The following is a 69,583-nucleotide window of genomic DNA, read 5'->3' on the forward strand; positions in this document are numbered from 1 at the left end:
CACAAGTAGCTCACAGTTAAGCAGGGCCTGAGTTGGGGACCAGAGCACTAAGTAGGACCCCAAGAATCTCTTGGAAAGGGACCAACTTGTCTCTTGTCTGGGGAAGAACAGGCTCCACTCATTTCCTGGAGCACTTCAAACCCCACCTCCAGTCCCAGGAGCCACCCAGCCCCAAGTCTTCAGCACAGCAGTGGCCCCACCCTTCCCACTTCAGTGCTACCTGTCAGACCTGAGCAACAGTATAGCTAGAGAGAGAGGGTAGCTCCGGAAAACAGGCAAGCTCCCGACTGGGGCCTGGGCTACTGGCCATGCCCTGGACCCTCTGGCCAAAGTGGCTGGAAGGCAAGGGACTGCCTCTTCTTGGAGCACTGCTGCTGCGGAAGAGAGAAAAGGGGGAGCCGCAATGGAGCCATTGGCGGGTAAAGTACTGATCTTATTTGGGAAGTGTTGGCTGCAGAGTCCTGGGAGACAGGTGCCCTGTAGGGATTAAGTCAGCCACTGAGCTGGGATTTTGATTTACCACAGAGCTAGAGAGCTGGGCCAAGGCCTTGGCTCTTGAAAGTAATCTCCAAAAAGAAACGATGGCAGGCCCTGTGACTGTTGCCTTTGGTTGGTTTGCCAGGAATTCACTAGTGTGGCCCCTGGTGGGGAGAAGGGGTAAAGGGTTTGTCGGGGTTCTGGTGGTAGACTGACACACGAAAGGCTAGAGTCTTAAATCTGGTGATTGGCCAGACCACGATAAGCTGGGAGACTGCTTCTCCTCGCCTTCCCACTCCCTGCCTCTGATTGGTCTTCCAGCCCTCACCTGGAAGCTGATGGCGGCAGTGGGTTCTGGCTTTAACCCTCTTAAATACGTTATCCCAGGTGCCCAGGCCACATCGAGAAGCCCGCTGCAGCCTGGCCATGATAAAGCCTCACTAGCTTAGCTGCTCACAGTAGCGCTTAGAGTGGAGCTGACCCCCTTGTCCAGGCTCCTCACCAACCCTGACCACCCAACACCTTGGGCCTTGCAAAAGCTTCCCAGAGTTCCTGGCGTAGGAGCATCAGTGACCCTGGGCCATCGCAAGCTCTGTGATGAGACAGAGTAGAGAGAGAGGAGGTCAGGCCATCCCTAGCTTCCTGGAACTGAGATCCTGGGGTTCTCGTTGTTTCAGAGGGAGACTCACCCATACTACGACCTCCAGGTGAAGGTGCTGAGGGCCAGAAACATCCAGAACACAGATCTGTGTGAGTGAGCTTCACCCCACCTTATCCTTTTCTCTAGGATGTTCTTAGAGTGCTGTGTGCACGTTGCGTGCGTGTGTACGTGCGTGCATGCGTGTAAATATCCACTTGGAGTAGGTTGATGGGCTAATGTTGACCATTGAGGGAGGGTGCCCTGGTGTGGGGTGTGCAGGCAGGCAGGGGCACTAGAGGGGTGAGTCGTGCAGGCTGCAGCTTCCTCCTGACTCTAGGAGGACCTGTGAGGGTGTGTCAGGCTTCTGTTGCCACACATCAATGCCTGCTTTCCAGGAGCTTTGGTGGTGCTCACACAGTTTAGTGCCCGAATCAGGCAGTTTCAAGAAGTCACTCAATGGTCCATGCTGTCAGCTGGTCCTTTGAACTGCGGCTGCTGCTGCAGGATTTCTGTCAGTTGAGTGGTAGGTACAGCTGGCTAAGATAGAGCCAAGAATACCTGGCGCTCCCTACCTGCCACAGGCAGGCAGCCTCCTCTCCCCTTACTCCTTTCTCTCTCAGCCCAGCCTCCTTCAGAAAACCTGTTCAACAATAGGAGTTTGATGCCAAGTCCCTCCCCCTCTCTCCTGCAGTGTCCAAAGCTGACTGCTATGTCCAACTGTGGCTGCCCACAGCTTCTTTTAGCCCCACTCAGACAAGGACAGTGCCTAACTGCAGTGACCCGGAGTGGAACGAGACCTTTCACTATCAGATCCATGGTGCCGTGAAGGTGTGGACCAATAAGTGGCTGGGCGTGGAGGCCAGTGAGTTCCTCCACATGCTGACCCCTCTGTCCAACCCCCACCCCACCCTGCAGAACGTCCTGGAGCTTACCCTCTATGACAAGGATTTCCTGGACAGTGACAAGATCTCCTTACTTCTGTTTGACCTGAGTAGTCTCCAACTAGGCCAGCCTTACACAGAAAACTTCACTCTGAACCAGCAGGTGAGGTCTGCCTGGGCTAATAGTAAGTAAATCTTCAGGACAGGACCCCAACCCCTGAGCCACTGACAGGCAGCCATCTTAGTTATGGCTTTGATCGCTGCTCTAAAGCTCTACATGGAAATGCTACTGTGCCCCGCAAGGCCTGTGATGTACCATACGAGACTAGGCTGGGCCCTGGAGCTGAGCAAAGGTGGGAGGCAGGGGCAATTCCTGAGATTCCTGAAGGTCTTTGAAGCTTGATGCCTTGCTCACCCCCATGCAGGGTTCAGAATTGCAAGTAGAATTTACTCTGGAGAAGAGGTGAGTCCAGCTAGCGCTGGTGTCTATCTTCCACTTGCCTCGGTGGCCTGGACTTCAGAGCATGTTGGGTGACAAGTTTCCCTACCCACAGCCCTTGCATGTTTCCTAGGCTCTTGTACCTGCTTTGGCCATATTGGTTTAATAGCCACAGTAAGGGAGATGGTGGCCCATGAACCCTTCATCTTTTACAGTCAGGTGCCTGCATCTGAAGTCATCACCAATGGGGTCCTGGTGGTGAGTAAGGAAGATGGGTATGGAACTATATGGGACTACGAGCAGGAGGCTGGCTGAGTCCATGATACCTGTGTGTCTCTGGAAGACACGAAGTCCTTCCTTGGAAGGGAGATGTACTGGAGGAACGAGGAACGAGAAGCCACCTTGAGCCCATGTGGGCATCACAGAACCATTGCTCCCCTGGGGCCCTTGACTTGCTGAGACTGCTGAGAGAGTCTTTGGGGGGCCCCATAATTCCCTTTCCCACCAAGACACACTTCTTATGAGTCCTGGGGAAGTACACAGAACTACCTTGGGGACTGTCACAAAAGACCCCTGCCCATAGGGCCCAGGGCCCAGGGCCCAGGTAGCTGCTATGATCTGTGTCCTAGATCTTCTGCCTTCCTTCCATTCTGGTCAGAACCTTGTGAGCTCTCTGACTCCTAGGCTCTGCTTTCCTAGGCTCACCCCTGCCTGAGAATCCAGGGCACGCTCAAGGGAGACAAGACAGCTTCACTTAGTGAGCATGGTGAGTCTGATCTTGGAGCTTGCCTTCTTCTGAGGCTGCATCTGGCATGAGGGAGGTGGCTCTTAACGTTTTCACTGCTTAAAGCAGGGACTTGCCCAAGAGAGGTGTCTCTGGCCTCTGTGACCAGCAACAGGGACTTGCCTGAGAGGGGTCTCTCCAACCTCTGTGACCAGCCTGGACATATTCTTAGACCTCAGCAGAGGTGTAAAAGAACAAACCGAATTGAGCAAGTGCTTTGCAAGCCTGTAGTCACATTCTGGCCACCCACATGTTACTGGCCCAAACAAGTCATGTGGTTAAACTCAAAGCTAGAAGGCGGGTGATTATAGTCGGCCTCTTCAGTGGAGAAGTTGAAGTCACTTTGTTAGTGAGGAAGACCTGAGAAGTTGGAGAAGGGAGTCCTAAAAAAGAACATGTCTTGTTTCCTATTTGTGCAGCCTGCCAGTCTTGTGCAAAACTGAGGCCTCTGCCTTCAATGTAAAAACCTCGGTTTTAAAAATAACAAAATGAGCCGGGCGTGGTGGCACATGCCTTTAATCCCAGCACTCGGGAGGCAGAGGCAGGCGGATTGCTGTGAGTTCAAGGCCAGCCTGGTCTACAAAGTGACTCCAGGACAGCCAAGGCTAACATAGAGAGACCTTGTCTCAAAAAACCAAAAAACAAAACAAAACAAAAAAACAACAACAACAAAAATGAGGCACCAGGGCATTTCTCCACACGTGCGCACAGGGTCTACCTCCTCAAATGACTAGCTTCATAATAACAACATGGCAAAGAGAGAGAATGCCGGGGCAGGTGCAGGATTAGAGCCATTAATTTCATCTGCCAAAGAGGCGACTGCCTAGGAGGAGACATCCAGATGTGGAAGTGGACCCTGGTGGTGTGACGGTCCATGGCCCTTCACACAGAGAGTGGATCCTGTGAGATGAGTGTTGCACTGGTGACACGGAGACTCTGGCATTTTGCTGAGCACACGACATCTATTTGGTCATATTTCCTCCTGGCAACCGTATAGAGCAGGTGCAGTCACTAACCTCTTCAGGAGAGCCAGGACCAACCACAGATGTGACACACTCCAGGGCCATTCTCTTCACCATAAGACCTGGCATTTCTGAGTCTGATTCCATCTCAGACCATAAACCTCCATGGGAGGGGGAAAAAGCAGCTTTAAAACTGTCTCCTCTACTTCAGGGCATGTTAAGCCTGGCTTCATCCTGGCCAAGGATGGGATCCCATCTGGACCTCTGCTGTCCTTCAATCCTTTGGGTCACTGTTGCTTCTGTGCTGTGTTTGGGACCCAGACTTTTCTTCATTGCAGTGTGTGCCTTGTGCTATATGTCAGGCACCTCTCACAACTGCTAAGCAGCAAGGCAGAAAGAGACCCCCAAGGTTCCTTGCCAATAAACAGCCCTATTTCTTTGCTTTTTCCCAGCCTGGGTCTGACCTAGCTTGAGCTGACTCTGACCCCTCTTCTTCTGCAATATATAACCCTCTATACCCACACTGCCATTCTGCCTTCTATCTCCTTGTCTGAAGCTCTACGTTCTTCCACAAACCTTTCCCAAAGTGAGGGACATGATGCATGAATAGTCAAGAGGCTTGGAATACTAACAGTTGAAAATTGGCAATTAATGCAATAATTAGTTGGTTAGGTAAATAATATAAAAATATCAAAATTGGGCTGGAGAGATGGCTCAGAGGTTAAGAGCACTGGATGCTCTTCCAAAAGTCCTGAGTTCAACCACATGGCAGCTCACAACCGTCTGTAATGAGATCTGACGCCCTCTTCTGGCCTGCAGGCACATATGCAGGAGACTATTGTAACATAATAAACAATCTTTTTTTTTTTTTTAATGTCAAAATCACAAGCCCAATAGGCTATGGGCTGACCCATTCCCTTCCCCCTAGTATTCCTGTGTTGTCCACACTACACCAGGGCCGACTGATTATAGAACCCAAGAACTCCAAGGCTCTTTCCCCGTGGTACTTGATTGGACAGGGAGATGAAGGCTAAGGACGTGGGGAAGAAGAGAACTGTCCTGAGCCACATTTACATCTATCCAATTTTACCTCTCACTGGACCTCTGCCCTCAGGGTCGAGGCAGATCCAGCTGGCGGTGCCTGGGGCCTATGAGAAGCCACAGTTAGTGCCTCTGCAGCCGAACATGGAGCCACCCACCTTTACCTTCCACATGAACCCGGTGCTGAACCCGAAGCTGCACATGGAGCTGGAAAAAAAGCCCCTCGTTTTACAGGTATGGCAAAGGGAGGGATCGTGGGACGAGGCCATGAAGGAGGAGACAGCAGAGTGCCTGGGCAGTATGTCTTCCACCCCACACTGCCCCTTGGTGCTCTGCTCTGCAGAGTGGTCCAAGTGGTAAGCTGGAGGCTCAGGCCAGCAAGGAGGACAAGGCAGGCATCCCACTCTCCTCTCTGCCCCTCGGCCAGGAGGAACAGCACTTTGTAGCCCTGGAGGAGGTAAGAGTCAGTCTGGTCCTGGGGGGATCTCTGTCTGCCCTGTGATCACCAAGAGAGGTTCGGGGTCCACACTGGCTAGTTATCTGAGCACCGAGGAGTCCCCACAGGTTGGGGGTTGGAGCCTCTGACTCTATTTACTCAGGCATGAGGAGACCACTGTCTGCCTCTTTCAGGGCCAGGAGGTGACTCTGAGTGTGACGGCAGAAGTCAGGTGAGGTGGGATTGCTGATGGAAGGCCTTGGGGCTTGGCTGGAAGTGGGAAAATCTTCAGTGGGGTCTCCTCTCCTGCTCACTTGGATCAGGCCATGGGGACTAGCTCTTTGGTACTGGTTGGAAGTCCCCTGGGGTGTCTTCTGTGGGGCTCTTCAGCGTGTAACCTGGACTTGAGGGTCTCCTCACACTCTGTGTGTCCCATCTGAAGCAGCTCTGGGGACTTAGACCTGCGCCTTGGCTTTGAGCTCTGTGATGGGGAGCTGGAATTTCTGCACAAAAGGAAGCAAGTCGCATCCAAGGCCCTGCAGCAAGTGATGGGACTGAGCGAGGCTCCACACTGTGACCAGGTACGGGACGGGGGACAAACTCCACCAGATCCAGCGCCCATCTCCTTGAGGGGCCATGTGTGGCTAAGAGAACAGGAAGCTCAGAGAAGGAATGGGCAGCAGAGGATGAAGAGAACCAAAGGGCTTGTGCGCCTGAGTCAAAGGGCACAATCAGCAGTCAGGAATCAGGATGGCTGTCTTTAACGGCTTGGGCTGTCACAACAGGATACTACAGACCGAGCGGTTTAAACAACAGAAATTCATTTTCTCATGGGGCCTCCTTCCTGACTGGTAGACAGGTAGACAAATCTGCCTTCTTGCTATGGTGTCACATAGCTGTTCCTCTGTGTGTGTGTGTGTGTGTGTGTGTGTGTGCGCGCGCGCGCGCGCGCGCGTGTCTGTGTGTGTCTCTTACCTCCAAACTTTCTTCTGAGACAGTCTCACTACGTAGCCCCGACTGGCCTCAAACTTGCCTTGTAGACCAGGTTGGCCTCGAACTCACAGAGAATCAATTGCCTCTGCCTCCCGTGTGTAGTGATTAAAGGCAAGTGTCACCACACCCACCTTCCTAAATGTTTTGTTTTTAAAATAGGTATTACTACAGTGTAGCAAAGACCTGGCTGCCTGTGTAGTTCAGGCTAGTCTTGAACTTATGACCTTCATGCCTTAGTCTCCCAGGTGCTGGTAATCCCAGGATGTACTATCATGTCCAGCTCTTGTCCTCTTCTGATCAGGACACCAGCCTGTCAGGTTGAGCGCCCCTCACCCCCAGTGCCTGATCCTAACTATATCACTCCTTATTGGCTCTATCTGCAAATGATCGCATATGAGGGGTGGGGCTTCAACCAATGATGTTTTTCTTTTTAGTCTTCTCTCATGTATTACATCCCCACCTCAGTTTCCCATCCCCCAATCTCCCTTTGCCCAGTCTCTTCCCCTCCCCCACATCCCCTCTTTCCTAGATCCACCAGCCTCCACCTTCCCTCAGAAGAGAGCAGGCCTCCCAGGGACATTAACCAAACACTGCATGACAAGCTACAATAACCAGGCATATACCATCACATCAAGGCTGGAGGAGGCAGCCCAGTAGTAGGAAAAGGTTCCCACAGTAGGCAAGAGAGCAAGGGACAGCTCCCACTGCCTCTGTTAGGATTCCACAAGAACACCAAGCTACTCAACCATAACATATACGAAAAGGACCTAGGTCAGACCCCTAAGGGCTCCCTGATCTCTGCGAGCCCCCATGAGTCCTGGTCAGTTAATTCTGTGGGCCATGTTCGTGTGGTGTCCCTGACTCTTCCCCAGACCCAGAGAGGCTAAGTAACAAGGAGGGCTTTGCTTAAAGGGGGTGCAAGAATAGATTTCATGGGGGCTGGGTGACTGAGGGTAAGTGGAGTTGGGAACAGGAGGGGTCAGGATGGAGAGGATGGAGAAAACACTGGGAGAAATGACTGGAGCGGGGCAGGAGTATGTATCAGGGCGAGGTGGAAACCTAGTGCAGTGGAAACCCCATGGAATCTAAGAGAGTAACCCACGCAGAGACGTCTGCTAACAGTGACGTGGAGCCTGAGCCAGCCATCTTCTGTAACCAGATAAGTCGAGGGCCTGGGACACCAACCCAGCCACAAAACCTTCGACCTACAGTTTATCCTGCCTCCAGAATATTCTGGGACCAGAGCCTAGCAAAATCATCATTAAAGAGAACAGAGAGACTTCATCCAGCACCTGATGGGAACAGATGCAGAGTCCCACAGGCAAACATTAGGGGAGACTTGTGGAGTCCTGCACAGGAGGGGGAGGAAGGATTGGACGGAGGAACAAATGCATTTTGGGAGGGCATAACTAAACAGTGGTCAAAAAAATCCTTAAGTAGAGGCTCCGTGAGATCTCGTAGGCAAGGACCAGTCGGCCTGTGGCTGGGAGGCGAGAAGATAGGAGTGCTGAGAGGTGGGCTAGTGGAATAAGCCAGGAAAAGGCTGGTGGCCGCTTCTTCGCCTCATGTGTGTAGCAGATGTGGATCCACTGCCCAGTACTGCTCAGCTGACAAACTTAGATTATATATTCAGTCAACAGATGTGGCCACTGAGTGCCAGCTGTTTGTTCTGCTTCATCCAGCACTCCGCCCACAGGGTCCCCAGTGAACAGGGCCAGAAGAAAAGCCCTATCTCAGGGACAGGCCACGGGAACAGACCACGGGAACAGGCCACGGGAACAGGCCACGGGAACAGGCCACGGGAACAGGCCACAGGGGCTTGTTAGTTTCTGTCACTCCAGCTCAGTGCTTCTCAGCTGCAGGCATTTTTTGTTCCCCAAGCCCTAGAGGACATTTATCAGTGTTTGGCTGTAAGTGGTGGGCGGATGTAGGAGAGTGCCACTGGCATCTACTGAGGAAAGGCCAAAGGTGTCGCAGAAGGTCCTACAGACAGTGCAGAACTGCAAGGAGCCAGCCAGGACCAAGTGCTCACATTGCTAACTGGGCTGGGTGAATCAAATATACCTGTTGACACACACCTTCTTAAGAGCCGCCTCTGAAGCCAGGCGTGGTGGTGCGTGCCTGCCATCCCAGCGCTCCGGAGGCAGAAGCAGGAAGATAGGGGCCATCTTTGGCTGCATAATGAGTTTGAGGTCATCCTGGGCTTCATGAGACCCATCTCAGAAAACAAAACAACAAACAAAAAGAACTGCCAAACAGGCTGAGGCAGAGGCTCATCAGTAAAGTGTCTGTTTGAGTTCAGATCCCTGGAACCCACGTGAGAAAGCAAGGCATGGTGGCCGACACGTGTAAGCCCAGCCCTGTGAAGAGGGAGGAAGTCACAGGCAGGTGCTTGGAGAAGGAATCCATGGGGGTCCAAGTTCAGTGAAAGATGATGTCCCAAAAAAACCAAGATGGCGAGCAACTGAAAATGACACCCGATGTCATCTCTAGGCCTCTGTGTGTACATTTCCTCATATGCACACACACCTAGAGCCACGCACACCCACATACACCACACATAAACACACAACATTTTTGAAAGTCATCTCTGGCCTCTCACTACTTGGGTTTGATAGCCATCACTGTATGCTTTTGGGGACACCGGCTAAACTTACACATCAGCTTTGTCATCTGCAAAATGGGGCGCTCACTAGGTTTCTGGGAGAATCCAGTAAGCTAATACATGGGAGGTGCTTATAACAATGCCCACTGTGGGTAAGCTGTAATACATACAATCCAATGCTATTGCTATCAAATTGTCGCTGTGCTCAGGTGCCTGTGGTAGCCGTGTTAGGTTCTGGAGGTGGAACCAGAGCCATGACTTCCCTCTACGGCAGCCTGGCCGGGCTGCAGGAGCTTGGCCTTCTGGATGCTGTGACCTACCTGAGTGGGGTTTCTGGGTCTACCTGGTAAGTGAGGTAGGGCAGAACACATAGCAAAAGTGAGCTATGGGTGGTTAAGGATGTCCAGGTGATTGGATAGAGCCTCTGATATGGGGCTGGGAGCTTTGCCTTCACAGGGGTCAGGGTGGGTGAGAGGAGGCCAGTTCCCAGGGACACATCTGAGTGAGGGAGCAGGACGGCAGGTGTTTGTGACAGGGAGGATCCTTCCTCTAACCCACAGGCATCATTTCCATCTGCAGGTGCATCTCTACACTCTTCAAGGATGCATCCTGGTCCCAGAAGTCTTTGCAGGGTCCCATTGAGCATGCCTCGGCTCGAGTCTGCAGCAGTAAGATAGGGTTGCTGTCCCCGGAGCAGCTGCAGTACTACTCCCGGGAAAAGGCGGTCTGGGAGAGCAGAGGCCACAGCATGTCCTTCACTGACTTCTGGGGACTCATTATTGAGTATTTCTTGAACCAGACAGTAAGAAAGCAGGAAGCTCCCTTTTTACGTGTTTCTTCTGCCTGACTCTTATCCTACTCCTGGGGTAGAGTAAAAGCAAGTTTTCAAAGCACCACAACCAATCATTGGCAAAAGCAGCCCTGACCCACGTGTGCCACCAGGCAGCTGCTCCTACAACTGCAGGCCCAGTTGGTTCAGAGCAGTTGACCCCAGGGGGTGTGGTCAATCTAGCGCTCTGTGTTCTGAGATGCTTTCTGGCATGACAAAGAAGGAAGAGGGTTTTCTCACAGGTACTGGAATTATAAAGACACCCCACACACACACACACACACACAGGGCTCTTAGCTCTGCTGCAGCCTAAAGCTATAGCCTGGCCTTGACAACACGAACTCTCTCTTGTGCGTGCACAGCACCCCTCAGGGTGCTGATGTCAAGCCCTGGGCATAGAGAGCAGAGAGCGCCCCCCAAAGCCAAGCTGTCTCCTTTCTCTCCTGCCCAGGAAAACCCTGCCAAGCTGTCAGACCAGCAAGAAATAGTCAGCCAGGGTCAGAACCCGTATCCCATCTATGCCAGCGTCAATGTCCACACAAACATCAGTGGGGAAGACTTTGCAGGTGCCTGGGTGTGGAGACAAAGGAAGGGGGGGGCGGTCAGTGTGGGGCAGGAAGGTGGGTGAGGATGGGCTATTTGGTACAAGTGGGAGGCACTCCCAAGCAGGGACCTTGGTGAATGGTGAAGTTGCTGATTTTGGAAAGGCAAGATTCCTGTTTGCTTTGTTTTTCTCCAGAGTGGTGCGAGTTCACCCCCTATGAGGTTGGTTTCCCCAAGTATGGGGCTTACGTTCCCACCAAACTCTTCGGCTCTGAGTTCTTCATGGGCCGGCTGCTGCACCTCTGGCCAGAGCCCCGCATCTGTTACCTGCAGGGTGAGTCTAGGCTTGGAAGGTTGGAGCTGGCCAGGGCTGGAGCCAGGCTCTCATATGGGGGACGGGGTCCTGCCTATCTCTCTGTAGGGATGTGGGGCAGTGCTTTCGCAGCCAGCCTGTATGAGATCTTCCTGAAGACGGGAGGCTCAGGTCTGGGCTTTCTGGACCGGCACAGAGGCAGTGTAAATGTCACAGGTGAGGGCAGAGGCCCCTGTTCAGCCACTGCCACTTCCCAGCAACTTGCCAGGGCCCTGGCAGAGGGATGAAGGAGAGGGAGGGAGGAAGAGTGGTTCCCTCCCTCGCTGTATCCCATTGCTTCCCATCTAGATGACTGCCCAAATTCTCGGCTGAAGGACCCCACACGGCTGCCTACCAGGCTCTTCATCCCACAGAGTCCCTTCTCTCAGGCTGTACTGGACATTTTCACCTCCCGCTTTACTTGTGCCCAGAACTTTAACTTTACCCGAGGTCTCTGTCTGTACAAGGACTACGTGGCTAGCAGGAACTTTGTGGCCTGGAAAGGTGTGTGGCACTGTGGGAAGGGGAAATTACTTTTACTTTTTTTTTTTTTAATGTTCTTCCGTGTTTTGGGCTACATGTATGTCTGTGTGAGGGTTGTCAGATCTTAGAGTTGCAGCCAGTTATGAGTTGCCATTTGGATGCTGGGATTTGAACCCGGGTCGTCTGGAAGAGCAGACAGTGCTCTTAACCACTGAGCCATCTCTCTGCTGGGAGGAATTGGCTCACTGGGGCTAGCGTTGACTTTTATCTGGGTGTTGGAGGAGGTGAAGTCGTGGTCTCCCGCTGCTGATGGCGAAGGATCTTCTGATTGCTGAAAATTGAAAGAGGCAGGGTAGAAGGGCTGGGGCGAGGGTCTGCACGCTGTTGGGCGGCTGAATTCTAGAGATCATGACTGTAATGCAAAGAGAAGAGGGTCACCAGCCAGAACAGCTACACTCACCCCTCTGCGCCTTACAGACAGACACCCTGATGCCCGCCCCAGTCAGCTCACACCCATGAAGGAGTGCCTGTCCCTAGTAGACGGAGGCTTTGCCATCAACTCACCATTTCCACTGATCCTGCGGCCCCAACGGGCCGTGGACCTCATTGTGTCCTTTGACTATTCCTTGGAAGCCCCCTTTGAGGTAAGGAGGGAGGCAGGGTTCTCCTAAAGTGAGTAGAAGGGAGGAGAGACAATCTCTGCTGAGAGACCCGGCTGGGTGTTTGGGTGTTACCTCTCGTGGCGGGTGCCTTACTTTAAACATTGTTTCTCCTGGCGGGAGAATCCTGGGATTATGATGTGGTGTGTAAAGAGGGTCTCAGGCATCATCTCGACTCTGTCCTAGAACTTGCCTGATTAAAGTGGGATTCCCTGCTCCAGGGTGGGCCTGGGGTCGCGGTCCTCTGTCACTATGGCAACGCCAGCTATGAAGTCCTCTTAGGGAGACACCTTCAAGGAGTGCCTCAAAGTCTGTAGATGGTGGATGGACACCATGAATCTAATGTGGGTCTGGTGGTCCCTCTGACTTCCTCCTCATCCTCCTTGTCCAATGACTGCCTAGGATTGAGAACAAAGGAGGGGTTGGAGAAAGCGTAGCCCTATTAAGGGGAGGAATGAGGGGCTAGCTTGATGGTCAGCCTTTGCTAGTTATTGCTAATCCACTGCGATGCCACTAGACACTGGTTTTAGCTGCTTAGGGTTTCCATTGCTGTGAAGAGATGCCATGACCACGGCAACTCTTATAAAGAAAAGCGTGTAATTGGGCTTGCTTATAGTTCAGAGGTTTAGTCCATTATCATCATGGCGGGAAGCATGGCGGCATGCAGGCAGACATGGTGCTGGAAAGGTAGCTGAGAGTTCTACATCTGGATCCCTAGGCAGCAGGAAGAGAATGAGACACCTCCTCCAACAAGGCCACCCCTACCCCCAACAAGACCATACCTCCTAATAGCACCACTCCCTATGGGGGCCTTTTTTTGTTGTTTTTTGTTTTTTGGTTTTTTGGTTTTTTTTTTTTTTTTTTTGGTTTTTTGAGACAGGATCTCTGTGTTAGCCTTGGCTGTCCTAGACTCACTTTGTAAACCAGGCTGGCCTTGAACTCACAGCGATCCACCCGCCTCTGCCTCCCGAGTGCTGGGATTAAAGGTGTGCGCCACCACGCCCGGCTGGGGGCCATTTTTATTCAAACCACCATACCACCTTTATTTGGCAAATAGAAAGGTGGCTCAGAAAGTCACTCTTGCTAGCATGAAGTGAGTTAGCGTGACGCCTGAGTGTGTGAGTCCAGTTGGGGGCCAAAAACTTGCTTTTCTGCCCAGGTTTTGCAGATGACGGAGAAATACTGCCTGGACCGAGGGATCCCCTTCCCCAAGATTGAGGTGGGCCCCCAGGACTTCGAGGACCCCCGTGAGTGCTATCTGTTCACCAAGGCAGAGGACCCCTGCTCGCCCATTGTGCTGCATTTCCCCCTTGTCAACAGGACCTTTCGCACACATCTGGCCCCAGGTGAGGGGAAGTCCCAAGCCTGCTACAACCTCCAGGGGACTATGGGATGCTAGTCTGTGAGGGCACTACTCCTGGAGGGCCTGGGCTACCCACTGCTGCCCTCTGCTGCCTGAACCTTCATGTTCACCATGAGCCACCTCTTCCTAACGGGCCTGAGAATCAAGCTGGCTTCTCTCAGGCAGCAAGCCAGATCGCCTGTGCAGGGAAGTGTTCAGGGCCATCAGCTCCCAGTCAGTTCATACGCTCCTCCAGCCTAGCCTTGCTTTCCCCCCTCGCAGGTGTGGAACGACAAACCGATGAGGAGAAGGCTTTTGGGGACTTTACCATCAACCAGGTAGATACCCCCTATGGAATGCTGGACTTCACCTACGAGCCCAGGGAGTTTGATCGATTGGTGACCCTGAGTCGCTACAACGTCCTGAACAACATGGAGACTATCAGGCATGCCCTCCAGCTGGCTCTGGACCGGCGGCGACAGGCTGGAGTAAGGGTTGGGGGCTGACCAGACGACAGTCAGAGGACCATGGCAGAGATGTGATGGAGGACCCTAGGCCAGGGTGTACTGAGAGAGGAGTGAAGACTTTAAGGACTTTGTTTCCCACTTCTCCTTCCCCAGAGAAGACAGGACAGGCTGTCTCTTTATAAGTGCTCGGGGATTCTGGGCAGGAAAAGAGCAGAGTTCATATTTTATGGGGATGTGAAGAAAATCAGGCAGCAGCCTCATCAGAGGGCCCATCCCCACCACAGAAGGACCTCTGAAAACAATCCGAGCACACGCAGAGAGAGCTGTGGGCTGAGGAACCAGCTGCCCTTCTTACACTAAGACTACACACAGAGCTACAGCCACAAACTGGCCCAGCTCTGACCCCCTCCAAAACTCCCGGACTCAGTGATGTCAAGAATAAAAATGAGCTACATAGGCCACCAGTCTGTGTCGGCTGGGTCTATGCTCTGCTAGTTCTTCTTTGCAGCCTGGCCTCTCTGTCCCTCCTTAGATGTCACCAGGCTTCCCTGCTAAAGCTCGTGAAGTTTGTGCCAAGATGGCTCGTCCTGATGGGTGTGCACAGCACCCTACTCTTTAAGCCAAAACCACGTTTTCTTGTTCATATATACAGCTGCCACATTGGGCAAATACAGTCTTCCCATTCTCCAGAGCCAAGTGGGTGTGTCTAGAGGGGCATCTATTAATCAGGGGTGGAGTGAATGGACAATCACATATATTACATATGTGGCTATATGTTCCCATGTGTGGTGGGCCTGGACAACTGCATACATTGTATATGTGGCTATATGTTCCCTTGTATGGTGGGCCAGTGAGTACCTGTTCCTTCACATGGGATGGGCAAATGAGGTCAGGGTGGACCCCTTGGATTCCTGCATCTGATGACCTGTATAGGTCCTTCTCCCTCTTTCTTGTTTCTCCTGATCCACCTGGGACTTTCCCAAATATTGGGAGCCTCTCCAGGATGAGCAGATTTCCAAACTGTAAAAAGAATATCCATCCTGGTCAGGCTGCCTCCCTCTGATTTGCCTTTGACCTCACCTTCCTTAACCAGCCACCAAAGGCTGTGTACTAGCTGAGCTGCTACACTCAGCGGACCCTTGCTCACACACGTCCGCACATGTACGCTCTGAGACACAAATTCACAGCACAATTCCTCTTTCCGTTGGGATGCCGTGTGTTTCTGGGAGTGTCACCTGCCTTAACTTTGGGAAGAAGGCCCTAGTTCTGTCTCTGCCTGCAATAGTCAAAGCCCCATCTGTGTGCCCTGGCCAGTGTGCCCTGGCCAGTGTGCCCTGGCCAGTGTGCCCTGGCCTCCTGCTGATATGAAAGTGAAGTGGGCGGGCGTGGAGGGGCTGCCTGCGTGCAGGACCATGCTTTGGGCGGGCGTGGAGGGGCTGCCTGAGTGCAGGACCATGCTTTGGGCGGGCGTGGAGGGGCTGCCTGCGTGCAGGACCATGCTTTGGGCGGGCGTGGAGGGGCTGCCTGTGTGCAGGACCATGCTTTGGGCGGGCGTGGAGGGGCTGCCTGCGTGCAGGACCATGCTTTGGGCGGGCGTGGAGGGGCTGCCTGCGTGCAGGACCATGCTTTGGGCGGGCGTGGAAGGGTCTGCCTGCGTGCAGGACCATGCTTTGGGCGGGCGTGGAAGGGTCTGCCTGCGTGCAGGACCATGCTTTGGGCGGGCGTGGAGGGGCTGCCTGCGTGCAGGACCATGCTTTGGGCGGGCGTGGAAGGGTCTGCCTGCGTGCAGGACCATGCTTTGGGCGGGCGTGGAGGGGCAGGACCATGCTTTGGGCGGGCCTGCAGTAAGGCTGCCTGGCTCCTTCCCCTCCCCCTCCCTATTGCTGCCAGTCTCTGGCTACCACCTAGGCACTCCTTGGCTTCAGTAATTGGAGGTTCAGTTGGAAGGTCGTGCTGTGGCCACTGTCACCCCACTACTTGTCTGCCGTTGTCACCAACTTGTTTATTAGACTGTCACAATTGTTAGGACTTAGGACTCACACAGTGCTCAGCTAGAATCTTTATTCTGTCTTCGAGCTTCTGGAATTGCGCTGGGCTCTGGCGCCCATCAGAGGGAATGGCCTTTTGTCTGCTTAGCACTGAGAGAGGACCCTTGGCTGGGCTGATTGGCTGGGTTGGTGGGTCTTCTGGGGCTCTCTTAGCCTTTGTCTCAAAGTGGGGTCTGCACACTGGATCCACGGGAAGCGGCAACGGCCAGGTCTGTTTCAGGCCATATTCATCTTCCCCAGCACCCCAACCTTGTGCCCCCCTGGGACTCTTAGTAAGGCTTCTACAATAAGGCTGGGGACGACCGTGCCTGGCCTTCGTCTGGCACAGGGTGACCTGACCTACTTTTCCTGCCTCTGTTACCTTATTTTCTTCCTCTTTCCCTTGGTTCCTTAAACACTTCAGGGTGATTCCTGGGAGCATCTCAGGGTCCCAGGACCCATAAAAGCTCACTCTTTCCCATCACACACCATCTCTACTTCTTCATTGACTTGAATCAATTACAGCGCTTTCCCCCCTTGAGACAAGGGTTTTTGTCTTGTTTCGGTTTTGTTGCTGTTGCTATTGCTGTTGCTGTTGCTGTTGCTGTTGCTGTTGTTGTTGTTGTTTTAGCTTTACTTACATTGACTGTCATTGAGTGCTGGGATTACATACTCAGCCACAACTCATCTTTTTAGGTGATTTCAAAGGCAGTTCTGTGCTCTGAAATGTAACTCTTCTGATCACTTTGCTTTTTATTCCCCACTCAAGCACATGTGGAAACCAGAGGACAACCTGCAGGGCTCAGTTCTCTCTCTTTTTTTTTTGGTTTTTCGAGACAGGGTTTCTCTGTGTAGCCTTGGCTGTCCTGGACTCACTTTGTAGACCAGGCTGGCCTCGAACTCACAGCGATCCGCCTGCCTCTGCCTCCCGAGTGCTGGGATTAAAGGCGTGCGCCACCACGCCCGGCTTGGGCTCAGTTCTCTTAATTCACCCTGTGGGTTCCAGCAATTAAGATGAAGTCTTCACCCTGCAGGTGTACAAGCAGGCAGAGCACTGTATACATAATAATAAATAAGTAAATCTTTTTTAAAATATGAAGTCTTCAGGCTTAGTGGCAGGCACCTTTACTCACAGAGCTGTCTCACCAGTCCAGAATCCAGCTGGGTTTTTTGTTTTGTTTTTCTTCTTTCTCTCTTTCTTTTCTTTTCTTTTTTCTTTTTCTTTTCTCTTTTATTCTGTTTTTTGTTTGTTTGTTTGTTTGTTTTGTTTTGTTTTGTTTTTTGAGACAGGGTTTCTTTGTGTGGCCCTGGCTATGTAGACCAGACAAGGCTGGCCTTGAACTCACAGAGATCCACCTACCTCTGTCTCCCAAGTGCTGGGACTAAAGATGTGCACCACCATGCCTGGCTCCCAGAATCCAGTTTTAAGAATTGTGTGACTCTGTTTTCCTAGATTGTAATCTTAATTAGCCCCTCACCCCCCCCCCCAAAAGTATAGTATTCTTTTTTTCTCCTCCTAATTGATGTTGCTTTCAGGGCTTGGGTGGAGTAATAGTCTAGAATCTACCTGAGTTCTCCTGGATTGCTTTGGCTCCTGTTCATAACGAAACACCCAAGGGAAGTTGGCCCGGGCAGGTGTGACACTCCTGAGATGCGCTCCTATTTCATAAGCTAAAGCTCACGTACCTGCTGTACTACTCCCAAAACAAAGTCATAGCTGGGGAATGTTTGCTTGAACTTTTCCCTGACCCCTTTTCTATGAAATTCCAGAAGCGGTGGTTTGGATCAAGCATCTCCGGCCCTCCATTGCCTGCAGTGTAGCACTCTGGGTTCTAAAACACCAGCACAGAAAGGGAGCATGCCCCAGGGAAGAGGCCCCACAGGTGGGAACCAGACCTGTTTGTACTGCCCTGACTCTTGGTAGGGCACACTGTAGGCAACATTTGTCACGTGAGTGGCTGGGATGACTGGGTGGAATCCTCTCTTTTGCTTTGATGGGAACTTACCAGTCGCTCCAGAACGAAGGAGGAGCCAGTGATCTTTTCTGCTTGGTTCTGAGCAGTCGCGGACAGGAAGGTTTCCTCCCATCTGCTGATAGCATGAATAACCAATTCCTCATGGGGCAAGCACACAAATCCACCCCTGCCTTGATCGTGACATGATGATCAGTGTTGTGTGTGTCACGTCTGCCTTGCATCACACTTCCTGCCACCTGCCCCACAGCTTCAGGGCTTTTTACCAAGAATTGAGACTTAGTGGGACACTGGCCCCTGTCCTCTCCACCGGCCGCTTCCTCTCCTCGGTGACACTGTCAGTGAGTGTTATTCTGGGGAAAGGCAAGAAGTGCCTTCCTAGAGTTAAAATGGCCAGGGAAGGATTGACCCCCAAATGAAAAACTCAGGACCAGATCTCCTTCAGTTTAGGCTTAATCCAGCTCTGGTGCCTGCTGGGTTTTTAAAGAGAGACTATATTGGGTAAGAGCATTATTCTGAGGGCCTAGGGAGGAACTTCTTCAACTAAGTCCTGCTTGCATTCTTCAATTACCAAATATGGACAATAAAGTTATCTGCCCTAGAAGACTGAGGGATGAATAAAAATGTTTTTCATATAAAAGGCTCCTGACAGTGTGACAAAAGGCTGTGTTCTGTAGAGCCTGACATTTCCACAAATTGATACAAAGTTAGGTATGAATGTGAATACTCACTTAGAATTAAAAAAAAATTTTTTTTGTTTATTTTGTTTTTTGGTTTTTCGAGACAGGCTTTCTCTGTGTAGTCCTGTAGAATTTTAAAATATAAAAAACAATTAGAATATTTAGCAAGGTGTAGGGCCACGCATCTGTAAACTCGGGTGACTGAGGCAGAAGGATCATGAATTTGAGGACAAAACTTGGGAATCACAGCAAACCCCCATAAAGATACTTTTAAGGCTGACTGATGCCTCAGCAGCAGTGAACCCCAACCTGATGCTATTTGCTGATTACCTGCCGTGAGTCACGCATCACTTTGCACAGTTTGGTTGCAGGCTCCATGACAACCTTCTCATTCATCACCATCTTTACTCCAAATAAGCAGCAATCTAGCCTAGTCTGGCTGACTAAGACTCTAAGGACGATAAGTAGCTAATAAAACATGTGGTGGCACATGCCTTTAACCCCAACACCGAGGAGACAGATGACTCTCTGGCCATCTGAGATGAGCTGAAGGCCAGCCTCATCTGTATTGGAAGTTCCCCCCTCCCCAAAACATCCAGAGCTACATAGTGAGACCCAATTTTAGACAGACAAACAAAAAAGAAAAAAAAGAAAAGAAAATTTTCATCACTATTATTTATTATATTAGTGTTAATGGTGGTATTAGTATTTAGCTTTTTAAAAGACATTTTAAGAGCTCATGTTTCCCATGCTGGATTTGAAGTAGCAGCTATCCTCCTGCCTCACACTGACAAGTACTAAGATTACAGACAAATATACATTATCATACCCAATTTACATCCTATTTCTTGAATTCTCTGTCTAAGAAGAGGGGAAAACAACACAACCATTGCCTTATAGAAAGCACCACTGAGTCGACTGTAATGGGCATACTTGTAATCCCAGCACTTGAAGGGTTCAGAGTTCAAAACCAGCTTAAGCTACAAAACAAGTTCAAGGCCAGCCTGAAGGACTACCTGAGTCCCTGTCTCAAAATATCCCCCTCAAAAATACAAAACAAAGAAACAAAAACTGAACAAGCCAAATGCACCTTTCAGGTTGGGACTTTTTCGCCCCCCCCCAAAAAAAACAAGGTTTCTCTGTGTAGCCTTGGCTGTCCTGGGTTCACTTGGTAGACCAGCTGGCCTTGAACTCACAGAGATCTGCCAGCCTCTGCCTCTCTGAGTGTTGGGATTACAAGCGTGAGCCACTGCGCCCAGCTCCAGGTTGGGACTCCTGCTTTAATTAGGTGTCAATTAAACACAATCTTCAGCACATCGTTTTCTGTTTCTAGTGAGGGGCCTTTCAGTCTGTTTTCTGGCTCCATGTATTTGAGACCTTTCTTCTGCCCAAGTCTTCTGGTAACAAAGGGCACACCTACAGCTTAGTTCAACCTCTGGCCTTGGCTCTTTGCAGCCAGATGAGTTGGCACAGTGAGTGGTAGGCATCTATGGAACTGACTGCCAACCTCATGAACGCAGTCCTGCAAACCCAAAGTAAGGAAGGTCTCACTCCACTTCTCCTTAGCCAGATCCTAAGCATACCTCCCTCATAGCCACCTGCTAACAGAGGAAGAGGAAGACAGAGGTCCTCACCTCTTCTGCATAATATTGTTTACTTTGGCAAATTAACACGTATACACTGGTAATACTTGATCAAATTGACCATGAAAGAGGAAATCTCAACTGAGAAAACGCCTCCAATCAGATCGCCCCATTGACATGTCTGTGGGACATTTTCTTGATTTAATAATTCGTGTGAGAGAGCCCAGCTCACTGTGGGTGGTGCCAACCCTGCGCAGGTGGTCCCGGGTCATATGAGAAAGCAAACTGAGCAACTCATGAGGAGAAAGCGAGTAAGTGTCAACTCCTCCGTTGTTTCTGCTTCAGTCCTGCCCCTACTTCCGTTCATGATGGACTGTGAGCTTTAAGATTTAAATAAACTCTTTCCAAGTTGCTTTCTGGTCGTAGTGTTTTTTTTAATCACAGCAACACAAAGCAAACAAGGACAATACCTGATCTCAAGAACATGTTGCTCAGGCGGGGTAGTGGTGGCGCACGCCTTTAATCCCAGCATTTGGGAGGCAGAGGGAGGCGGATCGCTGTGAGTTCGAGGCCAGCCTGGTCTACAAAGCGAGTTCAGGACAGCCAAGGTTAACACAGGGAGACCCTGTCTTGAAAAACAAAAACAAAAACAAAAACAAAGGAACAAAAAAAGAACATGTTGCTCAGGTCTTGGGAGGGCTAGGCTTGAAGACAAGCTTAAATGACATCAGTGTCTCAACCGCCATCTATGTCCAGCCCGGCGTGTTATTTACAAAAGCACTGGAAAAGTGCAGTGTTGTCATTGGCTCTTTTTCTGAGAGGTTTTGAAACCTCTTGTGGTCAGCAGCCCCAACTTCGTCTCCTCCCAGGTTCTGGTCCAGCAGGAAAGACAAAGTGTCCCCTAGAATTCTGTGCCCCCAGAAATTGCTCACACCAGCCTGGGTTATGAGTTCAATGAACCAAACACCAAGGTCAGGGCAGTTCCACTAGCTAGACAGTGTTGGGACACATGTTGCATTCTATGTTTTTAAATAATATTTTATTTATTATTTTTATGTGTATGCATGTACATGCCTGAATGTACACATGTGTACTACATGCATGCTGGAGACTGAAGAAGTCAGAAGAAGCATCAGGTCCCCTGGAGCTGGGAGTCATAGGCAGTCGTGAGCTTCCTAATCTGGGTTCTTGGAATACAACATGGGTCCTCTGGGAGAACCGGACTTGCCCTGAACTGTTGAGCCATCTCTCTAGCCTACACATGCAATGTTCTTGAAGCTGGAGACGGATTCATCACCTCTCAAGCTGTGAGGCAGAGTACACCGTGAACAGAAGGCTACCGTGAACGCTGAGTGCAAAAAATAATCCTCACTGTTCAGTTGCACAGGGCAGACTTGGAGACAACTGAGTGAAGGAAGGAAGGGAACACAGCGATGGAGGAACATGATGGAGTGGGAAAGACGGGCGCCTAAGATCTCCCTCGGCTTGGCAGCTTGGGTTAGGATTGCTCCTCATGTCCCTCCACTGAGCAGCCCACTGTCTTAGGTGAAGATGGGTGTAGTGAGAATGTTGGTTTCTTTAAAAACATAGAAATGTTATGTGAGTGTGTTTTTGTTTTAATCCCAGGTATGGGATCCGGGTCTGCTTCAGATTGTATACAGCTGCTAACTATGATTGGTCTTGTGTTCTGGGAGGGGCGTGTTTCTGCCAGCTGTGGATCATTTACATTTGGAGTTCTGGAGACCCTTCAGAGGGTATATAAATTCCAGAGCCCCAAGAGGCTCAGCGGCTGCTACTGACCCCATCCCCGCCACCTCCACCACCGACACCGCCACTGCCACTACCACTGGTTGCCATTTGCTCGATTGCTGGTTGTAGATATCTTGACAACAATTATTAAACTTGCTCCAAGGAACTCAAAACCTCCTTTCCTCTCCAACCTTCTTTCTCTCCTACCGAGTGTTATGGGCTTGGAAGGGATGGGGTGCTGTGGGGAGGTAGGAAAAAGAACCCAATAAAGCAGCCAAAAGTCCAGCTACACATGTGGCCGTAGCTCAGCCCAGCTGTGCCTACCAGCCCCCCTTCAGGAACCACCATTTCCAGACCTCTGTTTGTTGTCTGTCTTCCTGTTCTGATTGGCCCTTCTGGGCTGATTTCCCATGTATAGCTTCTTATTCACAGTCCATGAAGGGTCTTTGTGGAGTGAGCTTTAGGGCTTGGCATCTCAACAAGTCAAATCCCAGCCTTCTCTAGGTAATTCTTTGGAAACTGTCATGGATAAGTGCTAAATCCTAAGCACTTCCTGTCACTGGTCAGAAGGTCTTGGGCCTGCTGGGAGTCTGCAGCAGTTTTAGCCTTCTTACCATTAGAAAGTTTCTCCTCTCTCTCTCTCTCTCTCTCTCTCTCTCTCTCTCTCTCTCTCCTTTTCTTTTTTGTTGTTGTTGGCTTTTGTTTTTTGAGACAGGGTTTCTCTGTGTAGCCCTAGTAAAGGAATCAGCCCCTGCCTCCTTAAGGACCCCCATTAAGGCCAAAGCATGTAAATTTCTAGAGGGTCCAGCTTGACTCAAGGACAGCCAGTTTGTGTTACAGTTTATGTTTTAAAATTTCCACTACCCTTCCCCAACTAAGAAAGTCCCAGTGCTAGTCTATTAACAAATCAAGTTTCTCTGCTAAGTTCTGCTTCTGTAAAGAGTATAAAAAGCCCATGCTTCTGCTCCTCGGGGGGGTCTGCAGCTTGAAAGAGCTTGACAGACCTCAACACATGGGCTCAATAAATTCCTGTGTGTTTTGCATCGACATCAGACTCCGCCTCTCACTGGGGACTCCAGGAATAGACTAGAGATCTCTCTGGAGGTCTCAGTCTTGCACTGGCTGTCCTGGAACTTACTTTGTAGACCAGGCTGGCCAAACTCACAGAGATCCACCTGCTTCACCCTCCAAAGTGCTGCGATTAAAGGCATGCGCCCACCATTTTTTAAAACTCTTTTTATTTGAATTTCTTATGCCTTTTTCTCCCTCCTCCACCACAATTCCCTCCAACACCTCAACACCAGGTAGGATAGAAAGGTTAGGAGGAAAAGGGGTGTTATTCTCTTTAGCTACTTCCTGCTGGTTAGAGTTGTTGGGTTCCTTGGGGCAAGACCAATCTTTGTTTCAGCACATTTCTAACTTCTTGTCAAACTGCATCAGCAGCAACCTTCTTTCTCAGACACTGCCCCTTCTCCTCCTGTACCAGTATTTCTCCTGGCTCTTGCATTTATTCCCTCTCCAGAGTCCTCAGAGCTAAACTATCTGCAGCTGGCACACATCCCCTCTCAGAGCCCGCACAAGGCAAACAGTCTGCTGCTGTGGACAATCTGAATCAGCCCCATATCCCACACCTGGGACTAAAACAAAAGCATGTTTACAAGAACATAACTGAGACACCAAAACTTTCCACTACAATGCCTAGCTTCCCTTTTGATTTTTGAGATGGGTCTCACTATGTAATCCTGGTTGGTCTGGACTTTACTATGAACATCCAGCCAGCCTTGAATCTAAAGCCTCCCTGCCTCTTTGTGCTGCCACCACACCCAGTTTGCTTTCCTATCTGATATTATACTTTGCGAAAGTTAGAAATATTTCTTACTTGATCATTTTTCACTTGTTCATAAACCATTCTCAATTTTCTACTTTGGCTGACTCAGTAAAACACACACACACCCCACTACCACCACCACCACCGCCACCACCACCACCACTACAAATGTTTATTGGGGAGGGGGTATCAGTCCTTCTTGGCTGCTGCCTTCCTCTTGGCTGCCAGCACATTGCTAAGCTCCTCCCACTTCCTCTTGGCTCAGATGTGCATGCCCACCCTCTTCTTGAAGTTGATCGAGAGCTTATCCTTGGATACCTTGAGCAGCTCCATCGTGTGCCACTCATAGGGCCTAAAGCTGCACAACTCCGTGATCATATCCCACATGAACTTGATGTGCTTAGTGCAACACCTCGGTTTGCTTGCTGACGTTCTCTGCTACTTGTGGTCCTTGTTGAGGCCCAGGGCCAGGGGGGTAGTGCAGGGCCATGGCTGCTATAGCTGCTGCTCTCTAATGGAGGCTGCGACAGGAAGATACACACACACACACACACACACACACACACACACACATATATATCTATATGACAGAGTCTCAATGTGTATTCCTAGCAGTTCTGTAACTTACTCTGTAGACCAGGGTGGCCTGCTTCTGCTCCCAAGTGCTGGGATTAAAGGCATGCACCACCACCACTCCTCAAAGATTAGGTATATGGGTGTTTTTTCTGTCTGTACATTTGAACACCACAAGAAAGCATTGGATTCCATGGATCTATAGTTATAGATGGTTGTGAGCCACCATGTGCTTTCTGGGAACTGAACTCAGGACCTGCGGAAGAGCAGCCAGTGTTCTTAACCACTGAGCCATCCCTCTAGCTGATAGTTGTTGTTTTTGTTTTTTAATATGTTAACATTAGTTCAGTTTCATTTGTTAGTTCATTCCTTTCACCATGTGGGTTCTGATGATCAAACTCAAGTCATCAGGCTTGGTGGCAAGAGCCTGTACCATCTCACTCACCCTTTATTCTTTAATGTATAATGAGCTGACACTCAGGTTATTTTAGAAGACCACTTCATGTTGCGTGCACACTAAGCATTTCTGAAGCTTTGGTCTAGAGTGTTTATGACCTGAGAGTTTTCTGACTATGAATTCTGCCATTTGCTTCTGCTAGAAGCCCTCTGGAGAGGTAGCACAGTGGATGTCTGTAGGACAAGCATAGGACCAATGTTTTGGTTGCCAGCACTCACATAAAATCTGTGTCCATGGTAGAGAAGATGCTGAGGCAGTGTATGCTTGGTTCAGAGGACCAGAGCTTGGTTCCCAGTGCCCAACATCAGACAACACACAACTACCCTGTAACTCTAGCTCCAGGGGATCTGACACACTACCCTGGCCTCTGAGGTCTCCTACATATCCATAGCAAACATGTACACAGACACACATACGCACAGAACTAAAGCCAAAAACAAATCTTAAAAGAAAAAAAATACTGTGTTCAGTGAATAACGTGGGAATAATCAAAATGCCCGACATCAACCTTAGGCCTGCACATGTGCGTGCACAGGTACACGCGTGCATTGTACACCATATGTACATCCACACCAAGGAAGGAAGGAAAGAAAAGCCCCTCCCCCGACTCCTAGGATCTGCTGAAGCAGACTGTGAGCAGGAGTGGAGGTAAGGGGTTGAGAGCGTGGCATCCGGATGACCCTCCACTGCCTTTCACTTTAGAACCCAAACTCCTTGCTTCATGGAGCACTAAGGGGGGGCCATCTCTTGTCTGAGCTCAGGAGCCGCATGCTTCTGTCCCAGGGATGGCTTGACCTCCCTTTGCCTCAGTGGAACCAACTTCTGCCCACTGTCTGTCTATCCTTCCTGGCTGTTCTTGGTGCCTCTCTCTCTTAGAACCTCAGCTCTAGTAAGGATGTTCCACCTGTGAGGCCTGGTGGTTTTGCAGATGTTTCTAGAGTTGCTAGCTAAGCAGATTTTTGAGGAAGATGAGAAGTACTATGTGACAGTCACCTGGGGGTGGAGTCACCTGTTTATAGAACCACTGTTCTCCAGGGATGGATGGAGTCACAGCTGGCCTCATCCCACTGGGACAGTTACTGCATCCAGCGGGAGAGCAGACATTCGGCAGGAGTTGGATGTGGAGTGGAGACAGAGAGATTGGCATGGAGAGCCTGTCACCTGAGACCCTACGTGGCCATCCTCACCAGGTAACAATGTCTGCCAGGCCGGTGGCCAAGAATCAGGGAGAGGCTGGGGCCAACAAGCCTGCTGTAGCTGAAAGGGCGGGTGGCATTAGTCTCTGTGTGGCTGAGGGGAAGGGGGGTTGGTGCTTGGGAGTATGGAGTGGGTAGGGGATCAGAGGCACCCATAGAAGTGGGGACCTGCAGATCATGAGACTAGTCAGCAGAGCGTCTGCTCACCACCAGGACGCCCTCAGGGCTGTTCCCCCAGGCCTGCTCCCTCTGCCCTACACTAGAGAGCAGAGGCTGCTCCTCCCTGAGTAGACTCACCAGGTCCATAGCCCACTGCCGCAGACGGTCTCAGTCGGGTATAGGTCCTTGGGTCGGGAGTTCTCGACACCTTGGTGTGCAGAAGATAAGGCGAGTGACAAACAGAAACAAACCCAGAGGTGCTGTTTGATTCTGAGTGTATTTTGGAGACAAGCAAGACAGGTCTATATACACATCTTAAAATGGGGGCATTCGTGCGCGGTTACATTATTTTTCCATACAAATCAAAATACAGGATGCAGTGTATTTATGTTGTCATCAATCTTGAACAATCACTCATAAGTCATTAGATTGGTATCAGTGCATGCGCCCTCTTTATCAAAGGTCAGTGTTCTCTCATTGTGCCAAACATCTGTGAGTCAAGACCGTTTGTTTTCTTAGCTCTTCCCCCACTATCTGGAGTTTTCTCAAGCATCTTATTTGTAAGTCATAATATGAGCTATTCACTGGTGACTAATTCTTAGCCATGTTTTCTTTAACAAGTGGAACGGAACTTAGTGGTAAATGACTGAATGGCCCTTGGCTGCAGTTTCAATAAAGGGTCACCTAGAAACACAGTTAGGTCTGAAAAGTTCTTTGATAAGAAAAATAAAAACAAAGACAGAAAGAGAAAACATTCAGAAAAACAGTCAGGATGTTCCCAAAACAAAGAGTGAGAAGAGAGAAAAGGAGAGCGGCTGCAATTAGTTAGTTACTCCTGGAAGAACACCAGCCCCGTTCCAGGAAGCTCTCCCTACGAGTAGGGTCGTCGCCTTGGTTCCGAGGTAAAGCTTGTCCCACAGACTCCACTGGAGGGGTCGTGACAGCCTACCACCCACTACGATAGGCAGTGGAACCAGCTGGAGCCCTGTGGGTCTCAATGCCATAAACCCTCGTGGGGACCGTTTTCTGGCTCCAAGAGCTCCCAGGATGCGCTCAGGCCAAGGATCCCACAAAGAGTTCGCTCCTCCTCTCAGCCCAGCGTTCTCATCCTGTGCTAGAGACAGAGGCCAGCAGGACAGCTCCTCTGCCTGCCCCGGTGAGTGGCCACCAGGGACATTAAGTTTCCAAGGTGGCTCGCCAAAGTCCCTTTTTCTCATTTGCAGACACTGATGGGTTTCTCACTGGGGTCCTGAGACCCAGCCTAAGCTACACTGGAGTAAACAGCTATGGGATACTGATCCTGGAAGATACAGGCTGGGTGCCTGGGGGAAGAGGGGGAGGAGAGAGGGATGCTTCTACTGGGAGGGCAAGATTTGTTGTCCCACTCTGAGTGGAAACATCCTGGTGTGACAGGGTAGTGGAGGGGGCCAGCCAGTCCTACCTCTATTGCGCCCTTCTCTCAGCAGCCCCACATCCCATAATGGTTTATGAAATATCTTAGGCCACAAATCCTCCTCCTTCCTCCTCTTGCCGACTCTGGGTCCAGATCCAGGAGTAAACAAGTGGGAGCCTGCCCCGTATTTGGGGGGCTCCTTGCGCTGGTCTGGTGTCTGCAGGGTTGGGAGCTTTTGACTGATATGGTTGATGGATATGTCCACCCTCCTACATTGAACAGGTGAGCTCTGGCAGCTACTTCCTGGGCTTCTTTGCTGCTGGCTGGGGACTGGAGCTTTGCCTGGCGGCAGGAGAATGCTTGGCACAGACTGCTTCTGTGAGGAGCTTCCATGTGGACCCAACAGCTCAGCCTAACTCAGTGGAGGAACTGGGGCAGGGACCTCTGGCCATAGCATCTGCTTTGCCTTCTCTAGTTTTCCTCACCCCTGCCCGCTAGCCACAGGGGAAAGGGTAGAGGGACTCATTCTCTCAGTCTGCTGAATATGAGGGGTCATGACCGTGATCCTCCGTTCCCAACTCTGGAGGCCTCTCATCCCCCTTGGGCCACACTTGCCATGGGTAGGGATCAGCACTGAGCCTCTCTCAACCCTTCCTGGCAAAATGTGGGTCCTAGGCCTCTCCATAGTCAGGAGGGTGGGGGAGGCTACACTATCCCTGTGTGTGTGTGGAGAGAGAGAGAGAGAGAGAGAGAGAGAGAGAGAGAGAGAGAGAGAGAGAGAGAGAGAGAGGGAGGCTGAGACCCTCTCTGGGAGACAGTCTCAGGATCTACAGATAATGCGACTGGAGGGCCCTTCCAGAAGCATCTGTAAGTTGACTTACTGGGGTCAGTCAATGATGGAGGTGCCATTTCATATGGGAATATCTTTGGACCGTGAAAATGATGCCTCATGCCCTGGGAAAGCTTCTCGCCACTAATGCGGTAGCTCAATAATCATTATTAGTCAGAAGCAAATGAAGAGATTCTAGTATGTCAGTATCTCAAGGGCAGTAAGGGACGTGTGGTGTTTTTATGAAGAGACAAGGCAGGTGGATTGGCACAGCGTTGTGAGATCTGGCCTTGACATCTGACTCTTAACTCTGTAACTTTTTTTTTTTAATGCTTTATTTACAGTGTTCTGACTGCATGTCCACCTGCAGGCCAGAAGAGGGCATCAGATCACATTATAGATGGTTGTAAGCCACCGTGTGGTTGCTGGGAATTGAACTCAGGACCTCTGGAAGAGCAGTCAGTGCTCTTAACCACTGAGCCATCTCTCCAGCTCAACTCTGTAACTTTCTAAGTCTTGACCCTAGGCATATTAGCCTTTCTGAGTCTTGGTTCCCGCATCATAAAATGGAAGACATTTGAGTACTGCTGTCGAGGTAGGGGGAGAGGTGCCACCAATGAGACTGTGATCAGCTTAGGTAGCAGTTAGGCCCACAGAGGCACTTCGTCAATAGTAATGGGAACAGTTATCTAGAAACTACCCTCAATTCCCAGGCACCAATAGCCTTGGGCAAGCTAGGCAAATGTCTAACGAACTACAACCTCAGATATTCTGGTTGTTTTTTGAAGCTCTAAGGGGAGAAATACTTATGTTTTTCTGAAGAATTCTTCCTTACTTTAGCCCCACTCCACCTCCACCCCCGAGAACACTCTATGAGAGCAGTACCACTGTTACCTCACTCCAGATAAGAAGACGGAGAAGTTTAGTGACTGGGTCATACAGTGAGTAGCAGATGGGGGACCCTGGCTCTAGAGCCTGCCTTGGATCCCTGGTAATGAGCAGCCGTGGTTATAGTTACAGTTCTGGGAACACTCTGAGTTAGCAATGGTCTTAGACAGAACTAATCTGCCAAATTCTGGGTGCTTTCTGAGGAGGAGATGCTCCTCCCAGTGGTGAGATGCTGCCTGTGCTGGTCCTCTGTCTTAGAGTTGGGCATCAACCTCACGCACCACTCTGAGAGCCAGGCATCATCTTCTGTGTGTCAGGAAATGGAGAACCTGAGTCAGGGAGGAGATGAAGGCAGGTGCCTAAAAACGTACTAAGTTCCTGGTAACAATCATTACCTCTAGCTTAAAGACTACAGAGTTGAAATGTTGCTAAAATTAATCCCCTCTCTTCTCTCCCTCTCTCTCTCTCTCTCTCTCTCTCTCTCTCTCTCTCTCTCTCTCTCTCTCGAATCAAGAAGGCACTCAGAGGGCAGCAGTGCCCAGCTAAGAGCCATTGTAGAGTAGGGCCACTGGCAGAGGAGCTGACTTCACCACAACTGAAATCCCTAGCACTCCTGGGACCCAAAGCGCCCTCCAGTTTTCTTCTATTTGGGTTTGGTTGGCCAGCTTTTTCTAGGTAACCTACACTGACAAGCCTCGTGATCTAAGGTTACTCACATGGGTCTGTCAGGATTCAGGGCCGATCCCAAAGAAAGTCACTGGCCTTGCACGCTCTTGACAAAGAACATGCCAAGAGAACAGCATCTCCTGTGTGTGGTTCCAGCAAGAAGAGCCCACAGTGGGTGTGCAGGAAGGGCACTGGGTGTGTGGCAATGCGTGGTAGCACTCCCAGTTAGGAGGGGGCCATATAGGGACATAGGCACCCAATGGGTGTCACTCTCATGGAGGCACAGACATAATAACACTGGAGACTTGTGACCCAGTAGCCCTGAGGAGAATCCAGTGAAGATAAGAAAATCCCAGATTGGGCCTTCTGCCACACAGGCTTTGCCACCAAATGAAACCCACACTGACTCTGCCCTTACCCAAGGCAGCCAGAAGCTGCAAGGTGGACAGTGGGCACTGCAAGCAGTGGCACAGAGGCATTTGTGAGACAGCACATGCCTTGTGAGTATCTGAATACACAATGTCCTTTCACTCATCATTAGCTGTTCTGGCCTGATCTTCCTGGAGTTGCCTAACTCGTGGCCAGTGAATTACAGATGACTGAACCACAATCACTGATGATAAGGTGCCTTCCCAGGGGAAGACATAATCAACACCAACCCCTCTTCTCAAGCTCCTGGCAACTGAGGAGGCACTGGGGTCTTATCTACAGGGGTGTGGGTGCTCCTCCACACAACACGCCATAGATGGAATGCCCTTCCCTAGTCTCCTCTCTGTCTACAGATACTCTAGCTCATCCCTGAGGCCACATGCCATTAAGGCAGAGTTTCATACAAGGAGGAGAAGAGAGCCTCTGGGTGTTCAGGTGAGGGTCTCATGACCTTCCTTCTATGAGGGCTTATAAACAGTCGACAAGCTCATCTGGAATTATTCTTTCACAAGGGGACAAAGATGAACTCCCCAAGATGCCACTTGGGTGAGAGGGCAGTCGTGCACCATACACATTTTAGAATTTGTGGGTTCCCTTGGCTCAGCCCACCCTGAGACACAGGAAAGGCACAAAGACACGAGGAGTGGACCATCTGCCCCTGACCAGTGAGGCGGTTTACTCCTTGCTTTGTCTGCTATACTTGGGATTCTGTCCCTGAAAAGGAGAAGACCCCAGCAACACTACCACCACCTCAATATCATGACTGCCAAAGGCCAGAATCATAGCCCCAAGGACAGTGGTAGGCAAAGGCTTTGGTCTCTAGAGGTGTTTCCCAAAGGCCTGGCATCCTGGCAGCATCACCATGTACTAGACTGATGAGTGTGCTCAGAGACCTGGGCAGCACAGCATCTCCAGGCTTGAGAGACTGCTGAGAACTGAGGAACTTGGGGTCTCTTTGCAGGAGGATGCCTCTGTCTTATGCCAGCTTACCGTGAAGGTCCTTGAGGCTCGGAGTTTGCCCAGGAATGATCTGTGTGAGTGATTGTCTGTGGGTGGAGACTGGATCCCAAGGGAAAGGACCAGATAGTCTTTCAGGATGGAGCTTAGCTTCTCTCGGTGGATACTGGGGTTATCATAGGAACCTGGGCAAAAGCCCTGTAAAGGACATATGGAGTTCTGTCTCCTCTGATGGATGGTTCTCTTGACTCTGTCAGTGAGTAAGGTAGATCCATATGTGAGTCTGAAGCTGCCAACAGCTCCCGGAACAAACTTCAAGACCAAAACGGTCACCAACTCCAGTAATCCTGTGTGGAATGAGACCTTCAGCTTCCTCATCCAGAGTCATGTCAAGGTAAGTGTTGGGTAGCACCAGCCACTCAGCTGTAGACAGCCCACGTCCCCTTCCTCCATGTGACGGTATCAGGATCAAGCAGGGTTACTCCAGGACTCACAGAAACTCAGGGAGAAAGGGCGTCTGTGCTCCAGACTCCATATGCTATGAACAAAGGGATGTGGAGGAATGAACGTGGCCTTGCCGCTCCCTGGCTGTGGGCCCGATGTTGGGCAAGCGGTTGCTTTTCCATGAGTCCATCTATAACGTGGGGATCAGAAGCTTTTCTTCTTAAATGGGCTACTTAGGGAGGGCTAAAGAGGAAACTGCCTATGGGCTGGAGAGATGGCTCAGAGGTTAAGAGCACTGACTACTTTTCCAAAGGGTTCTGAGTTCAATTCCCAGCAACCACATGGTGGCTCACAACCACCTCTAATGTGATCTGATGCGCTCTTCTGGCCTGCAGGTGTACATGCAGGCAGAGCACTGTATACATAATAAATAAATCTTAGAAAAATAAAATAAAATAAAGCTTTCTCCTCCACCTGACTTAGAAGCAGTCAGGTTCCTTTCCTTAAAAAAAAGAAAGAAAGAAAAGAAAAGAAAAGTAAATGTGTCACACAGTATCTGCCACTTTGTCTTTGGGTATGTTAGGGAACCAGCAAAGCAGACCAGTCGAAAACTTTTTCCAAATTTGAGCTACATTTGTTTTATTCTGTCTATGTGTACCTGTGCATACCACAGTGCACGTGTGGAGGTCAGAGGGCAACGCTAGGGAGTCAGTTTTCTCCTTCCACCATGTGGGCACTGGGGATGGATCTTAGTCCGTCAGGCTTGCCAGGGGGTGCCTTTAAACACTGAACCATCTTGCCTGCCTCAGAAAAGAAGTTTTAAATATTGTCTTCTTTTCCTTTTCCTTTTCCTTTTCCTTCTTCTTTCTTTCTTCCTTTCTTTTTCAGACAGGGTCTTACTATGTAGTTCTGGCTGGCCTAGAACTCACTATGTAGACCAGGCTGGCCTCAGACTAGCAAAGATCCACTTGCTTCTGCCTTCAGAGTGCTTGGATTTGAGGTGTGCAACCATATCTAACTTGTTTTTTTTAAGGGGTGGCATGTTGCTATTGTTATTGAGATAGGCTCTTTTTACATAGGTTTCGATGGCTTAGAGCTCACTATGTAGTTTGGCCTTGAACTTATAGTAATCCTCCTGTCTTTGTCTCCTGGCTGCTAGATTGCAAGCATGAGCCACCTTGTCCTGCCTAGGAAGAGACTATTTCAAGATACATACATGCATGCATACATACATGCATGCATACATACATACATACATGCATACTTGAGACAATCATTGTGCAGTTCAGGCTAAGCTCAAATGCACGGTCCTCCTGAAGCAACCTCCCAAGGTCTAGGATTGCAAGAGTCTGTTTCTACTCTTGGTCACAAACAAGACTTGTGCCAGCATGGGTTTGGAGAGGGGCTCATGAAGTCCCACCCCCCTCCCATCCGAGGAACTATTGGCAGCTAGTGGCTGCTGGGGGAAGAAGAGTATGTTTTCTTTAGGGATTTGGGCCCTGAGAGGCTACCATCCAGTAGATGGCCCCATGCTTACACACATATAGGCAGCACTAAATGGACTCAGTGGGTAATGAGAAAGAAATAGAACGTGAGAAAACGCACGGGCTAGGAAGAGTTGTGGGAGGTAAAGGAGGAATTGGAAGGAGAGGTGGTGGTGGTGGTGGATCCAAACACCTTATGTTCTTATATCCCTATTAAATAAAGTACTTAATACTTAAAAACATGAGGAGAAAGTAGGGACTTTACTGGATTTCCTTATACTTGTTTTTACACTTGTACATGAAACTATTGTTGCAATAAATCAGTACTATGTTATGTTCCTGGTCCCTAGAATATTCTAGAGCTAAGTGTCTATGACGAAGACTTAATTACAAACGATGACATCTGCTTCAAAGTTTCCTATGATGTCTCAGAACTCCTTCCCGGCCAACAGCTCCAGAAAACCTTCACCCTGAGTCCTCAGGTGGGTGAGAGAGATCCAGGCTGAGGAAACTGCTCAGCTTCTACAAGCTGCCAGGATGCTGGATAAGAGCTGGTTTTCATTTTAACAGGAAAGTGCTGGTCTAGTTGCTGTTGCAGACAACGTACCCAGAGCTTTAGTCACCAGCAAGCTAGCCCTCAAAACACCGCTCAGTGGAACCACAAGGGGGCAGTATGGGCTCATCACCCCTGCTCAAGGGCGCCCAGACCTGGCCTTTTCAAGATCTGGCCTAGCTTCCTGCTTGCAGGCTTGGGGGAAGGGAGGCTAGAGTTCTGGGGTCCAGAAGCCTCTTCAGCAGGGAGAAAAAAGTAGGACCTGGGTATCCTCAGGTCACCTTTGGCTGAGCCCCTTGCCTTTGCCTTCATTCCCATCAGGGTTTGGGGATCCAGAAGGGAAGAAGATTTGTTTTCTGCAATCCCTCTAACTTGGGGTACTTCGGCAGGTAGCTTATCTTCCCCTATGTCCTCAATTTTGTGTTGGAAATAGTCACAATAGTACACTTTACTCAGAGCCTGCTAGAGATGGCGGGATAAAGGTTTTTAAGAGAATGGTGTCAATTGTATATGTGGGTGACTTGCGCACCCTTTTTCATCACAGGGACCAGCAGAGTTAGATGTAGAATTTCTGATGGAAAAAACGTGAGTAAAAATGAACAGCCCAGGGCGTGGCTGGGGACACAAGCTCTAGTCGGAATACTGGCCCTGACCCAAATTCCTTGTTGGTCTGTCCAGCTGAGTCACCTGCCTTCAGCTCCCCACCCCTGCCAGGGAGGTCTCGGGATCCTCTTGGGATCAGGGAGCAGGAAAGGTGGCATTTCCTTGGTCTCGTGGTCTCCTTTCCCCTTGCCATCCACAGCGACATCTCCCTGTTCCTGTATCCCCCAGCGGCGGGGGTGGGGGTGGGGGTAGGGTGTGTGTCCCTGTGGATAGGCATGTGAGCAGTGGGGATGGGTCAGTGCAGAACACTCAATCCTTTTGCTTCCGTTTAAGTCCAGAATGGACATTTTGATTTTTCCAGGTTGGACCCTCCAGAAAACCTCATCACCAACAATGTCCTTGTGGTAACGACCTTCCTGTGACTCAGATTCAGAGAAGGGGGAATTGGGGTTGGGATTCTGGGATGGAGAGGAAAAGGGACAAAGGCAGGCTTTGTGGTAAAACTACCTCAGACTCCCAACCAGGTGGTCCCCTGAAGCTATGGGGCACATGGACAGAAGGGAGGTGGCTGTGCTGAGAAGGTTCTGGTGGCTGAGGGACTGTTGAGAAAATGTAGGTGCTTTCTGATGGAGTTCGGTTATGTGTAATGAGCACAGAGTCCTTAGGGACTAACTCGGATTCTTCTCTGACTTCATAGTGAAGTCCCGCATACCAGGGCCATTGCCATTTATTAATATTGAGGTCACTGAGTTCCTCCTTTAAGAGCTCATGAAACTGCAATGGGCAGTAACGGCCACAAGGTGGCGACCGCTGCGTGGAAAGCTGCCTATTGGATGTGGGGCTCACGACAGACATCAGAAGAATAAAACCAGGAGCTGACTCCTGGAACACACCTCAGGGCTTGCTAAGTGCCTGGATGATGGCTAGTTCACCCCTAAAAGAAACTCAGAGTGCAGCCTGGCACCATGTCACGTGTCTGTAATCCTAGCACCTGAGAGGCAGAAGCAGGAGGCCGTTCATTTGAGGCCAGCCTGGTCTACATAGTGAGTTTCAATCCTGCCAGGGCTACATATTGAGGCCTTGGGTCAAAGATAAAAACAAAATATTCCCTTCCAGTACGTTGTTCCTTCTCTGAGTTGTGGGGACCAGTGGGACCAGCACGAGTAGTTAGGTCCAACAGTTCAGCTGGGAGGCCTGGCCAAAGCAGCATCAGCCATCGGGGCCTCACAGGGAGAGGGCTAAAGGCAAGTAGGTGGAACTGAGGGTAATCAAGAGATGTTCTGGTCACAGTGGCTCCAGGTGCTTCTTGGACACTCTCAGCCTGTGGGCCTGAGATGCCCACACACCACTTGGGAGTCTGTAAGAGGACACCTAAGCTTCCGGATGCTCAGTAAAGCTAAGAGAGAGAGCAGGGATAGGTGGGGGATGAGCTACCCTGGATGCTCCACTCGGACAGCACAGTGGGGCTTAGTGGTTTGCAGCAGGCAGGGGTGGGTCCCATTCTGAGCCTCACTTCTTGTCCTGTGTGTGGTGGGTGTGCTTGAGGCTCAGTGAGGCTCAGAGTAAGGGGGGGCGGGGGACCTCAGCTTACCTTTGGGAATTCCTTGCCTACGATGATGTGGTCTGCTCCAGGCCCGCGAACTGTCACACCTGAACGTCTGTCTGGACAGAGCTGGGAAGGCCACCACGGCAGCAGGTGAGAACTTCCTCCGGATTCTGCCTGGACTGCGGTGGGTATAGGCTGCTGGGAAGCCCCCCACCCCCACCCCAGGAAGGGAGCAGCTGTGCTATAGGTGGGAGTCGCACGGGGCGGTGACCCGCAGCGGGCTGGAGAAGGCCCTCTTTAGAATCCTGCTTACTGTGGTCCAGCCTCCATTTCCTCTGCAAGTAGACACTGCTGCTAGTATCCCAGGTCTGAGATGGAGTTTGAGGCTCTTTTTGTTCCTCGTTCTCATCTGATCCCAGGTCAGGACAAGCTAAAGCTGGAGCTTGCGCTGAAGGGGTCATATGAGGACACACAGACGTTTGCCTTGGACGGAGCCTTTACCTTGAACTTCCACTATGTGAGGGGCCACGACACAGAACTGAACGGGTGCCTGAGGGTGAGTCTCGGTTCTCCGACTCTTGCACCATCCTCAGCTCCATTCCTTTTCCCCTACCAAGGCCTTGTCGGCAACTCCCGGTTAGGCCTCACTCCCTGGGGGACAGCGACCATCAGCGGGGGCCGGGGGCCGGTTACATGGTGTTGATCTTTTAGTGCTCAGAGGACGTAGTGCTGGTTAAAATATAAACCTGTCTGTGTCCACACAGACAGTCGTGCAGCCTGGCCTCCTCCACCTCTGCTGACTCACTTTTGTTCAAGGTCCCCCTGATGCTCCAGCCATCTTTTTCTGCACATGCCAAGTGCTTTTCAGGTCCTCTGGCTCCCTCAATACCTCCTTGACCTCCTCTGTGCCCTGCTTCTCTTAGCTCAAGCAACGCCTCTTCAGAGATGGCCTCCACCTCAGACAGATCCCCATAGCTCCCTTAGTTTACAGTATCCTACCTTATCACATTATGATGTGCTGACACCACTTTACTCACGTCAGGTTTTTGTTTTTGTTTTTTTAGTTATTCGAGACGGTTTCTCTGTGTAGCCTTGGCTGTCCTGGACTAACTTTGTAGACCAGGCTGGCCTTGAACTCACAGCAGTCTGCCTGCCTCTGCCTCCCAAGTGCTGAGATTAAAGGCGTGCACCGCCAGGCCCAGCCAGGTTTTTTGTTTTGCTTTGTTTTGTTTTTTATCTTTACAAAGAATTTTATTAAAGCATCAACAATATCAATTGGTTAAAAATAACATTAACTGAAAGTAATATACAATCTTTCAAAAGTGTACTACTGGAAATAAAGTTATAGATTAACATCTGCACAATACCAGTAGGTGATTTTATTTTATTTTTTTAATTTTATTTTATTAATTTATTCATATTACATCTCAATGGTACAATGGTACAATAAACTACCTACAGGAAGAAGAACCACAAAACAATCAGGAATTATATAAATATTACATTCATAGTGCTTTGGCTATTTGTATTTGGTAACCTTGAAGAAAACATCTTTCCTATCTTGGTGAGTCTAAAATTCTTAATGTAAATCACTATCTATTATATCTTATCATTATCAACTTAAAATATCTATCTAGACTAAAAACACCTTAACCCCTAGACAACTAAGCTTAATTGTAAAACTAAACTATCTGGTCTTCAACTCCATCAGGGACTTGGGAAGGAATAAACTTGATTACCTGAGTATACAGGGAGTGCAGGTTAGCAGCTTCCCAAATGAGAAGATGACAAGGCAGTTTGCTACCTGAGCAGTCACCCAAAACTCTCGATATCGTCGGAGCATCATCTTCAGCCTTCTGGCCCAATATATCTGACAGACGTATTTGTGAGGCAGGAACTATTGAGGACTTGCTTACTCTGTCTTGGCAGAGTTTGGCTGTCGACTCTGCCTGCATCCAAGCTTGCCTTTTTTTAGGCAGAATTCTGTCTGTGGTAGATATGAGGACATTTTGTCCAGTGGCTTGTTTGCCACATTTGAAGCCATCTCCATAAGGAGGTTCTTTGATGTTCATTATCCTCTTTGAGGTAGTCTGGGTGTTGCCAGGAGTTAATCTGTCTTGTTGTCAATGAATCTTTAAAATAATAAGAACATTTTAAATGCCATGTTCTGTAGGTCTCTGAGGTGTTTGAAGACCTTACCTATCTTACCTTATCTTTCTATAAAATCACATCTGTTGCACCTAAGATGTATGTTCTTGTGATAAAAATAGACTAGTGATTGATGTGACCATGATTTGATCAACTAACAATTAACTTGTGTAACTTATTTATCCTAAACAGCCTGCAATAGCACTTTCAGAGTATTGGAAGCAAACCTTGTATTATAATGGGTACAATACCACATATTAGAGTAGAAATATATATAATGTGTGTGAAGAATAATCTTACAGTGAATTCTTATACCACTGTATCTAAAACTAAACTTATTTTGCATCTATATGCAAAATTCTATACCAGCGAATTAAAAATAACCTTGTAAGTGACAATTAAGGCATTAAGTTGAGGAGTAGATTCACTAATCTACTTTTTGTTCTATCTTCTCTATACATCAGGTGTTTTTTTTTTAAATGTATTTATTTATTTATTTGTTTGTTTATTTATTTATTTTATTACTGTGTACACAGTGTTCTGCCTGCATGTACACCTACACCCCAGAAGAGGGCACAAGATCCCAGTGTAGATGGTTGTGAGTCACCATGTGGTTGCTGGGAACTGAACCCAGGACCTCTAGAAGAGCAGTCAGGGCTCATAACCTCTGAGCCACCTCTCCAGACCCCTGACATCAATTCATTGCCCATTTATTTTTTTTAAAAAAGATATTCTTAGACAAGGTATCACCAGCAGCATGGCTAGTTTGGAACTGGCTCTGTAGACCAGGCCGTCCTCAAACCCAGAGACCCAGCTGCCTCTGCCTCCTGAGTGCTGGGATTAGAGGCGTGAGCCACCACGCCCAGCCATGACCTATTTCTTCATCTCTTCACAAAACGACAGAGGTAATTCAGTCAGAACAGTGCCCTTGCAGGCACTATCAGCCATCATCGTTTGTAATTGTTATAACTAGCTCTGTATTGTCATGGCAAGGCTGTCCTGCTTGCAGTTTAGACACTCAGAATTTGTTGTAGACACCCAGAATGAATAACTGGATGAATGAATGGATGGATGTTTCCCTTCAGAGCTCCGGAAACAGTGGCTGGCACTCAGGTACCTCAGCTACACTCTTCAGTGCGCCCCTGAACTCCTTGGCCACAGGGAAGGAGGTGACCATAGACATTCCTGTTACAAACGTAAGTGGCCTCAACTGGAGGGGAAGAGCCAAGAGGAGTGGACTGGAGGTGCTCCGACATCCCGGGGATACCCGGGTCTCCCTCACGGTCTAGGGGTATTCTGAACACTGCCTCTTGCTTTGCTTTTAGGCCCCAGAAGCGAAGCTGCAGCTTAAGACAGAGAGCTGGTAAGAGGCACTGGCCTCTGTGGGGACAGAGGGTGGACCATGGGGTCAGGGTAGAGCAGGAAGTATTTTTTCAGATGCTCACTGTGGCCTTGGTCACCTGAGGAGTGAGCCCCTTGGACCCTCATCCTCTACCATCCCAGCCCTAAGGAGCTGTCTGTGCGGCTGGGCTATGGGATCTGCCCCGAGGAGCAAGCCTTCCTAGGCTGGAGGAAGCAGGTGGTGGCCGCTGCCCTGAAGCAGGCCCTGCAACTGCATGAAGACTTGAAGGAAGATGAGGTTTGGGGGATGCGTCAGGGATGTGGGTAAAGAAATTCTGGCTTGGCCTGTGCCCTTTTAAGTCCCCCCCAAAGAATGGGATTGGACTGTTGGGGAGGTGGGGGGCGGTGCTCTGGGCTGAGGGCTGTCCCTCCAAACCTAGGATAACTCCCACAGTTCCTAGCTGCGAAGACCCTTGCCTGAAGGCAGGGAGCAGACTTGAGCAAGGCCTTGGTAAGCATCCTTGGTAAGCATCTCTATGTGGTCCAGGTCCCTGTTGTGGCCATCGCCGCTGAGGGCGGAGGTTTGCGGTCTATGATCTCACTCTATGGCCACCTATGGGCACTTCAGAAGTTGGGCCTCCTGGACTGTGTGACCTACTTCAGTGGCCTCTCAGGAGCTACGTGGTAAGAGTTATAGGGACTGGAACAGCAGAGGTGAATAGAGCCCAGGAGGACAGAGCGGATGCCAAGGGCCCTTTTTATGGGGATCCCATGTGGAGAGAGCCGTAATGGTCTGATGGGGCCAAGCAGCCTTCTCAAAAGGAAGAAACAGATTTAACTGGAAGTCCTACCAGGAGCACAGTGATGTCACAGGGCTTTTCCTAAGTCCTAAGGAGTTGGAAGAGGGAGGGCCCAGAAAGGGCTGGGTTTGCATTTGGCAACTCTGTTCATAGGCCTTGGTGACCTAGATCAATTTCTCTGAGTCTCAGTTGGTTTATCTCCAAAATGTGTGTGCTAAGAGACTCGCTCATAGGTCGATGGGAGGCAGCCCATGGCAGGCAACGATTTATGGCTGACACACACCAGGCTCCAGCTGGTTTCACAGTGGATGTTTCGGGCTTACACCCCTTTCTGCGGGAATTTCCCTTTTTGTTTATATAGTACAGGTGAGGAAACTGAGGTCAAGAAATTCTCTCATACTGAGCTGGGCACGGTGGCCATACCTGTAATCCTAGTGCTTTAAAAGTGCTGGAGGATTGCCATGAGCTCCAAGTGAGATCTTCTCTAACCAATAAAAGAGGAAGAGAGAGAGAGAGGGAGAGAGAGAGAGAGAGATCAAGAAAAGAAAGAATGTCCTTTATACAAAGATAGCAGTGCCTACTCTACTCTCCAGCCCGCCTCCCAGACGCGAACGTGGACCAAACCCTTTCACTACTACAGACCCATTGACTCTAGTCTTGTTGACACATGACATTAGGGAGTAAAGAAGGAGTAAAAGTTTAAGTGACAGCTATTGACGAGCACAGTCTTAAATGACTTCAGGGCAGGCTCTTAAAAGGTAGGAGTACGCCTTTAATCCCAGCACTCGGGAGGCAGAGGCGGGTGGATCGCTGTGAGTTCGAGGCCAGCCTGGTCTACAAAGTGAGTCCAGGACAGCCAAGGCTGCACAGAGAGACCCTGTCTCAAAACAAACAAACAAAAAACAAACAAAAAACAAAAACAAAAGGTAGGAGTAGAGACTGGTGCTGCCCAATATAATAGCCATCAGCCACACATGACTGTAAGTTCGCCGGTTTGGAGTTCGAGGAGGCCACTGAGGGGGAACTGTTCTTTTGGGGTGAAAAACTGTAAGAGTTCTTAATGCTGTAGACAGGCGGACCGCAGCACAGGGGTAGCTCTGAGGAGAAGGGGTCCATCGGGCAGAGTGAGCAGGAAGAGGGCAGGAAGAGAATGGGGAAGTTTCCTTTTTAGACCCACAGTTGGCTGTTGCTGTTACTGAGTTCAATAACATAACTTATCAAGGCTTTTTTTTTTTTTTACTGGTTTCCTGCTGATTTTCCAGTGTAGCTACTGAATTACACACGGGCTGCATGTGCCCCATCGCTAAAGCACCTAGGGAGTACATGCAAGACTGTAGGTTAAGCCTCAGCCAGGGAACAAAACCCAGACCACAACAACCCTACAAAAGGCCTATTTCATGCCCATCCTGGTATAAGATGTCCATACCCAACCCAGAACTAGAAGGGAGCCCCAAGATACACTCATCTCCAGATGGACCATCTTGGCAGCGCCTCTACAGTCCCTCCTCTAGGGATTAGACATGGGGTGGGATTGGGCCTCAGCTCTTGTCCCCTTTTTCCCTCCAGGACAATGGCCCATCTGTACCAGGACCCCAAATGGTCACAGAGGGACCTCGCGGGACCCATCAGCCATGCCAGGGAGCACGTGACTGAAACCCTAATGAAGGAATTCTTCCCCAAACACTTGGCGAGCTACCACCAGAGATTGAGGCTGCAGGCAGAGAGTGGCTACGCCACCACCATGACAGACCTGTGGGGCCTGGTGTTGGAGTCCAAGCTGCACGGGCAGGTGTGCTGTCTTCTCAGCAGCGTGCCACGGCTATGTCCTCGCGTGCTTCTATTGAGGGTGGAAAGAGGCCCTGAGAGACTGCGTCGGGTCTCAGCACTTGGGAGGGCGGGGCAAAGGGGTTCAAGGCTAGCAGGGACTACACAGGGAATGTAGGCAAGCCAGGGTCACAGGGACTTTGACTCAAACAAACAAACAAACAAACAAACAATTCGAGGGTTAGTGCCTGTCCAATGCCAGGATGTTTTTTTTCTGGCTCAGTTCTTCAACTGTGGTTGCATGCCTTTTATTTCCCATGGCTGAAGCAAACTCCATTGTATATATGTTGTATTTCCTGTACCTGCTCGTCTGATGATGGACGCCTAGGCTGATTCCATAACTTGGCTGTTCTAAACACTGTAGCAATGAGTGTTGGTGCCGCAGGTGTAGCCGTGATGTATCTTTGGGCAGATGCCCAGAAGTGGTCCAGGTGTAGTAGTTCTAACTTTAGGGAGTTTTTGTTTGCTTGCTTGCTTGCTTGCTTGCTTTTTTCTCCCTCAGGAACTCCATACTCATCTCTGTAGTGACCACTCTAATATACATTCTCAGCTGTAGTGTGTTTCCTTTTCCCTCAAGGCCTTGCCAGTGTTTACCGATGTTTGAGGCTTGGGTAAGACGGCATCTCCCTGTAGTTTTGACCTGCGTTTCCTTTATGCCTAAGACTGCTGTAGCATGTATTTGTTGGGCATTTGTGCTTCTTTTGAGGGTTTGATTCGATTCTGGGGTTTGGAGTATTTTTGAGCTCTTCATATATTCCAGATCTTAACTCCTGCCTGGTGAGTCGCTGGCAGCCGTTCCCCCCCCCCTCACCCCCTGTTCTATAGCTTGCCTCTGCTGATTGTTTCCTTTGCTCCCCAGAAGCTACTTTATTGCACTCACATTTGTTGACTTTTGCTACTGTTTCCTGTGTGGGTTTCAAAGTTAAGGTTTCTGAACCATTTTGAATTCCGACTGAGACACAAGGAGCTGGTTTCGTTCTTCTATGCCTGAATACAGTTTCTCCATTATCGATGAAGCCATCTTTTCTCCAAAGTGTGTTTTTTTGTTTTCCAAAAAATCAGGAGACTGCAGCTGTGTGCGTGTATGTCTGGATCTCCTATCCCGCCAGTCTCCATGTCTCTGTTTCTGTGCCAATGCCCTGCTGCTTGTGTTTTGTTACTGTGGCTCTATAGCAGAATTTGAGATGAGGTGTTACAGAATCTCTGTTGTGGCTCTCTTTTTCATCAGGTTTGGTATGGCTCTTTGGGGATTTGTGCACACACACGCACACTCGCTTTCATGTGAATTTTGGGGCTCACCCTGAATTTTGTGAAGAATGTCATTGAAATGTAAAGGGGGGGTCGCATTGGACCTGGAGATCACTTTCAGCAATATAGCCCTTTTTTTTCTATGTTTCTTTTATAGAAAATAGGTGTTTTTCATACAATAGATTCTGATTATGGTTTTCCCTCTCTGAATTCCTAGATCCTCCCTTCCTTACCTTCCATCCAGCTCCATACCCTTTTTCTCTCTCATTAGAAAGCATCCAGGCAGCTGAAGAATGATAAAATAAGATAAAACAAAATCAGATAAGTTTTTTTTAAAAAATCAGACCAAAAAAAAAAAATCAGACAAGTTTGAATTTGAACAAATAGAAGAAAAAGAGTCAAAGAAAAAAACCATAAGAAACCCATACAGGCACAGAGACCTGCATGCTCATAGACACAGGGATCCCATCAAAACATAAAACCAGAAGCCACAATATATACACAAATGACCTGAATATATAAATATATATAATACATGCCCTGACAAAACATTACAAGACAAAGAGCCTCCAAGGACGCAGTTGAGTTGGCTTTCGAGTTAGCCATCTACTGTCAGGCATGGGGCCTGCCTCTCCAGGAAGACTCCACTGGACAAAACCACATTTTCACTTACAAGAGGCTACCTTTGGAGAGAGCTTGTCCACTTCTCCTCTGCACACCAGGACCCACCTGAGGCAGACCTACGCAGGGAGGGCCTGCACATGCTGCCCGTCTCTGTGAGCTCTTACGTGCACTGGCCCTGCTGTGCTTAGAAGGCCTGGTTTCACAGTAGTAATTTTGCTGACCATAAGCATCTACTTTGATTCTTCTTTCAAATTGTTCTGGCTGCTCTTGGACTTCTGTTCTTCACAACGGAATCAATTTGTCATGGTTCACTATGAATGTTGGGATTCTAGCTGAAATGGTGTTGGGTTTATCAGACCACTGTGATTACTTGAAGTGTTCTTTTATTGTATTACTGTGTCCTGTGTGTTCTTCGGATGTACTGTTTAAGTTCATATTCAGTTTAAAATGTGCTGTGCTTTTACTAACTGACTTTTCTGTCTGGTAGCAACAGCTAATTAATATAGAGGGAGAAGCTTGTGCCAGTATTAAATAGTATTAAACAGTATTAAAACAAGTTTCATCCCAGCTATAAAGAAAACTATTATTTATTGCCATTTGATCCTCTAGTAATGATTTCAGCATGAATTTATGGATATAATTTATAGTAAATTTTTGAGACAGAGTCTCATGTATCTCAGGCTGGCCTTGAACTCTTAATCCTACTCCTGCTGAACCTCAATTGCTTGGATTAGACATGTGCCACCAGGCCTGTTTTATGCAGTGTGAAGGCTCAAACTCAGGGTCTCACACATGCTAAATGAGTTGTTTTAGCAATTGAGTTACATCCTCAGTCCTCAGTTTCAACTTTTGTTTTTTCTTTACAATTTTGCTGGATGGAGTGAGGATGTCAGGAAAGCATGTGGAAGAAGCTGAGACTTGAGCTGCTTCAAAGTGAACGCAAAAAGGGCAGCACATCCCTTGGCATAGCATAGAATGTGAGCTAAAAGGCTACTGTGTGCTTCCTAGAAAGGTGCAGGAGTGTGTGTGTGTGTGTCTGTCTGTCTGTCTGTCTGTCTGTCTGTCTGTGTCTGTGTGTCTGTGTATCTGTGTGTGTCTGTGTCTATGTGTCTGTGTGTGTCTGTGTATCTGTGTGTGTCTGTGTGTCTGTGTCTGTGTGTCTGTGTGTGTCTGTGTATCTGTGTGTGTCTGTGTGTCTGTGTCTGTGTGTCTGTGTGTGTCTGTGTATCTGTGTGTGTCTGTGTCTGTGTGTCTGTGTGTGTCTGTGTGTCTTTGTGTGTGTGTGTGTGTGTCTGTGTGTGTCTGTGTATCTGTGTGTGTCTGTGTCTGTGTGTCTGTGTGTGTCTGTGTGTCTTTGTGTGTGTGTGTGTGTGTGTCTGTGTGTCTTTGTGTGTGTGTCTGTGTGTGTCTGTGTGTGTGTGTCTGTGTGTGTCTGTGTGTGTGTCTGTGTATCTTTGTGTGTGTGTCTGTGTGTGTCTGTGTGTGTGTGTCTGTGTGTGTCTGTGTCTGTGTATCTGTGAAGAACAGCATGGGCAGGAGATGAAGAGTTATTGACATTGCAGTCTTTGAGCTTGGCCCTCCCTGGAGATATGGTGGATTGCATATGGAGCTGACCAGAGCTGGCTACACACCCCCATTCATAATCCCCAGAACCCAGTGGAGCTCAGCCTCCTCACTATCCCCTGTGTCACTACCCTGCCCTGGCCCTGTTGGAATCACTGCCTCCAAGACACTCCTAGTCACTCGTGTTCTTATACTTCCAACCCTAGGTAACAGATCAGAAGCTGTCGGAGCAGCGGGCTGCACTGGAGTTGGGTCAGAACCCTCTGCCCCTCTACTTGAGCATCAATGTCAAAGAGAACAACCTGGACATCTTCCACTTCAAGGGTAAAGTCCTATTCATCCCATCCTCTAACAAACTGCAACTCCTCCATACCCTGAGAGCCCTGAGAGGATGCTATTGTGGATGAGCTCAGGAGCCAGCCAGGGAGCACTGCTGCCTTGGGCACGGGGCGTCCGTACATGTGAGCGGGGCGTCCGTACATGTGGGCGGGGCGTCCGTACATGTGGGCGGGGCGGAGTGAGAATGGTCAATTTGGAGTCTGCTTTCCTCGTATCTGCAGGGTTGGTAGCAGACAGGAGGGAGCCAGAGGCCTTCCAGGGCCCTCAACTGACCATGAGTCCCCACTTTCTTCCCTCACGTCTCTGATTTTCTTTCCCATCTCATTAGAATGGGTGGAGTTCTCTCCCTATGAAGCTGGGTTCCTGAAATATGGAGCCTTTGTCCCTTCTGAGCTCTTTGGCTCTGAGTTCTTCATGGGGCGCCTGATGAAGAGACTTCCTGAGTCCCAGATCTGCTTTCTGGAAGGTAAGTGGAAGCCTCTTCCAGGACAGGGCTCTTGTAGCTCAGGTCTGGGTGGAGTGTGGAAGAGCCATTGCAGGAACTGCTTTCTCCCCGTGCCCATTTTCTATGGGCGCCCAAGAGTGGGGAATCATTTGGTGTCCATGTGGAAAAGACAGGGTACAGGGACCTAAGAGCTGGCCCCTCTTGGGAATTTGGCCTTCAGGTATCTTCAGCAACATTTTCTCTGTGAACATGAAGGACATCTGGTATAACATCATGTCTGGGAAAGACCAGAAGGATCTCACGGTGGATGTCCAGAAGTCAGGTAGAAGAGGAGGTGGGGAGCCTGGGCTGAGGCCATTCCCCTCCGGAGGCTGGTGGAAGAGAACACGGGTAGGCGTGGTTGGGCCCCTCATATAAGCAGCGTTTGTTATTCTTGGTGCAGAACCCTCAGCCTCGGCAGGAACCTCCTCCTGTGTGGAGGCCCCATGGCTGCAGTCTGGAACAGCCCTGGCCCAGGCATTTAAGGGCTTTCTGAATGCCAGGCTATTCCACCAGTGCAATGCCAACTTCCTCCATGGCCTCCAGCTGCACCGGGACTACCATAACCAGAAAGACTTCTCCACCTGGGCAGGTGAGGACCACGGCTTCTGGTTGGGGTTGAGCTGTGGCTACTAGATGGCGGAGATTTGTGGGGAGAACATTATATATATATATGTGTGTGTGTGTGTACATATACGTGTGTGTACATATACGTGTGTGTATACATATACGTGTGTGTATACATATACATGTGTGCGTGCGTGTGTGTGCGTGTGTGTGTGTGTGTGTGTGTGTGTGAGAGAGAGAGATCTGGACATCCCATTGTGGGGCCTAGGAGAAGGGCTAAGGTGACCTGAATTCAGAGAGTGACACCAGAAATAAGAAGTCGACATGGAGGGGAACAGGATCCAAGGAGTGTGTGTGTGTGTGTGTGTGTGTGTGTGTGTGTGTGTGTGTGTGTGTGTGTGTGTTGGGGTGAGGGGGTACGTATGGAAAGGTGGCTGCTTCCAACTTGCACTGCCTTTCCCATCAGACAGCAACCTAGATAACAACCCGAATCAGCTGACCACACAGGACCCTCATCTCCACCTAATTGATTCTGGCTGCTTCATGGACAGCAGCTGTCCCTCCCTGTTCCTCCCAGGTCGCCAAGTGGATCTCCTACTCTCCTTCAGCTACAACCAATCCTTACCCTTTGAGGTACCTAGTCAGTCTGCGGGAACCCCTCTGCCTGGACAGACTCATCTCCACAGATGAGCAGCAGGGCCGCTGCGCCGCTGCCCTTTACTTCCCACAACTAAGAGAGGAAGCTGTAGTCCGCAGGGTTTTTCCGGGTCCTCCCTTGGGAACAGCAGTGGCGGTGGCTGAACCCTGAGATCCCAAGACAGGGAAACGGGATCTCTTTGGGGTAAAACAGCTGGACAGAGCTGGCAAGAGATCTCAAGCACTGCCACAGCCGACTCCCAGCTTTCACTAGGAACTCTTGATGTTGGTAATGCCAGTTTGCACCTGAGGTCCCCCGATGATGGTGCTCTAACAGTCTAGGGGTGGAGTAAAGCTGCTGGGCTTTCACTCCCACCTTTAACTGCTGAGATCCTTGGATTCCTTCAGAGGTCTGCGCAGCTTAGCTTGGGCCACAAACCAGGACAGGGCCAGGCTGTTATCTTGATGCTGAGGGAGCAAGCGGGAGTTGGACCAGTCTTAATATGGCTCTGAGATGACACAGCTTCCTCTCAGCTGCCCTCTCCTCCTCTAGGGACTGCAGCAATGGGAGAAATACTGCAGAGCTCGGGGCCTGCCCTTCCCACACGTAGAGCTCAGCCCTGAGGACCACCTCCAGCCCCGGGAATGTTACTTATTCTCAGATCCTACCTGCGCTGAGGCACCTGTTCTGCTGCACTTCCCGCTGGTCAATGGTTCCTTCAGGGACCACTCAGCTCCCGGTGAGGACTCTATTCCCTTCCTGTTCCCTGGCGGCTGGAACAGCCCTCCAGGGAAAGCTTCAGGCGGGCTGAAGCATCGGGCTCTTTGGCCACGCCTCCCACACCTTTGTGTCCTCCTCCTGGCCTTGCTTGGTCTTTGTCAGGATCCCTGGCTTTCCTGCCCTGTGTGGCCTGGGACCCTCTTCTCAGGGCCCTGGGCCTCTCTCCTAGTGCCCACCAGACCTAAGCCCTCCTCCTTCCCTCCTGTCTTCATTTTTAACCAATTTGTCAGAATATTATCTTCTCTAGGTGGGAAGATCTAATGTCTGCCTTTGACGCATCATGCTCAGCTCTCTAGTTGATACCATAATTCTGAATCTTCCAGACTTACTGCTTTTTGTTTTGGTTTTTGTTTTGGTGGTTTGCTTTGATATACAGTCTTTCTGGGTAGCCTCAGGTGACCTGGTACTCACTATGTGGCCTCAACTTCGTGGCAATCCTCCTGCCTCAGCTTCCTGAGTTCTGGGATTACTCGAATGCACTGTCACATTTGGTTTCTGGTTCTACTTTTTCTTCTTTTCTTTTCTCTTTTCCTTTCTTCCTTCTTTCCTTCTTTTTAAAAATATGGGTGTTTTGCCCACATGTATGTCTGTGCGCCATTTGCATGTCCTCATGACCAAGGAGGCCAGAAAAGGGCGTTAGACCCATCCCCCTCGGAACTGAAGTGAAACGTGGCCGTAAGCTGCCGTGTGGTGCTGGCAATCGAACCCGGGTCTTCTAGAAGAGCAGCCGGTTCTTTTAACCGCGCCATCATCTTTCCGGTCCCCATCTCTTTTTCTTTTCTTGTGTTGGGTGTTAAATCTAAGGGGCTTCCACAGACTAGCAAGTGCTCGGTAGCCACAGCCTCAGCTTGTGTTTTAAAGTTGTCCAGGCTGTCTGTGGCCTCCGTCTGTAGACCAGGCCTCGGTTTTACCCTCCTGCTTGGCCTTCTGAGTAGCCAGATGCCAGGCCCCAGTTGTCTCCTGAGCCTTCCCAGTTTGCCCTTTAATGAACCCACTTTGCCCAGGCCTCTGAATTCTAAAGAAAATTCTTTCTTTGTTCCTACCAAGAGTTTTAAGAATCCATTCATGAACCCCATCATTCCTCAGGCTCAGCCATAGCTTCCTGAGAAGCCACGGAACAGTCCCATGGGCTGTCTGAACTGCGGAAGGAGGAGTGCCGTGCCATAGGAGTATCGGGATGACAAACTCCTCTTACCTCAAAATTGCTTCTTACCATCCACGTTGGTGTTTCTGGGTAAAGGGGGCGCAAGGACCCCTCCCACGGGTCTTAGCCTCCTCTGGGCCTGGCTGAGAGACGTAGTCCTGCACATGCGGGCAAGCCTCGGCGCCCTGCTCCTGACCCTCCTTTCATCTTTGGCAGGGGTCCGGCGCAGCCCTGCTGAGCTCAAGGCTGGCCAGGTGGACCTCACGGGGCCCTTGTCCCCCTACTTCTTGTACAACATGACCTACAAAGAGGAAGACTTCGACCGTCTGCTCCAGCTCTCTGACTACAATGTGCGGAACAACCAAGCCACTGTCCTGCAAGCCTTGAAGATTGTTCTGAATCGCAGAGCTCCAGAGGCCATGCCCTTGGGAGTGAGGACCTGAGGCTTCTGGGGGTGGGGGTGGGGGTTAGGGTGCCTCTAAGGCTCTGAGGGTCACACTCTGACCCTCTAACTTCCAAGGACTCCTCTTATCCTATATTCTATTTATGTGCCTTACACTTACTGATTTCTGCATTTTAACCACCCTTGTATTGACCATGCCATATAATCCTTCATGGGTATTGCTATCACATCTTTTTTAAAAAATCTCCTACACACACACACACACACACACACACACACACACACACACACACACACTATGGATGCCTCATCTAGAGGTAGGAAGTAAAGTAGGAGGTTTAAGACAGACTTACACTCAGAGATTGCCCTCAGCTGATGTCCCTGCTCAAAGTCTTGCCCCATCTGCCTCTTCTGTATTTGGCTTCATTTTGATTTACAATCCTCATGTTACTATGAACTTGTTTTTCTTAGCCACCGTGCGGGTGACAGGCACCGGCCACTGTGTTTGTGCTATTCCTCTTAGTTCTAGCTGTGGTCTATTATGTTTGGTGGTGTTCCCATCTCCAAGTTCTCAGTGGTGAAATTCGGGAATGAGGAAAGAAGACTAGCTCCTGCCTCTGGATGCTGGGAGCTGCAGCCCCTGCCTCCAGCTGTCCTCCTGTGGCCACAGCCCTTCCCCAGAGCACTAGGGCCCATGGTTACCATGGGGATGGAACAAGACAAAGGCAAGGCCTCTCCATAACAGGTCTGAGTATGGAAAGAAGTCAAGATTGTCACAAAATCTGACTCGGTTAGCTGATCTTGGTTCATAAGAGATGGCAGTTTCTCTACCATTCATGGCTTCTGATCCCTGCCTTGATTCCCTATGCCCTAGATAAATGTTATGAAGACACCCACTTGTACAACTGACCCTGTCCTGACAGCATCTGATCCAGAGCAAACCTTTGCTACCTTGAACATTCCTTTAAAAACCACCTCTCACAGCCGGGCAATGGTGGCACACACCTTTAATCCCAGCACTTGGGAGACAGAGGAAGGTGGATCATTGTGAGTTCAAGGCCAGCCTGGTCTACAAAGCGAGTTCAGGATAGGCAAGGTAACACAGAGAAACCCTGTGCCAAAAAACAAAACAAGACAAAGCAAAACAAACAAACAAAACCCCAAAAAGTTGCTCTCTAACCTCTACGTTATACTGTGGCATGTGACTGTACACCCACACTTAAAAGGAATGAATGGATGAATTAATGAGTGGATGAATGAATGAATGAACGAAACACAAGATGTCTAAGGGGCTGTTGATTCCCAACAGCCACGTGGTAGCTCATAACCACCTGTATCTTCAGCTCCAGGGGATCTGATGCCCTCTTCTGACCTCCACAGTCACCAGGCATGCATATGGTGCATATATATTACGGGGCTTGTGGACTGTGCCTCCAGAGGAATTGGCATGGCACTATTGAGGTGGAGCATGTTAAAACCCCTCTGTCATCACCTGACTGTCTCCCTAGAGCTGCCTGCTGCCGCCTTGACTGGTGGAGCAGTAACACTTACTGAGCAGAAAATCTCCTTTCCCAACCCCCAACCCTCAACCCCCAACCCCCAACCCCCAACCCCCAACCCCCGCTGGACCAGAAGTCTTGTGACATGGAATTCATTCTTCACGACCCCGCACTTCATCCTTTTCTGTCAGATGGCGTCATTCCGTCTTTCTGGCGGATGGCGGGGTTGGGTAGGGTGGCGGGGGAAGCTAGTGCAACTGGACACAGCACTGCACGGAGGAGGGGGAGACTCAGGCGTGGGCGCGATTTAACACCCGCAAAGCTGTAACAAAGCTCGGTGGCCGCCCCCCTGAGGGGAGGGAGGGAGGAAGGAAGGGAGAGATTGAGAGACAGAGTTAGAGAGAGAGAGAAAGAGAGAGAGAGAGAGAGAGAGAGAGAGAGAGAGAGAGAGAGAGAGAGAGAGAGAGAGAGAGAGGACACACGCGTGCGCGCGGGGTGGGGTGGGGGTGTGGCGAGAGAACAGGAAAATCCATGGGCTCTCAGGCAGAGAAAATCCAGGTTCTCACTTCTCTCTGTGGGAAGGTGCCTCTGCTGTGTCTCCTGAGCAGGGAGGGAAGCTTTAATGTGCATTCTAGGTCTTAAGCAGCATTCTGGGAGCGGGGGCAGGGTTGGGGGGCCAGGAGACCGGAGTCAAAAGCCAAAAATAAAACACGGAGGGGTGGAGGTGGGGGGAGAACAGGGAACCTGAAGCTCAAGAGAAAAGGACTAGAGGGAAGGCAAACAGGTTATAGCTCCTGTTTATGGTGAGTATCCGGAGAGCCCGTCTCTGGAACAGGAACACCCCTTGTTAATCACAGGCAGCTTTCAAGTTTTTGTTTGTTTTAAATCACAGCAGAACCTGGTCAGTAACACCTTTTACCAAATGTAACTTATGGCCTACTTGGAGAAAGAAAGGAGTCGCTTCTTTTTCTGCACTCGGACAGACCGGATTTCCTAGAAAGGAGCAGACTCAGGACATTTGTCCAACAATGACCTATACTTATCCACCCGGAGACTGACAGTGCTCGGACCTTCAAGGGAAGAAACATATACACTTCCTGCCTGGCACCGGATGGTGCCCAGTGGCCCTTCCTGGAGACATGGAACCACATGTATGTAAACACAGACAAACACTCACATACATAAAATATTTTTTAAACTGTTAAACAAAACATAACCAAACAGACAGGCACTCGCCAGACTTGAAAGTGGGAAAGGAAAGCCAGGATGTGGCCTTCCCACATCAGTTCCCTAACTTTAAATCGCTACCTAGCTCTGTGTCTTTGGCAACAGTGGATAACACTTCCTGCTTGTGGAGAACTGACCACACAAGGCAAGGTCTGCCTTCAACCACTGGGACAGAATCTCTAGGCCCCAGAACGCCACGTTGGGATGCATGACTTTGCTTCTTCCCTTGGTCATTGACCTTGACTGGCTGCAGGAGCAAAAGATTAAAGGTACTGTTCAGACATCCAGGGCAGGCCAATGCCTTACTGAAGCTCTGTGTTTGGACTCTTCCAGACTGAGTCCTGGGAGGCATCCTAGTAGGTCTGGCGGTCCTAGTGACCATCAAAGGTGCAGTCACCTGGTCCAACCTGAGTATGTTGAGTGAGGTAATGGAGCCATTCCCTCAGGCTGTACGGACACACCTTCTATAGCATCGGCCTAGAGTCCTAGGAAGACATGGCAGGCTGTAGGATGTCCTTGCCCTGAGGTTTGGGGACCTCCAGGCTTCCAGGCTCTGGAATGTGAAGAAAAGATAGAGTGAGCAAAGGCACCATCCATTCAGAGACCTTGGCAAGGTCAGAGAAAGGTGGGGTGAGGTCACATAGCACCCAGGCTAAGGCAGGCTGGGGCCATTGCTAAAGCTGGCCCATGAGTGTGCATATGACTTTGCTTCCCTCTTTTGTCATCCTAGAGCCCTGACTCCTTGAAGGCCAGGAGGCCCTGCCTGGCCCACCCAGTACGTGTCAGGCCCCCTTCCTACAGATGTCAAGGTGCTTTGCATAAGGTCTTTCTTGCAGCCCATGGGCCCCTCAGGAGGCCCAAGGAGGACAGGTAGAGACATGAAGTCCAGGGGGCTGTCCCAGCATATCCCACTTTTGGGCCAGCTCTGCCCTCTGCTTGGCACAGGTGGTAGCCATGGGACTGGCAAGCAAAAGATGACTAGACTGGTGATATCTGCCCCCCCCAACAAGTTATATATTTATACGTTAACAAAGCAGGAATAGCATTTTGTTAGAAAACTTAACAAAAAATATAACAAAGAGAACAAAAGACAATAACAAGAAAGCGATTCTTGATATAATTCCACACAATCTCAGAATGTATCAAAAGCCCTTAATTTGGAAATCTACATAGCCTGATGTATGGCATGGTGTCTGTGATGGTTAACACTGTCAGTGTTGGACCCCCAGTGCCTAGAAATGTATTAAAACAGTGTTCTAGAGGGATCTCTGACTTTCTTTTTTTAAAATGAGATTTATATAGAAATTATTATATGGATCCTAGAGATTACTTTTCATCATGTGGGTGGGCCTCATCTAGTCACTTGAAGGTCTTAAGAGGCTGGCCTGACAGATGGGCAATCTGGTGACTGGCTGCTTTTGAATTCAGACAGTAAGTCTTCCCTGGGGATTTCTTCTGGTCTCCTCCATCAGGTTTTGAATTCATTGAGATCCTTCAGTGGTGTGAAATGATTTCCCTATTTATTTTTCTGCCTCTCTCAGTCTCTCTCTCTCTCTCTCTCTCTCTCTCTCTCTCTCTCTCTCTCTCTCTCCACACACACACACACACACACACACACACACACACTCTATAGCCCACTGAAACTCTGCAGAAAAACCATTGCATCTGTACATAACAGATTTTTTCTTGTCATTATTTCTAAAATTCCCAGCACAGAAACTGTATATGCCATATTCATCATATTAGGGATTATAAACTACCTAGAGATAATTTAAAGTATATGGGACAATTGTGTAGGCTGTACACAAATACTATGTTCTTTTGTTTAAGAGGTTGGAATATCTTTGGAGGTCCTGGAACCAACCCCACAAGTTGCTGAGGGACATCCTCAGAATATGACAGCTCCTGGGTTTCATTTAACTTCTGTGGAGCCAGGAACTGAGGCCTGACCCTCTGAGTATCACTCTCATCCACAGATAAAGAACCAGACAGCTGGGGCTGGGGAGTGTTCTGCCTGCGTGTAACACCTGCATGCCAGAAGAGGGCACCAGATCTCATTATAGACATCTTAAAAAAAAAAAAAAATAGAGAAACGGATACATATCTGCCATGCAGGCAAGAAAAAATTAAGAAAAAAAAAACTATTATTTCACACACTGACATGAATGAATCTCAAAAACAGTGTTGAATGAAAAAGTAAACAAATAAGTCCTTCAGGTTAACTAACCAAACACCCCAAACTTAGCAAAACACAATTTACAGACCTGTATGTATGTAGTAAACACATGAAAAGGTGACGTGAGCCGTAAGCTAGCTCAGCAGATAAAGGTGCTTGTCACCAAGCCTGACCTTTGACCCACAGAACCCACCTGGTAGAAGGAGAGAGCTGACTCCTGAAAGTTGTCTTTTGACCTCTACACATGTGTTTTGGTACACAAGCACACAAAAGAAATAAATGTAAATTTTTTAAGTGAAGAAATGGTAAACATACATTTCAGAGGTGTTGCTGTCCTGATAGGGAGGATTCTGGTTAGAGGGCATATAGGCGCTTCGGAAGTGTGGGCAGCATTTTACTTTCAGTCAGGCCAGATGAGGGTCGAGTATTTTATTCTTCCTCACATTTTACATTTCTTTGTGTTTATTAAACACTTCATAATAAAGCCAGCCAGTGGTGACACATGCCCTTAATTCCAGCACTGTGGGAGGCAGAGGTAGGTGGATCTCTGTGAGTTAGAGGCCAGCCTGGTCTATAAAGCGAGTCCAGGACAGCCAGGGCTATACAAAGAAACTCTGTCTCAAAAAACCAAAAGCAAGCAAACAAACAAACAAAACAACAAATGCAGGACAGAACGTGTCTTTGGGAGATGACTTGCCAGCTCTCGGCATCAGCTGCAAAGTGAAAAGTGATGGCCGCTGTTTACTTACCATAACCAATGGGAGGCTAAGTGTTTTTCTCATTTAGTTTTCACAACAGCCTAGGGAGGTAAGTGTCGTGCCTAAGAGTTCTTTTCTGCAGTCAGAGGTGTCGAAATAACTTGTTCCAGGCCACAAAGCCATTAAGGGTGAAACCGGGATCCAAATCCAGGCCACCTGCCTTCAGCTCATATATTTGGCCATCTGATGTGCTGCCAAAACCCATTTCCTCGGTTATGACAAGTTCCTGATAATTCTCAATATCAGAATAGAATACTGGCAATTACTGGATTGGCTAACATGCCAGAAGGCACCCCTGAGAATCTAGGACAGCTGCGTTTGTGGTGGTGCAACCTAGTCCTGATTTGCATGAGCTTGCTCAGCACAGTGGGTTGTTAGAATGAGAGAATTTTCACGTATACATGGAGAAGAAGGTCCTGAGCACATGGTGACAAATTGGCCATCTGCCCTAACATCTGCCATTGAGTGGTGAAGCCAGAACAGATGGACAGAGGACTGGCTGACCTGCTGCTTCCCAGCTAGAGGAAGATGAAGCACAGACCCACACATAGCTGTCGGCTTTCAGATGTATTAACTCTACCAGTTAGAAAAAAGACCATGTGCCCCTTGTGGGAATGGGCAGGAGGAGAGGAGCTACCGGTGCCTTCCTCCTGGCAGAGCTAGAGAAAAGCAAAGGCCTTCACTGAGTCTGGCCCTCTCGGGGCAGGGGCTGGTGTGGGAAGATGAACCTCAAGAGAGCAGTGAATAGCAAGGCACAGCCTGTGGAAGAAAGAAAACAGGTGAGACCCTGACTGTGGCAGGATCTGGGTTAAAATCCTGGTGTGTGCCTTGACATTATTATTGCTTATATATATATAATGTGTGTGGTTATTTTGCCTGTGTGTATGTCTGTGCCCCATATGTATACAAAGCCTGAGGAGGCCAGAAGAGGCCAGCAGATCCCCTGGAACTGGAGTTACAGATGATTGGGAGCCGCCATGTGGGTGCTGGGAATCAAATACAGGTCTTCTTAAAAGCTGGTCAGGCTCTTAACTGCTGAGCCATCTTTGCAGCCCCAATTATTGAAAATGTAAGCCTCTTCGTTCACCTCTAAAAAGGAGACTTTCAGAGCATGTTAGAGACTTTTCACAGCATTGCTAGCAAGGGGGTACCATATGCTACAGATCTGGCATAATTCCTCTCACTCAGCAGGTGCTTCATAAATGGAAGTTGCTATTATTTTTCTCAGATTTTTTTTCAGGCTGAGGATGGAGCCCCAGGCCTCACACATGCTAGGCAAACACTCTTGACACTGAGCTGCACCCTCAACCCAGGAGCTGTTATTTTAAAGTGTTAAATAACTGTTCATATCCTGACTTGACCCAGCTTTATGGAAATGGAATAATTTGTGCACATGAGTGATAATCCCTTCAGGGGCTGGAGAGCCGGGCCAGCAGTTAAGACCACTTGATGTTCTTGCACGGGACTTGTGTTCAGTTCCCAGCACCCACACGGGAGCTTATAGTTTTACTTCAGTTCCAGGGGATTTGGTGCCTTTTTCTGGGCTCCGCAGGAATCAGGCACACGCGCACACACACACACACACACACACACACACACACACACACACACTGCATGCAAGTTAGAGACTCACACATAACATAAACATAATAGTCAGGCGTGGTGGCACATGCTTTACTCCCAGCAGTGGACAGGCAGGGCTGGTCTACATAGTGAGCTCCAGGCTAGCTAGAGCTACAAAAATAGTTCTATAAACAAACAAACAAATATTTTTTAAAAAAAAATAAAAATAAACTATTATTTCTTCACGCCAGGCATGGTGGCACATTCCTTTAATCCCAGCACTTGGGGAAGCAGAGGCAGATGTATCTCTGCGAGTTCAAGGCCAACCTGATCTACAGAGCGAGTTCCAGGACAGCCAGGGCTACACAGAGAAACCCTGTCTGGAAAAACAACAAAACAAAACAAAATAAAATAAGAACCCAAAACAAAACAATAAAACTATTTCTACAAGTGTAGACTATAGCTTGGTGTTGTGCACAGCTGTCCTCTGAGGCAGGTAACCACCATCAGCTGCGTCCCTTGCAAGAGGCAGGTCCCAGCTGGTTTTTATTTTGTTTGTGTTTTTGTTTGTGACAGTGCAAACCCCCTCATGGAGGAGGGAGTTATAGGATTCTCACCTGAGTGCCCCTGCATTCACTGTACCTCTGCTTCATTGCACTCAGCCTCGGGGAAGGGCTAGAGCATATAGAGGGCACCGTCTACCTGGCTCGGAGGAAGCCCTCTGCCCTGCTGGGTAAAGCAGCCCTGCTCTTTGAGGGGAGAGCTTTCACAGCCATGTAAGTGACTCCTCCCCTGTGCTCTGCAAGGAAACCCGGTAACTGTTGGTTGCCTGTAGCAGGGAATCTAGCCGCATCGTTCTATCTAGGGTACCCATTGCAATGAAATAGTTGCCGTCTACAAGTCCTTTGGTTTTAGAGAAACCACCGAAGAAGACAGTGATTGCTTTCTGTTATCTCCAGAGTTGCTTTTCTGAAGGAGCTTCCCAGCCTTTGCATGACTTTGGTCACAAGACAGTCCTGGCACCCCTGGCATGTCTTGCACTATTGAGTACTGCAAACAGTGCACCATAAGGCCTCAAGTTGCAGGCGCCTGGTGTTTTCCTTTGGGGCTTTGGTATGAGGAACTTGATTTACTCCCCCAAAACAACTTTTGTGTACCAGTCAATACATATGCTTTTGGGTGGCTGTTCCCACGTTCAGTCCTGGAGAAGCTGATCGCCCCTGCCTCCCGCAGAGCTGTCAACTCATCCCTCAGGCCTTTCTTCCTTTGAGTAGCCCTGAACACCAACATTCCCCTCAGAGAAAATGCTGACGGAGCCGTGCCTTGGTTTGCCCTCAGAGTTTTAGTTTCAAGAGGAGGAGGAGGAGGACATAGTTATGTTTCCCCTGAGAGAAGGGATTTTAGCAGCACCTGGGCACTTTGAGGCCAGCTAACAATGAACGTCTGAGTGAGGCTGGCAGTTCTGCTGGCCTTCCACCGGGAGGCTATGCTGCGAAGTGACTGACTCGTGGTGAGTAGTGATGGGCTTCAAGAGAGCAGAGCATACGCATCGCTCTAAACCTCCCCACACAATATACCCCTTTACAAAAATCATCTTATTTTCTGTGTAAGAGCATTTTTCTTGCATACGTGTCTGGGCACCATATGCACGCCCAGTGGCTGAGGCAGTCAGAAGATGGTATCTGATGCCTGGGACTGGAGTTTCAGATGGTGGTGAGACACCATGTGGGTGCTGGGAACTGAATCTGGATCTTCTGCAAGAACAACGTGCGCTCTTAATCACTGAGCCATCTCTGCCACCCCGCCATATGTCCTTAAACTCATGTAGCAGCCTTGGGTGTTAGTTCGTAACCAACGTTTAAAGATAAATCAAAGAAGGACATAACTCAAAGTCATGAAATACCTAGGTGAAGCTCCTGTCATTCAGGTGGTACGTGTTCTTCTCAGCTGGGATGCCCATCAACTGTTACACAGATAAACAGGTGTTAGTGCCCTTCCACAGAGAGATACTAAGTAGCTATGGAAGTGAACACTGTGTCTCACACACAGCACGTGAATGGAGTGTATGAACACAATGCTGATTGTAAGCAGCCAGGCTTGCTTACAAGAATAATACTGATTGACCGCATTTACATAAGGTTTCCAAAGTGGCCAAACTCACTATGGTATAGGAACTCAGGGTGTTGTGTGTTGGGGGCCCAGGGGAGTCAGGACAGGAGGAAGCCCACGAATGTTTCTGGCTTTGGTAGGCAGTGTGCTGCTCACACAAGTATGTTCAACTGAGCCTGCCCTCTGCTGCTCTGACTTAATATCCACAAGCCAGTCATTTAAAGAGAACAAATGTATTTCTTACACTTCTGGGGCCTGGGAAAGCCAAGGTTAAGGGATTGCATTTGGTAAGGGCCTTCTTGTTTGGTGAGGATTGTGTTATAACAAGGTGATATGGTGTGACGAGAGAAACCCAAACCTACCAAACTTGTTTTTATAACAGACTCACTCTGGAGATAACTCATTAACTTCTCAACTCATAAATCTATGGGTGGATTAATCTATTCATGAGTTCAGAGCTTGTTACCTAATCACCTCCTAAGTCCTGATCACCTTTAATACCATATACCTGCGACTATGAGGATTAGGCACCAGTGTTTCAACTTTGAGAAACCAACACCCAAGCCACAGCAAACAGTGAGCATTCATCCGCTGCACACCCAGAATCCACATACTTTGCTGTGTGCCAAGCTTTGCCAAAGATTACCAAGGGGCTGCAGGGCGAGTCAGTGCTTAAGCGCATGTCTATCTATTTTTTGCAGAATGTGAGAAATGTGAAGGGAATATGTTGTCTTTTTCTAACAGGGCACTGAATGAGACGAAGGAAGCTTCATCTTTAAAGACATTTGTAAAGGCACCGCCAGGCAAAAGCCCCTCCCGCAGTCAGTGCTCTTCTAAGATTAGAGGATGTGCTCCAGGTTGCATCTTGCTCCCAGAAGCTACGCTTTGCCTCTCTTGCTTTGAGTTAGCCAGCTACATAAGACTGCGAGGCCAGCTCTGACCTTAGAGTGGGGCACAGGACCCGCTTTGGATTAGGAATAAAATCCCAGTGGAATTCCAGCTGAGTAGGCTCCCTTGATCTGTAGAAGGAATACTTGCTGACTTGCTGAAGCACTTTGGACTATATGATGATTTTGTTGGGACCGCAGACCCCATCTCTGACATTGGAAGGTCTGAGTTTGGTTCCTAATGCCCATATAGGGTACCTCACAACCACCTTTAACTCTAGTTCTAGCCGGGCAGTGTGGCGCACGCCTTTAGTCCCAGCACTCAGGAGGCAGAGGCAGGTGGATCGCTGTGAGTTCGAGGCCAGCCTGGTCTACAGAGTGAGTCCAGGACAGCCAAGGCTACACAGAGAAACCCTGTCTAGAAAACCAAAACAAAACAAAGCTCTAGTTCTAGGGGATCTAATGTCCTCTTCTGGCCTCTGTGAGCACCTGCACTCCCATATACAAGCACACACACACACACAAGCAAAATAACAAGAAAAAAAAAGTTTACTGAAAGGAGTGCTTAACTAGCTGTTTTTGGCTCAGTCCTCAAGACTGAAAAGGTCTATTGCAAAACTCTGGGGTTACTGACCCATACATAGTGAGCTGAAGTAATGCAGTATTTATACCCACCATGGATGTGTTCCTATCACTCCTTTCTTGACAACTTCTGCCCAATGGCCTTGGGTGGCGAGGGTGTGACTCACACCAGCCTATCTCAATATGCCATCTCGCCGGCACTGGGATTGGCCCAGGTCAGACGCCTTGCTCAAGCGCAATGATCGCAACGTGTCAATGGTTCTCTTTAATGCTGGAATTGCAGATGTAAACAGAACGGAGGCCTGTTGCTTCTCATCCCAACACTCTAAATCTCTATTTCACTCTATTCTGTGAGTCAGCATGTAGCTTTCCCAACGAGGTGACACTAGAGGCTGCTGCTCATGCTTGAGCTCCTCTGGCTTGTCCCCTGATGGGCACAATTAGTCGAGATTAGCCTTGACTAATCTATGACGCCAGTGGGGCCACTGACTGTCATCAGCAGGAGGATGCAAAGTGGTCTCTTCTGGAGCAGAGGTGATCAGAGAAAGGCGGCTGTTCCCCTACATCAGCACATCTCCACAGTGTGGCCTCGTCGGACCTTCACACAATCTGGGGGTGATAACCAGCCCCCAGGTACCACCATGGAATTATTTCCTATCTTGTAGTGCAAGCTGAGATTATATTCTCTTAAATTCTCCAATTCATTTATTCTGAGTCTCCACCCAGTTTTACTTGGAAAGAGTCTTCCCTGGATTTCCCCCCACAGTGGTAACTATAACATCCTAACCCCTATCCAGGATGCTTGCCTAGTTCAACACCATGACCCTGGCCATTAAAGAGGCAACTGGATGACCCTCAGCCACAGCTGGTCTGGTTTTGCTCTCAGCGCCACATGGTGTCACTGTTGAAATGCAGATAAAATATGTTCCTGCTGTCACCTCCCCTCCCCATGCGACACTGTTGGCCCACTGCTGGACAGCTACCCTGGGGTTGCCCACTAGGCTCACAGCAGGGTGGTCTGGGACATCTCTCAGCATCTTCCTGGAGAATGAGGCTAGGAGAGCTTCACAGCCTTCCTGTCCATAGAGGGAGGGGGACACCAGAATGACAGCCATGTTCCCACAGCCTCCAGTACCTGACTCAACAGGGCTCTGCAAGACAGTTTCAGCCACTGCGTGCCTGGCTCACTCTTCCTGCCAGCATTCTTGCCCTATAATGAAGGAAATTCTATCTCAGACCAAGAGTGTCTTGACTTCCCACAAGACGATGAACGCCCACGGAGTTGAGGATGCAGGTTTTAGCAAGTGCCATACTCTCCTTCAAGAGATACAACAAATGACACTGGATCTTAGCAAAATAAATGGCACTATATGGGCCCTGTTGTATGAGTTGTAACATATACGCTGCCTGTAGAATCAGCTATGGGCCACGGAAGCTACACTTTTGACAGTGAGGCTGAACAGAAAAGGCACTGGCGTCAACTGTGCCTTACGTTGCCTGGGTATTTGCTTCCTGTTTCCATGAGTTTTGCTGTAGTCATTATTGTCATTTCACAAGTAAGAAGAGCAGTTAAGAAATTAAGGTTGGGACTGGAGATGGCGCTCGGTGGTTACGGGAACTGCCTGCTCTTCAGCAGCCCAGATCCAATTCCCAGCAGCCACACACTGTAACTCTAGTTTTAGGGGTTCCAACACTCTTCTGCTCTCTGTGGGCACCAGGCACATGTGGTTTTGCACAAGTGTACATGCAGGCAAAAGACATACTTTTTCAAACTAAAGAAGAAATGAAGGCTTTGGAAGATTGGGTGTCTGTGACTCCCCCATCACTACAATCCCCGCCATCTCCTGGATGGCCAGATGGAGGGCAGCATTCCCTGTGGAATTAAGGCCCCTCACCCCAACAGGAAGCACAGGATCTGGCTTTTCTGTCTGTCCTGATATCATCCTGGAGTTTCCACGGACCTGGGAAGCGTGCCAAATGATTGTTATCTGCCTGGATGAGACAGTGAATAGCCTGCGCCTTTATGCAATCCCACCTCCTTTTCAGGAGCAAAGTGAAGTGGCTTTTGTTCTCTGAAACTGGAACCCTGGGGTAGAGCCAGCCTGTACCCAGCGTCTCAGCAGCAGCTACTGTCCCCTGAGGTGCTACTTTAAACCTTTTTCAAACCAAAAGGGTTTACCAAAGAGTCTCAGCTGATTCTGGGGGGACACATGAAACTATTCAGTGTCCCCCAATAACTCTCTAATCCTGCTACTTACCAGGATTCCAATCAAGAGGGTCTCCCTGGATGACAACATTCCCATAGCTCACTTACACAACCACACTCTTAGTATGGAGATATTTTCGTACCTGTGAATTTTTCTGATTCTCTAAAATGGAACATCTACCCCTGGAAGGAACACTTGTAAAGTGATTTCTCAGCCTCCAAAATCTAGAGACACCATTACCCTTTGAAACTAAGCAATTCAATGGTCCAAGAGATGATTCCAGAAACGTTCACTTATGCATTTTGATAATGTGGACATTCTTGTTTTGTTTTTTGAGACAGGGTCTGCTATGTAGTTCATGTTGGCATTGACGCCTGGCCATGGTTGGATGGGGAATGTTCCGCTCACAGGATGAGACATTTGGTAGTCCCCTCTTCTCGTTCTAAGTTCCTAATTACCCCCAGTGGTACCTTCATTGCCGTTGCTGCTGTGGCAACGCTCTGGAGCATAGAGCACAGTGGGGAGAAATGAATGACCCAAGCAAGGGGACAGTCTTGGAGGCAGGACCGAAGAAGAGGAGGAAAATGAGCTGGCAAGATGGCTCGGTGGGTAAAGGTGCTTGCCACCAAGCCTTGAACTTAGGTTCCAGAACCCACCACATGGTGGAAGGAGAAAAGCAAACCTCTTAAGTGTACTGTGTGTGTCTCCCTCCACAAAAGTCAATAAATAAATGCAAATTTGAGAGAGAGAGGGAGAGGGAGAGAGAGAGGGAGAGGGAGAGTATAGGCATCGTGGGGTTCCAGGCCTGATGGAACAACGTCATGGAAAAAAGATTTGTCTTGGCTCATGGTTTCAGGGGCTTGGTCCATCATAGCAGACAAAGCATGGGTGGGAAGGTATCATAAAGTTCCTGATGAAGGCTCCGTACATGTGTCAGACCAGGAAGTAGAGAGTAGGGCCAGGGACAGGGGGTTGGTTATCACTTCAAAGGTTTATAGCTGCTATGACTGCTGCCAGCTAGAAACCACCTTCTCAGGGTTCCATGGCTCCCTAAAAGAATGCCACCAACTGGGAACAAGTGACCAAAACATGAGCCTGTAGAGGCTATTTAAGAGTTAAGTCACAGGGCTGGAGAGATGGCTCAGAGGTTAAGAGCACTGATTGCTCTTCCAGTGGTCCTGAGTTCAATTCCCAGAAACCACATGGTGGCTCCATCTATAATGAGATATGGTGCCCTCTTGTGGCATGCAGGCACAGATGCAGGCAGAGTGGTGTATAAATAATTTTTTAAAAAGTCACAGAAGCATCCTATGAGGCAGAGAAGGACACCTGGTCCTTCTAGTGTCCCATTACAGTGAGCTGCTCTCTACAGACCTCCACTATGCTTGATCTATACTCTCAGCTCTGGCCATCACACAGACTGGAAGCAAAGCCGACCTATGGCCAAACTCTAATTGGCCAACTGCCTGTACCCACGCACCCACTGTCATTCTGGGTTTTACTTGAATGGGTGGGATGGGCAAAGTATCAAGGAACAAAAGGTTCCCCAGGACAGCGACCTCAGCTTCCTTGTGCCTTCACAAAGCCTACAAAATATTTACCAAGAGAAATCTTGGCCGGGCGTGGGATTAACCAGCCCTCAGGAGGCAGAGGCAGGCAGATCTCTGTAAGTTTGAGGCCAGCCTGGTCTACCAAGGGAGTCCAGGACAGCTGAGGCTACACAGAAAAACCTTATCTCGGAAACAAAGCAAAACAAAAAAGTCAGGCGTGGTGACGCATGCCTTTAATCCTAGCACTCGGGAGGCAGAGATAGAGGCAGGCAGATCTGTGAGTTCAAGGCCAGCCTGGTCTACAAAGTGTCCAAGACAGCCAAGGCTACACAGAGATACCCTGTATAGAAGAAGAAGAAGAAAAGAAAGAAAGAAAGAAAACCTGCACTGGGGAGATGGCTCTGCAGGTAAAGTGCCTGCAGTGCAAGCCTGTGGACCTGAGATCCAGTCCCCAAATCCACGTAAAAGCTGGGCACCACAGTGTTAGCCTGTAACTTCAGCACTTGGGGAGTGAGTCCAGAGACAGGTAGATCCCAGGGACCTGCTGGCTGGCCAATCTGGCTGCATTAGCAAGCTCTAGGTTTAATGAGAGACCCTGTCTCAGAAAGTAATAAAATGGAGAGTATTTGAGGGAGACATCCAGTGTTGACCTCTGGTGTATATTATAATCTATCTATCTATCTATCTATCTATCTATCTATATGTATGTATGTATACATATATATATATTATAAATTTATTATAAAATCATTATGAAATTCACTTGGAATCAGAGGTTTTCTGGGCCTTACATGTGGCCTGCTTTTTTAAACTTCAAGATAGCTTAGCTTCAAATCCCCATGTAGATTAAAATCCTTTTTCTGCTCTCAACTCAAACTTTGGCTCTTCTTTCTGGCAAATAAAAAATAAAATAAAATTCTATAAAAATCTAGTATTGCACACTGGCTCCAGGAATAGTTTTCCATTCCTATTCACTGGCCTGCGCAGACCAGAGCTCTGTGGGCCTCAGGCCCCCAGAAATGAAAAATCTAAGCAAATGTGTTGGGTAAGTGCGCTGCAAGATGGCGCTGGAGAGACCTCAGCCTCAGCTGTCAGGAGCCCGGGCTGCTCCTCTAAAGGACCTGGCTTGCATTTGGTTTTGTTTTTGTGATTTTAAACACAATACATGGTGCATTCCCTTTAAACTTTATCATATCATTTATCAAACCAAATAAAGAGATGAAATGAAGGGTAAGGTTAACGCCCAGTCTCCGCCGCTGTCAAGCTCTGAGCCCAGAGGTGGGCATTTGTTTTCAGGGCTCAAAAATATAGATGTGGGGTTGCCAAGCAACAACTGAGCAATGCCTTTTACCCTCCCATGAATGTGGGTCTCCTTAGAGGCCTGCTAGCCATCCCCCCTCCCTTCTCTGCGACATATTGAGTTTCACACTTAAAAATAGCTCTGGCAGCGCGGCAGAGCTGGAGACAACCCCGAGCTCTGCAAAGCCGCCCGTATCCCCTCACCAAGCTCTGCCCGGTGTGGGCGGTGTGGGCAGCGCAGTCTTAGCTGCCTGCTGACCCTCTAGAGCACAGCAAGGTACCTTTGATCAGTGCCGACCAGGGTGCTTGAAGTGTTTCCAGAGACAAGGGTTCCTTTAGCAAAGCTGTGACCTCCTCCCCTCCTCACTTAATAATTCATCTGACATTTCTCCAGGAGGAACCTGAGGGCACCATTCCTTTCTCTCGAATCTCTCTTGAGTTCCCTGAGGAAGCTGTCCGCCCCCCGCCGCCCCCCCCCCCCCAGAGAACACCTTGCTTTTAAGAATCACCTCCAGCTCTGTGCAGTCTATTCCATGTTCCTGTGAAGTGGACACGGCTGTGATGATCCACGCCTCAGAAGGCCACCACGACCTAGGAACCAGCATGGTTGTCTCACAGAACCCACAAGGGGAAGAAGACAGCCAGCCAGGAAGAACATGCCATGCATTTGAAGAAACGCAGCATCTGGAGACTGCTATGCCCGCGCCTTTACTTCTTCCCATGACTCCTTGCGGCTCTAAGGTATGTCTGTGCTCATAATTTGATCATTCCTTTCTTTTTCTGGAGGAGGCTTGGCTATATTAGGCAGCTTTTTTTTTTTTTCCGTGATAGGGTCTCTCTATGTAGCCTTTGCTGTTCTGGACTCACTCTGTAGACCAGGCTGGCCTCAAACTCACAGATATCTGTCTGCCTTCGCTAGCAGCTTTTTTTTTTTTTTAAGATTTTTATAAAAGCTGTGTGTGTGTATGTGTGTGTGTGTGTGTGTGTGTGTGTGTGTGTGTGTGTGTGAGAGAGAGAGAGAGAGAGAGAGAGAGAGAGAGAGAGAGAGAGAGAAATCTGTATACAGTTATCCATAAGGCCAGAAGAAGATTCTCCAGGTGGTTGTCCAAACACAGGTCCTATGGAAGAGCAGCAAGTACTCTGAACTGCTGAGCCATAGAGTCCGCCTCCGTCACGGTCACACAGGTAGTTTTGATGGTGTAGTGCCTTGAATATGAATGGCCCCTATAGCCTCATACATTTGAATGTTTTAATCACCAGGGAGTGGAACTGTTTGAAAGGAGGATGAGGAGGTGTGGCCTTGTTGGAGAAAGTGTGTCACTGGGAGTGGGCTTTGAGGTTTCCAAAGCCCATGCCAGGCTCCTGTCTCTGCTTGCTTGTCTCTCCTTCTTCCCTCCCTCCCTCCCTCTCTCCCTCCTTCCTTCCTTCCCTCCCTCCCTCCCTCCACCTTCTTCCCCTCCCCCTGGCTACAAAACAGGATGCAGCTCTCAACTACCCCAGCACCATGCCTGCCACACCTGCCACCATGCTCCCTGCCATGTTAATAATGGACTAAGCCTCTGAAACTGTAACCAAGCCTCCAATTAAATGCTTTCTCTTGTAAGAGTCGCTGTGGTCATGGTGTTTCGTCACAACAATAGAATAGGGACTAAGACAGATGGGTATCTATTTCTCTCCATGAGAAGGACAAATAAGGTCACGTGTATGGAGGGCCTAGTAGGGAGCCTGGTTTATACGACATCAAGTGCTCAAATACACAGTCCACAGCAGTGTCACTCCTGTGGCCATATGCAACTCAGAGGATGTTCTGATATGGTCCTCTCACAGCCCTGCCTACTGGGTGGAAGGGAATATCTCGAACAATTCGCTGAGCCTCAGGGTCATCATGCCTGTTTCCAGAAGGTGCCACTCCATACATGTATCCTAGCATCTACCACAAGCTGCACAAAGCAACTTGTGAGGCATGGTGTGCTGCGACCCAGCCCTCATGAGAACATGGCTCCACCCCTTACCCAAGGTGACAGCTCTATGGAGGTATAGGGTCTCTTCTGGTGACCCTTCTCAGTCACAGATGACTACCAGCCGAGAGCCCCACGATTTCCCTCAGCTTCTCAGCCCACAGCAGCCTCCTTTTTGCCCCCTCCCCAAAGCCTCCCCATTCTTTAGATGTTGTTCTTGCCTTCCTTTTCCTTGTGCCACCTTCTTCCCAGAAGTCTGTGTCTGGGAAACCAGCCAGGTGTTGTCTTGCTATGCAAAACGGAGAGGCAGGGATTGGGACAGCCTTCCTCCCCTTCTGCCTTGTTAAGTCACTGGCCTGTCCTTGCCTGCCCAGCATCCTATGCCTCCTGACTCACTCTCAGAGGGAACGGCTGGAAAGGGGTGGCAGCCATGAAAGCACAGTAGTTTAGCATTGGCCTCATTAGAATGGGTTACAGCCTGGGTTCGTGCTTGGAAATCAGAGGGCATGCCATCCCGTGCTCTGTCATTGGTCATCCTGTTACCTCAGAAAAGTCCCTTAACTTCTTGGTCTTCCTGTTTCCTTATCTATGGAGAAATAGCAGGCAAGAAGTTGATTAGCAGCTTAGCCCCGTATCCAGGACCTGAGGTGGAGCCGTGGAGGTCGCTGTTACGTTTCCTCTCCCCCACGTTTGCCATGTCCACATGTACTGGGATTTAGGAATGAGTTGGTACCTGTGGTGCCCTTACCTTTTTGCTGTCTGCTTCACAGTAGAGAAGCCCCCTGTCTGGGACATAGACCACCACAGAAAGACATTTAATTTCTTATACCTTATTTTATTATTTATTTCTTATGAATATCATTTCATGTATAATATTAATACAATTAAATACATATACACACACACATACACTGGAGGTAGGCTGGAGAGATGGCTCAGCAGCCTTTAATCCCAGTTCTCAGGGAAGCAGAACAGGCAGATCTCTGAGCTGGAGGCCAGCCTAGTCTACAGAGTGAGTTCCAGGACAGTCAGGACTACACAGAGAAACCCTGCCTCAAAAACAAAACAACTCCCCTGCAAAAAAAAAAAAAAAAGCCTAAAGTTTGTAATCACATTTTTAAATTTCTGGATGTGGTAGTGGAAAACACTAAGGCATCAGAAAAGGTAGGTGACTGTTCTGCCGCTGAGCTATGTCCCAGGAGCGTCATAAGTATAGTTCTGAGAGCTGGTTACTATTCCACAGTGTGCATGTAGGTCCTGTAAGCATTGGGTGCTATAGTGAATTGTCAGTTTCCATGATTTTTTTTCAGAGATTGGTCATCCATTAAGATCTTCGGGAAATGTTTAGAGATTAAATGGCCACTGCTTCAGCCAGCTCTCTGGGGGGGGGGGGGCGGAGTGGGGGGCAGTGGGCATGCATGACTGTGGAGATATGAGCACACGTGGTGTAAGGGGGTCCTTGATTAGAGCCACATGGTAGCTTTCAAAGGAACGGGTCACTAATTCTCAAATGGCTTCTTGTCACTTCTCTCTTTCGGCCTTTGGAGGGTTCTGTCTAGAACCACCAGTGTGAAGTATTCTTTCTGGACAGCATATCGCCTCCAGGAAATACCAGCTCCACAGGCTGACAGGGCCTCACTCCTCGGAGACACATTCCTGTCCTTAGTCTTGGGTAACTCTGTCTAGGCTTGCTACAGTCTCCCGAGAGAACCAGAAAGCACATCGGAGGCATTTTTTTTTCATTCATTGAACAACTATTTACTGAGTTCCCACTGTGTGCCTAGATTGTTTTAGGAGAGGGAGACAGCTCTGAGCACCTCGTGCAAGACCCTGCCCTCACGCAGCCTACATGTGCTCTGGTAGGAGAGACCTTCAAATAGAAACGGCAGGTAGACAGAAAACTGACACGTCGGGAA

The 69,583-nt window shown here is 49.3% G+C and overlaps 2 protein-coding genes and 1 long non-coding RNA gene across 9 annotated transcripts; 2 read left to right on the top strand and 1 right to left on the bottom strand.

Moving 5' to 3' along the window:
- Positions 1-200: 200 nt before the first annotated feature.
- PLA2G4F (phospholipase A2 group IVF) lies at positions 201-16,444 on the top strand. 4 transcript variants are annotated; one of them, XM_084776353.1, is made up of 21 exons: positions 201-419; positions 1,155-1,227; positions 1,809-1,945; positions 2,033-2,161; positions 2,424-2,461; positions 2,653-2,695; positions 3,137-3,203; positions 5,298-5,458; positions 5,568-5,681; positions 5,855-5,892; positions 6,103-6,241; positions 9,468-9,604; positions 9,838-10,060; positions 10,539-10,653; positions 10,827-10,964; positions 11,052-11,159; positions 11,292-11,486; positions 11,943-12,109; positions 13,284-13,470; positions 13,749-15,545; positions 15,748-16,444. In XM_084776353.1, the coding sequence occupies exons 1-20, from the start codon at positions 309-311 to the stop codon at positions 13,970-13,972; spliced, it is 2,544 nt and encodes an 847-aa protein (XP_084632479.1). In that variant the 5' UTR covers positions 201-308; the 3' UTR covers positions 13,973-15,545; positions 15,748-16,444. The 4 variants fall into 4 exon arrangements, with proteins under 4 accessions (XP_084632479.1, XP_084632480.1, XP_084632477.1 ...); XM_084776354.1 differs by having other exon boundaries at positions 6,106-6,241; XM_084776351.1 differs by having other exon boundaries at positions 10,827-11,159.
- Positions 11,512-27,143, bottom strand: LOC311594564. Its single transcript, XR_014778130.1, has 4 exons — positions 26,297-27,143; positions 12,318-12,522; positions 12,030-12,132; positions 11,512-11,877 (listed from the first exon to the last, which is right to left on the bottom strand). It is a non-coding gene; the product is annotated as an uncharacterized lncRNA (long non-coding RNA).
- Positions 25,836-49,978, top strand: PLA2G4D (phospholipase A2 group IVD). 4 transcript variants are annotated; one of them, XM_084776355.1, is made up of 20 exons: positions 25,836-25,993; positions 31,325-31,397; positions 31,578-31,714; positions 33,599-33,730; positions 34,346-34,386; positions 34,766-34,808; positions 36,037-36,100; positions 36,370-36,506; positions 39,184-39,294; positions 39,424-39,461; positions 39,602-39,737; positions 39,987-40,123; positions 41,806-42,028; positions 45,705-45,822; positions 46,166-46,303; positions 46,503-46,616; positions 46,725-46,913; positions 47,355-47,521; positions 48,078-48,264; positions 49,666-49,978. In XM_084776355.1, the coding sequence occupies exons 1-20, from the start codon at positions 25,841-25,843 to the stop codon at positions 49,890-49,892; spliced, it is 2,565 nt and encodes an 854-aa protein (XP_084632481.1). In that variant the 5' UTR covers positions 25,836-25,840; the 3' UTR covers positions 49,893-49,978. The 4 variants fall into 4 exon arrangements, 3 of the variants coding, with proteins under 3 accessions (XP_084632481.1, XP_084632482.1, XP_084632483.1); XM_084776356.1 differs by having other exon boundaries at positions 46,503-46,604; XR_014778129.1 differs by lacking the exon at positions 47,355-47,521 and having other exon boundaries at positions 49,666-49,793.
- The last annotated feature ends 19,605 nt before the right edge of the window (positions 49,979-69,583 follow it).

Source organism: Acomys minous (genome assembly GCF_964271855.1).
Source record: "Acomys minous genome assembly, chromosome: 3".
NCBI classification, from domain to species: domain Eukaryota; kingdom Metazoa; phylum Chordata; class Mammalia; order Rodentia; family Muridae; genus Acomys; species Acomys minous.

What these genes read in the sequence shown, in the direction of transcription:
- PLA2G4D (XM_084776355.1), top strand. Translation starts at nt 25,841, where the DNA reads ATGGATGGAGTCACAGCTGGCCTCATCCCACTGGGACAGTTACTGCAT. An exon ending in TTTGCCCAGGAATGATCTGT is followed by an intron (nt 31,398 to 31,577) that starts GTGAGTGATTGT and finishes TGACTCTGTCAG; the next exon opens with TGAGTAAGGTAGATCCATAT. An exon ending in GAAGGCCACCACGGCAGCAG is followed by an intron (nt 36,101 to 36,369) that starts GTGAGAACTTCC and finishes ATCTGATCCCAG; the next exon opens with GTCAGGACAAGCTAAAGCTG.
- PLA2G4F (XM_084776351.1), top strand. Translation starts at nt 309, where the DNA reads ATGCCCTGGACCCTCTGGCCAAAGTGGCTGGAAGGCAAGGGACTGCCT. An exon ending in AGCTTCACTTAGTGAGCATG is followed by an intron (nt 3,204 to 5,297) that starts GTGAGTCTGATC and finishes CTCTGCCCTCAG; the next exon opens with GGTCGAGGCAGATCCAGCTG. An exon ending in CCTTGGAAGCCCCCTTTGAG is followed by an intron (nt 12,110 to 13,283) that starts GTAAGGAGGGAG and finishes TTTTCTGCCCAG; the next exon opens with GTTTTGCAGATGACGGAGAA.